The sequence below is a fragment of the Gossypium arboreum genome, chromosome 1 (assembly GCF_025698485.1).
Source record: "Gossypium arboreum isolate Shixiya-1 chromosome 1, ASM2569848v2, whole genome shotgun sequence".
In the NCBI taxonomy this organism is placed as follows: Eukaryota; Viridiplantae; Streptophyta; class Magnoliopsida; order Malvales; family Malvaceae; genus Gossypium; species Gossypium arboreum.
Window position 1 is genome coordinate 85,640,474 of NC_069070.1, and position 72,089 is coordinate 85,712,562.

At 34.2% G+C, this 72,089-nt stretch overlaps 2 protein-coding genes and 1 pseudogene across 4 annotated transcripts; 1 reads left to right on the forward strand and 2 right to left on the reverse strand.

Annotated features, from left to right (window-relative positions):
* Positions 1-22,630: 22,630 nt before the first annotated feature.
* Positions 22,631-27,764, forward strand: LOC108483596 (uncharacterized). The gene is made up of 6 exons (XM_017787079.2): positions 22,631-23,076; positions 23,190-23,382; positions 23,822-23,908; positions 24,287-24,673; positions 26,056-26,215; positions 26,399-27,764. Exons 1-6 carry the CDS (start codon positions 23,006-23,008, stop codon positions 27,520-27,522), a joined length of 2,022 nt encoding a protein of 673 aa, XP_017642568.1. The 5' UTR covers positions 22,631-23,005; the 3' UTR covers positions 27,523-27,764.
* A 160-nt stretch (positions 27,765-27,924) lies between these two features.
* On the reverse strand, positions 27,925-30,802 carry LOC108481852 (protein NETWORKED 2A-like; annotated as a pseudogene).
* Positions 30,803-33,816: 3,014 nt separating this feature from the next.
* Positions 33,817-36,783, reverse strand: LOC108482108 (uncharacterized). 3 transcript variants are annotated; one of them, XM_017785214.2, is made up of 3 exons: positions 36,433-36,783; positions 35,288-35,823; positions 33,817-34,363 (listed from the first exon to the last, which is right to left on the reverse strand). In XM_017785214.2, the coding sequence occupies exons 2-3, from the start codon at positions 35,748-35,750 to the stop codon at positions 34,314-34,316; spliced, it is 513 nt and encodes a 170-aa protein (XP_017640703.1). In that variant the 5' UTR covers positions 35,751-35,823; positions 36,433-36,783; the 3' UTR covers positions 33,817-34,313. The 3 variants fall into 3 exon arrangements, with proteins under 3 accessions (XP_017640703.1, XP_017640704.1, XP_052885208.1); XM_017785215.2 differs by lacking the exon at positions 36,433-36,783 and adding an exon at positions 36,178-36,377; XM_053029248.1 differs by lacking the exon at positions 36,433-36,783 and adding an exon at positions 36,035-36,142.
* Between the last annotated feature and the right edge of the window lie 35,306 nt (positions 36,784-72,089).

Genomic DNA, 72,089 nt, shown 5'->3' on the forward strand with positions numbered 1-72,089 from the left:
CCATTTAGTTATCTTTAGCACATAGTTTAGCATTTTCAGTTCAGTAAATTACATTTTATAACTCAATGGATCTCAACCTATTTATCCTTAATTTTGTCATGTTTTGGTACTAATGTTTCTGCATGAGTGTTTTCAAATTTCACCTAGAATTGTCGCCGCGCCTGACAACTGTCCAGATAACAGCAAAGAAGTGTGAGCTGTCTAGTTTGGTACAACTAACTTGTACATACAGAGGCAGCATGAGTCTAATGAAAGGACACTTGTGCTATTTGGATAAATATCAATATATTTACATGAAAAGGGATGAGAGAAGAGGATATTCTTAATCTTTCTTTTGAAGCTTTTTAGCTATGGCGGCTTAAATCTCCTACAGGTGAACTGACGTAAACTGGATGCAAGTTAGCTCTTGACGAGGAGCCCTGAGTGCGGCACAAGAGGGAGTTGAGAGATCAAGTAGAGATTTTCTAGGAATAGTGCTCTCACTTGCTTCTTTTATATTTCTTTTCTAGACAATGGTGATTACTTTCTATTTCATGTTTGTATAGAAGTACACAAGATTTCTGGGTTAAATGTTATTTTATTCAATCTTGCTTCTACTGTTTAATCTATAGAAGTACACAAGATTTTTGGGTTAAATGTTATTTTATTCAATCTTGCTTCTACTGTTTAATCTTTGGGTTTCAATGTTTTTAGCATGGAAATGTTATTGCGGTCACTGATATTGGAAAGTGAAACGACAGTTCAAGCTAACAAGCATGGCAACGGAAGTTGCTTGAGGATTAGAGGAATTTAATCCACTTGTTCTAAATAGTGTTCTATTATGATCGCGTGATTTCGTGATAGGTTTTAAATATTTATAATTAATCGTTCTTGAAACTAACTATTATCACGATGTAGGCAAGTGTACCTATCGAACAGTAGTATAGTTTTAGCAAGACCGGATTGTCGAACCCAAAGGAACTAAAAGTACTAGTAATGACTATCTTTTTATTATCTAGCCTAAGAATAATGGGGTTTTGTTTTAACTAACTAATCATCTAAACTAAGAATTCACAGAGAATAGAATTGGGGAATTGCTTTTAAGAAAATCGATTGAATTAAGACAATACCTAAGGAAAAATCCACTTAGACTGTACTTGTTATTCTAGCTCTGAACCGGACGATTTATTCATTTAACTTGTTCTGTAGAGATCCCTAAATTATGTTATTATCCCTATTCAAGACTAATAACAAGACTAATAACGTCTAATCCCTAGATTGAATAATTGAGACCTTTCTCTAATTAACACCCTAGGGTTGCATTAACTCGATCTATGGATCCCCTTATCAGGTTTCGCCCTAATCCGGCAAAATCTTGTCACCCTATGTCTAGGCGCGCAATCAACTCCACTTAATTATGACAAATGTACTCTTAGACAGGGTCTATTCCTCCTCTGAATAAGAGCTTATCTTGAATCAGTATCTTGTGATATTAAAACAAGAATTAAAAACACATAATTAAGAACAAGTTAAATATTTATCATACAATTCAGAAAATAATAACAAGATTCGTCTTAAGTTTCATTCCCCTTAGGTATTTAGGAAATTTAGTTCATAACTAAATAAGAAAACATCTTAGAATAATAAAGAATACAAAACATAAAGAAAACCCAAAACTCCTGAAGGGGAATTGAGGAGAGATCTTCAGCCTTGATGGTGAATCCGGCTTCTAAGATGAATCAATCGGCTTTCTTGGAGTAATTCCTTACTCCCTTTCCTATGTGTCCTCTTTTCTTCCTCCTCTAGGGTGTATTTATAGGCTTTGGAATGCCTAAGAGCCCTTAAAATTAGCCTTTTCGGAATTGGACTCAACTTGGGCTCGGTAGGGACACGCCCGTGCGACACGCTCGTGTGCGATTACTTCAAGCCGTGTTCGGGCATGTTAGAATGGCACGGACGTGTGTTCTACCCGTGTGAGTCGTGCTTCGATTCTTCCAGATTGATATGATCGTGTGGGCTGCCCGTGTAAGGAAGTCTAGGCCGTGTTGATTTCGTACTTTGGCCCATTTTCTCCATTTTTGGCCCGTTTCTCATTCCTTTCGCTCTCCTATGCTCTCTTAAGTATAAAACATGAAATTAAAGCAGTAAGAGCATCGAATTCACCAATTTTAATAGGAAATCATCCATAAAATGCATTAAACATGGGGTAAAAATATGTATAAATTACGGTTTATCAAATACCCCCACACTTAAGCATTTGCGTAATATCCTAATTTTGGGCCTAGTCGAAATAGTGGTTTCGTGACCACAAAATCCGAGATAGAAATAATTATTTTATGATTATTTTGAGGTCTATTATATGATTGCATGATTGTGTGAAAATTTCGTGAAGAAATTTTATGCATAAAGTGCTTAAATTGAAATTAGGGACTAAATCGAATAATTTGTAAAACTTGCATTCTAGAAGTTTCTAGTATGAAATTGTTTTGAAATATTAATTAGGAGGTCTTAAATAGCAATTTTACCAATTTCTAAGTCTATGGACAAAAATTGGACATGGATGGAATTTTTGGAAAGCTAGTAGTAAGGGCATTTTGGTCATTTAGGGGTAAAATGAATTAAAATACAAAATTAAAAGCCAATTTTGCTCATCTTCAACCCCATGGCCGAATGTAGCAAGGAGAAACCATGGATAGGGTTTTTCAAGCTTCCAAGCTCGATTGTAAGTCCGTTCTAGCCTCGTTTTTAACGATTTTTACGTTTTTGGAGTCCCGGTAGCTCGATTAAGCTTATGCTAGCAATAATTCAACCTAGGGTTCATATTTGGAAAAATACCCATAGGTGAAATTTGTGTATTTTGGTGTTTTATGATAGAATATGAGGTTTTAAATTATGTTAGACAACTTGTGCTACTCGGTTTTAAGCGAAAACTAGCAAAAGGGCTTAATCGGTAAAAATACCTAATAGTCATAAGTACATGTTAGAGTGAGAATTTGATGTTGCCATAGAAGGGAAAAATGATCAGCATGTCATAAAACATAAGAAAAGAGGCTGAAGTTTATTTTACGAGCTTTGGGGCAAAAGTGTAAATATGCAAAAGTCTAAGGGCAAAACTGTAATTTTTCCAAAATATGATTTTGGGTCAATTTGAATAATGTGAGTCCTAATTAGACTATATTTTAAATTATAGAGCAAGGAAAACTAAAATTCGGGCTAAAATGGTGAAAATACCAAGTTGTGGACGAAATGGTAAAAGTAGCCATTTTCGCATACGAGGTAAGTTCATGTGTAAATAATGTAGTATAATTGTTATTTTTAAGTTATTGATGTTAATTATATGATATGCTTATTTTTATCATGAAATATATGCTTTGTGGTTATTTTCGAATAAAATGCAAATTATGTGAATTATTTGTTAAATATAAAGTGTTACCGAGTATTGGTTTCGGTATTTTATGGAAGATGGCATGGAGATGTGTTCGAGGAAAATCCCGTTTGAACCTTAGGAATAGATTAGGATACAAGTGACATGTCACTAGTATGACATCCCTAAAGTGACCCTAGTTGGAAAGCGGTTTCGGGACCGCTAAACCGAGTCACTAAATCATTTGAGTATGATAGTTACTGTCTAAATATGTGAAAATGCATGTATGAATTTTTAATTCTTTGATTTAGTTAATTTGAATGTGAATTGAAAGAAAAAGGGCTCATGTGAAAGGATTCAATTATATGTGGCTAATTTTAAGAGGTTAATAAAGGAATGAAGTAAAATAAATGGAGTTGCATGTCAAATAATCCATTTGACAAGGATAGTGGCCGGCCATGACAAAATTATGGGCAAGGAAACATGTTTCCAACATGTTATGTTAGTGGGGTATGTAGGAAACAATAGAATAAAAACTAGCATTAAAGAAATGAAAATGTATGTGTATGGAATGATGTCATTGTTGAATGTATAAAGGCAGCAACATGCATAAGGTATTGGTCTCGGCACTAAGTGTGCGGGTATAAATGGACACGGTGACAAGATTGGCACTAAGTGTGCGGGTTTAAAAATTGTACAGCACTAAGTGTGCGAACTAAAAATATATAGCACTAAGTGTGCGAGCTGAAAATATATAGCACAAAGTGTGCGAGCTGAAAATTATATAGCACTAAGTGTGCGAGCTGAAAATATATAGCACTAAGTGTGCGGATTCACTATATGCTCTTATGTTACAATTGGCACTGAGTGTGCAACATTATCGAGTTAATCCGGGACAGCGGATCGGGTAAGTACCTTGAGCTCATGGCGAATAGGCACTATGGTCATGCTCGGGGTTGAGCTTGGTAAGCTTTAAATCTATGTGATGATTACAATTGTATGATTGTGGTGAAAATGAGTTGGTGTATAAAAATGACTCAAATATCTTATTGAATAGAATATGAAATGTGAATGTATGACTTGGTATGAGATTGAACTGAAAGGTCTAAGGAACTATGGTATAGTTCGATATGGATGGAACAATTAGCCTTGTTTCATTGTTTCACTTTGTGATGAATTTAGCTAATGGATAATTGTAAAGTGCTTATGACTTACTGAGTTATAAACTCACTCGGTGTTTTCTTGTCACCCCTTTTAGGTCTCTTGGACTCGTATTGTTTGCGTGCTCGGAACCGTCATTGAAGTCATCACACCGGCTGGAAACCTTTTGGTATTGTCTTCGTAGTTGAACTAGGAGAACAATTGGCATGTATAGGCTATTATGTTTTGTTGAATCGTGGGTTGTAAACTTTAAGCCATGTGAAAATGGCCTATGTGGTCGTCGAGTGGGATGCTAGAACCTATAGCCACGAGTCTTAGAAACTTTAATTTTGATAAGGTGGCCATAAATTGTGTCATGTATGATGGATGATTAGTAAGGCCAAGGAAAGATTCATGAAATTGGCATAGTCTACTGCAGTAACTGTTGCGGACAGCAGCAGTGAGATGAGATTGAAAAATCACTAAAAATAGTAGAAGTAGAATTAAATAGTGAATAAATTATGAAATTGAACATTGATGAATCTATTTTTATATGGACGAAATGAAACGACCATATGAGCAGTATACTGAGAGATATTAGAGTTCTCGTGAGACAGGGCCAGAACGGTTTCTGGGTCCCCTGTCGCGACTTTGAAAATTTACTATAAATTATCCAGAAAGAATTAGAAGTCATACCTTATATGTGCAGATTCCATTTTGAGTCTAGTTTCTTTAGAAACAAACGGCACCAGTATTAAAGCCCTGTACAGAGAGATATTCAAGTTGTAACGCGCGAAGGTCAGTGTAGTCGACCCCTGTAACATGGGTGACTTTAACTAATAAACTGTACCAATTGGCCCGACCAAAAATTTTAGAAATAAATCCAGGGATGGATATATGAGTCTAGTTTTAGGGAAAATTTACGGAACTGATTTTTGAGTTCTGGAACTCGAGATATGATTTTTTAAGGTAACAGTGACGCAGTTAGCCAGCCTGCACGAATGAAATTAATTATTTCAAGAGAGAAATAAGGAAGTAAGCCCGGTAACACCTTGTGGTCAAATCCGGTGATGGTCACGGGTTTGGGGTGTTACATTTTATTGGTATCAGAGCTATGGTTTAGTCGGTTCTAGGACTACCATAGCGCGTGTGAGTCTAGCTATACATGCCAATTGTTAGTGCTTAATAATGTAATGACTTCTGATGGTTGAAATTTTTGTCTTGGGTAGCAAATGGAACCCGGGGTAGAGAGACCCTTGGCGGATGATGTTGAAAGTGTAGCGGCTGCTCCCGCGCAAGGGACACCGCTGTTGAGCCTCGGTCATCCGCGAATAATCAAAATGAAGGGCGAAACAAGCCTTCTTCACCATGATGAATGAGTGGGTCGCGCAATATGCCCGAACCAATCCGGCTGTCCAACCATTCTTGAATTCAAATACCCCACCCCAAGAGCCCGCAATGCCTCCAGTTACTAATCCTGTGAAGCTGAGTAAACCACCGTGGACTTGATTAGGAAGCGTGGGGCGAGGAGTTCAAGGCCATAGTTACTGATAATGCCGAAAAGGCCGAGTTCTGGCTCGATAACACCATTCGAGTGTTAGATGAACTGTCATGCACACCGATGAATGTCTTAAGTGTGCTATATCCTTGTTGCGAGACTCGACTTACTATTGGTGGAGGACTTTAATTTCCATAGTCCCAAATGAACGAGTTACTTGGGATTTCTTTCAATCCAATTTCGAAAGAAATACATTAGTCAACGGTTCATCGATCGAAGCGTAAGGAGTTCTTGGAACTCAAGCAAGGCCGGATGATCAGATGTCTGAATCTGAACATGAGTTCGTAAGACTTAGTCGGTATGCTCGGGTGTGTGGCTGATGAGGTTGCTATGTGCAAAAGATTTGAAGAAGGATTGAATGAAGACTTAAAGTCGCTAGTGGGTATTTTGGAGATAAAGGAGTTCGTAACACTAGTCGAACGAGCTGCAAGGCGGAAGAACTTGGAAAGGAAAAGAAGAAAGCTGAATTTGAAGCAAGAGATTATCGTAAAAGATCGTGAGTAAAGCTCCGTTCTCGGTGGTAAAGAAGTTCGGGAGGACACTAATAAGGCGAGGCGATCGGGAATTTCCATCGAGCCCGACCATTGACGGACTCGAGCTACTTGGTAGCTAGTGTGGGCAATAATCGTCAAGAGAGACCCAATGCCCCAATGTGGAAGACGACACCTAGGTGAATGTTGGGGTAAGTCATTAATAGGGCTGTTATGGATGCGGTTCAAGGACCACTTCATTAGAGATTGCACGAGCTAGATGAGAGGAATAAGACGCAAGGTGCAAGACCTAGTGGAACGACGGCTAGAGGTAGGCCCCCGAGAATTTCTGGAGGACCCGTGCTCCTGCTAGAGCATATGCCATCCGCGCACGAGAGGAGGCATCCTCCCCTGACGTTATCACTGGTACTTTCACTCTCTTTGATACTAGTGTGATTGCATTGATTGACCCCGGCTCTACTCATTCATATGTATGTGAAACCTTAGCATCCAGTAAGACTCTACCTGTTGAGTCTACTGAGTTCGTAATTCGAGTGTCAAACCCTTTGGGTCAATACGTACTCGTTGATAAAGTGTGCAAGAGATGCCCCCTAATAATTCGAGAATCCTGTTTTCCGGCCGATCTGATGCTTCTACCATTTGATGAATTCGATGTTATTCTTGGTATGGATTGGCTGACCGTACATGAGGCAGTGGTGAACTGCGAAAAGAAAACCATTGATTTGAGGAGTGCAAATAATGAGATAGTCCGAGTTGAGTCTACCTATTTAAAGGGAGCGTCAGCGATAATATCTTCAATGACCGCTCAGAAACATGTGAAAAAAAAGGGGTGTGAAACATACCTTGCGTATGTGCTTGATAGCAAAGAGACAGAAAGGAAACTTGAATCGGTACCAGTGGTCTGTGAGTATTCAGATGTTTTTCCTGAGGAGTTACCGGGATTGTCACCGGTTCGAGAAGTGGAATTCGGCATCGAAATTGTACCGGGTACGACGCCGATCTCAATAGCCCCGTATCGTATGGCATTAACGGAGTTAAAAGAATTGAAGGTTCAATTGCAAGAATTGACGGATAGAGGTTTCGCTCGACCGAGTTTTTCTCCATGGGGCACACCAGTATTGTTTGTGAAAAAGAAGGACGGAACCATGAGGTTGTGCATCGACTATCGTCAACTCAATAAAGTGACGATAAAGAATAAATATCCGTTGCCACGAATTGACGATTTGTTTGATCAATTAAAGGGAGCCTCAGTGTTTTCAAAGATAGATTTGAGATCGGGGTACTATCAGTTGAGGGTCCGAGAATCGGACATACCCAAAACCGCTTTTAGAACGAGGTACGGTCACTACGAATTCTTGGTGATGCCGTTTGGGCTCACTAATGCCCTACGGTGTTTATGGATTTAATGAATAGAATTTTCAGGCCATACTTGGATCGGTTCGTAGTTGTATTTATCGATGACATTTTGGTCTATTCGAGAGATGAAACCGAACATCTTGAACACCGAGGCTAGTGTTGCAAATCTTATGAGATAAGCAGTTATACGCAAAGTTCAGTAAATGTGAATTTTGGTTGAAAGAGGTTAGCTTTTTGGGGCACGTGGTGTCCGCATCGGGTGTCAGGGTGGACCCGAACAAAATTTCGGCCATAGTCGATTGGAAACCACCAAGGAATGTTACCGAAGTTAGGAGCTTTTTGGGGCTTGCCGAATACTATCGACGATTTGTGAAAGGTTTTTCGGTGATAGCTGCACCGATGACAAAACTACTTCAAAAAGATGTTAAGTTCGAGTGGTCGGAACGCTGTCAAGAAAGTTTCGATCAACTAAAGACCCGTTTAACCGAGGCCCCGGTACTAGTACAGCCGGAGTCTGGTAAAGAGTTTGTCATATACAGTGACGCATCCTTACTTGGGTTAGGTTGTGTGTTGATGCAAGAAGGTCGAGTTGTGGCTTACGCGTCGAGACAACTAAAGCCGCATGAGAGAAACTATCCGACCCATGACCTTGAACTAGCAACCATAGTGTTCGCCTTGAAGATATGGCGGCATTACTTGTTTGGGGAAAGGTGTCACATTTATTCGGACCACAAGAGTCTAAAATATTTGATGACTCGAGAGATTTAAACACGTGACAAAGACGTTGGCTTGAGTTGTTGAAAGACTATGAACTCATCATTGATTATCACAGGAAAGGCCAACGTGGTGGCCGATACCTTAAGTCGCAAGGCAATCGTTTGCTTTGAGAGCGATGGATGCTCATCTATCCGTTTCACTCGATGAGGTGCTAGTAGTCGAATTAGAGACCAAACCGTTATTGATTCATCAAGTACTCGAATCTCGGAAGGTCGACGCCGAATTGGTCGCTAAGCGAGCGAATGTGTTTCAATGAGGAATCGAATTTCAGATTGATGACAATGATTGCTTGACATTCAAGGGTCGATTATGTATTCCAAGGAATTGAACTTGTTTCGATGATTTTGAACGAGGCTCACGATGAGTCGAATGTCACCACCGGGATAGTACTAAAATGTACAATGACCAAACGTCAATTTTGGTGGCCCGGTATGAAACGGGACATTTTAATTTGTTTCAAAGTGTTTGATATGTCAACAAGTGAAAGCGGAACATCAAGTGCCATCGGGATTACTTGACCAATCATGATACCCGAATGGAAATGGGATCGGGTAACAATGGACTTTGTGTCCAGGTTACCATTGACTCGAATAAGAAAGACTCGGTTTGGGTCATTGTTGATAAATTGACCAAGTCTGCTCATTTTATCCTGTCGCCGGATTTTTCACTCGATAAATTGGCGAATTATACATCTCCCAAATTGTTCGATTGCATGGGGTACCTATTTCTATCGTGTCGGATAGAGACCCAAGATTTACATCGCGGTTTTGGAAGAAATTACAAGAGGCTTTGGGTACCAAGTCGTATTTTTGCCTTGCTTTTCATCCCCAAACCGATGGTCAATCCGAACGGATAATTCAAATACTCGAGGATATGTTGAGATGTTGCATCCTTGAGTTTAGTGGTTCATGGAGCAGTAATTACCTTTGATTGAATTTGCTTACAACAATAGTTTTCAATCAAGTATTAAGATGGCGCCTTACGAGGCTTTATACGGTCGTAAATGCCGTACCCCATTATTCTGGACTGAACTTAGTGAAAGTAAAGTCTTCGGGGTTGATTTGATTAAGGATGCTGAGCAGAAAGTTCGAGTAATTCGTGAAGGTTTGAAAGCTGCTTCGGATCGCCAAAAGTCGTATGCGGATTTGAAAAGAAAAGACATGGAATATCAGGTTGGAGACAAGGTATTTCTCAAAGTCTCACCCTGGAAGAAGGTGCTTAGAATTTGCCGTAAGGGGAAATTGAGTCCGAGATTCATCGGTCCGTATGAAGTATCCGAACGAGTTGGGCCAGTAGTGTACCGATTAATTTTACCCCCTGAGCTCGAAAAGATTTACAACGTTTTCCAAGTCTCGATGCTTCGACGATATAGATCCGACCCGTCGCACGTAATCACTCCATTTGAGATTGAGATTCAGCCTAATTTGAGTTATGAAGAAGAGCCGGTTCGCATTCTGATGCGTGAAGTAAAAGAGTTGCGAAATAAGAAAATTCCATTAGTGAAGGTGTTGTGGCATAAACACGGAATTGAAGAAGCCACTTGGGAACCCGAGAACTCTATGAAAGAGTGATACCCAAACCTATTTACCGGTAAGATTTTCGGGGACGAAAATTTCTTAAGTGGGAGAGAGTTGTGACATCCCTAAAGTGACCCTAGTCGGAAAGCGGTTTGGGACCGCTAAACCGAGTCACTAAATCATTTGAGTATGATAGTTACTTGTCTAAATATGTGAAAATGCATGTGTGAATTTTTAATTCTTTGATTTAGTTAATTTGAATGTGAATTGAAAGAAAAAGGGCTCATGTGAAAGGATTCAATTATATGTGGCTAATTTTAAGAGGTTAATAAAGGAATGAAGTAAAATAAATGGAGTTGCATGTCAAATAATCCATTTGACAAGGATAGTGGCTGGCCATGACAAAATTATGGGCAAGGAAACATGTTTCCAACATGTTATGTTAGTGGGGTATGTAGGAAACAATAGAATAAAAACTAGCATTAAAGAAATGAAAATGTATGTGTATGGAATGATGCCATTGTTGAATGTATAAAGGCAGCAACATGCATAAGGTATTGGTCTCGGCACTAAGTGTGCGGGTATAAATGGACACGGTGACAAGATTGGCACTAAGTGTGCGGGTTTAAAAATTGTACAGCACTAAGTGTGCGAACTGAAAATATATAGCACTAAGTGTGCGAGCTGATAATATATAGCACTAAGTGTGCGAGCTGAAAATTATATAGCACTAAGTGTGCGAGCTGAAAATATATAGCACTAAGTGTGCGGATTCACTATATGCTCTTGCGTTACAATTGGCACTGAGTGTGCAACATTATCGAGTTAATCCCGGACAGTGGATCGGGTAAGTACCTTGAGCTCATGGCGAATAGGCACTATGGTCATGCTCGGGGTTGAGCTTGGTAAGCTTTAAATCTATGTGATGATTACAATTGTATGATTGTGGTGAAAATGAGTTGGTGTATAAAAATGACTCAAATATCTTATTGAATAGAATATGAAATGTGAATGTATGACTTGGTATGAGATTGAACCGAAAGGTCTAAGGAACTATGGTATAGTTCGATATGGATGGAACAATTAGCCTTGTTTCATTGTTTCACTTTGTGATGAATTTAGCTAATGGATAATTGTAAAGTGCTTATGACTTACTGAGTTATAAACTCACTCGGTGTTTTCTTGTCACCCCTTTTAGGTCTCTTGGACTCATATTGTTTGCGTGCTCGGAACCGTCGTTGAAGTCATCACACCGGCTGGAAACCTTTTGGTATTGTCTTCGTAGTTGAACTAGGAGAACAATTGGCATGTATAGGCTATTATGTTTTGTTGAATCGTGGGTTGTAAACTTTAAGCCATGTGAAAATGGCCTATGTGGTCGTCGAGTGGGATGCTAGAACCTATAGCCACGAGTCTTAGAAACTTTAATTTTGATAAGGTGGCCATAAATTGTGTCATGTATGATGGATGATTAGTAAGGCCAAGGAAAGATTCATGAAATTGGCATAGTCTACTGCAGTAACTGTTGCGGACAGCAGCAGTGAGATGAGATTGAAAAATCACTAAAAATAGTAGAAGTAGAATTAAATAGTGAATAAATTATGAAATTGAACCTTGATGAATCTATTTTTATATGGACGAAACGAAACGACCATATGAGCAGTATACTGAGAGCTATTAGAGTTCTCGTGAGACAGGGCCAGAACGGTTTCTGGGTCCCCTGTCGCGACTTTGAAAATTTACTATAAATTATCCAGAAAGAATTAGAAGTCATGCCTTATATGTGCAGATTCCATTTTGAGTCTAGTTTCTTTAGAAAGAAACGGCACCAGTATTAAAGCCCTGTACAGAGAGATATTCAAGTTGTAAGTCACGAAGGTCAGTGTAGTCGACCCCTGTAACATGGGTGACTTTAACTAATAAACTGTACCAATTGGCCCGACCAAAAATTCTAGAAATAAATCCAGGGATGGATATATGAGTCTAGTTTTAGGGAAAATTTACGGAACTGATTTTCGAGTTCTGGAACTCGAGATATGATTTTTTTAAGGTAACAGTGACGCAGTTAGCCAGCCTGCCTGGAACAGAAATTAATTATTTCCAAGAGAGAAATAAGGGAAGTAAGCCCGGCAACACCTTGTGGTCAAATCCGGTGACGGTCACGGGTTTGGGGTGTTACAACTAGGATATTTGGGCATCCGAACTCGTTGAGTTGAGTCTGAGTTCACTTATGGATGCAAATGTCCGAACTCGTTGAGTTGAGTCCGAGTTCGAGAGATGTAACTAGGCATCCGAGCTCGTTGAGTTGAGTCCGAGTTCACTTATGGATGCGAACGCCTGAGCTCATTGAGTTGAGTCGAGATCACTTATGGGCGGGTTACATGGTAGCTTGGCTACATATGTAGCACTTATGTGCAAACTTTCCATGTATCCGAATTATATTCCGATGTGTTCAACGGGTAAAATTCTACTCAAGCGGAGGAATACTCGAGATGAAAGGCACGTATTGGTAAGTGTTGTGAAATGAATACTTTGAACAGGTATGTACTTAACCCTCGCGTTGAAAACTCGATATAACAACAATATGGTAAGATGATAAATGAAAATGTGATATGAATGTCTCGGCGATGATTATGCAAATGATGTTTTATGTTTGCTTATATAGTTATGTTACTTGCTATTTGCATGTGAACTTACTAAGCATTTATGCTTAATCCCTCTTTTTCATTCCTTGTAGTGTTGACAAGCCAGCTCGGAAATCGGAAATGGTCGGAGGCACGCTCACACTATCCGTATACCATCTTGGCATAATGGCTTGTATATTTTGAGTATGGCATGTATAGCATTATAATCATTTTGTGTATATGGTCTTATGATATGGTTATTGAGTGGTAAGGAAATGCTTAGTAATGATTAGCCATTGGAATGGCTAATCATGATCATATTTGGTGTTATGTATGCTAAATTGCTAGCTAATCCATGGAAACCATGAAATAGGTAAAATTTACCATAAAATAGATTCAGACAGCAGCAGTGACGTGAGTTTGAAAAATCACTAAAAATAGTAGAGATACAATTAGATGATGAATAATATATGGAATTGAAGAATTATGAGTCTATTTTCATATGGATGGAGCAAAACAGGTATATGAGTTATATTTTATGAGATGTTTAAATTTTTGTGAAACAGGGCCAGAGCAATTTCTGGATCCCCTGTTCTGAGTTTGGAAATTCACCATAAATTGTTCAAAGATAATTAGAAGTCATAATTTATATGTACAGATTCCTTATTGAGTCTAGTTTTATTATAAGCAAACGGTATAGTCATTGAAACTCTGTACAGGGAGATATTTGATTCGTAATACACAGAGGTCAGAACAATCAAACTCTAAAATAGGGGAGACTTTAACTAATAAACTGTAATAATTTGCTCGACCAAAAATTCTATAAAAAAATTAGTAAATAGATATATGAGTCTAGTTTCAGGGAAATTTTACAGAATTGGATTTCAAGTTTCGTAACTCAAGATATGAATTTTTAAGCGACTATGACGCAGATTGTTAGCTTGACTGAAAATTTTAAAAATAAATTGTTTGAGCTGTTTAAGTAATGAATTAAGTCTATTAACACCTCGTGTTCGACTCCGGTGACGGTCTCGGGTACGGGGCGTTACAATTTGCTTGTCCTCAAGCAAAATCCTCAACTCATAATCAAAATAAATTCTTCTCAACTTACAATTTCTATCGATAATATCTCAAAATAATCCACAGGTAATCATACATTTGAGAATTCAACTAAAAGAACATCAAAGTTTCAAACATTCCAAGTTGAGCATTTTAGCCTGAAAACATAGGTGTCTCCCCTCATCTAAGTAATTACCTTTGATTCAGAATATCACAGAGTTTCACATTCTCACTAAAGATTCACTCAAATCACTCGAGGTGTTTTAAGGACAATGAATGAAGCACTCAATAGTCAATAATGAAAATTCATTACCATAGGCTTGCATGAAAATCAAATCTCCACCACTATAAGTTTAAGATGATACATCAATCAAAAGGTCTTTAGAAGGTTGTAATGAGGCTTGGTTAGGGGGTGTGGTCACAAGCTGAAAGAAAGGGTTAGAGTCGAGATTGAATTGAAAAATTGCCTAACTAGAAAAAGAGTTAATCATTACTTGCATACAACAGAGCTTCTTCTCAGAATATGGAATTACTAATGTGTATACATAGTTTTTTTTTTTTTTATGAACAAGTTAAATAACATAGACTAACTATTAAGAACAAGACATACCTGAGCAACTATTTTAATTCAAATCTTGACAAAAATAGGGATCAAATTTAATTTAGGGGATTTCAACAATAATAGGTTAAGGGTTAATATTAAAGGTAATACAAGAAATGGGTTGTTAGGGTCAATGGGGGTTCACTAAGGGTTAATCGTGGAGGTAGGCTTTTCATGGCATAAGTGGGTTAATCCTAAGTGCCTCTATCATCTTGACATTTCAAATCAAATAGTGTGGTCTTAACATGCATAATCAGGCAAGTTCTAGAATAACAATTCAATATTGACGCACTCAAAACAATAATAAAAGTGAGCATGAAAGAATTAATAGATGCTCAAAAGGCTCAAAAATCTCACAAAAATTATGGCTTTTTGATGTTTAGACTCGTGAATTCCAATTCAAAGTAATACGTAAACTTGGGGAAACAACCTATAATTTTAAATTCTTAAAAATCAACTTATCATGCTTGATTCTCTAATGTCTTAAAGTTTAAACAATCAATGCATAAATCCCTATGTTTAATTCAAGATATATCAATCAAAATCATAAATCAATTAAAATTTATCCTAAATATGATATTAGAGCTTTTCAAGAGAACAAGGTAATCATTCAGGGATTTTTCTGATAATGAAATGAATGCCTCCCCACACTTAAGATGTACATTGCCCTCAATGTACAAAGATATATATTTAGAATATAAAATAAGATAGGGAGAGAAGTGAAACTTCCTGAGTGAAAAATGGATGAAATTCCTGGATTAGCGAGAGCGAGTTGTTGGAAATAAAGCTGGAGGACAAACATGATTCTGAAGAACAAAAGGAGAATTGAGGGAATAATTTGGTAGTAATCATAAATATAAGCCGTGTTTAAAAACAAAAGAATCTTAAAAAATTAATGAAAGAAAAATAAAAGAAGATAGATAATCTAATTTTTTCTCAAGTGGCACGACCAGTTCACACGCTCGTGTGGTTCGTGTCCAGCCCGTGTTTGTCGCGAAGTGAGATATCGTCATACGGCATTCGGACACGCTCGTGTGTCTAGGCCGTGTGGCTATATGATCATGTTACACAACCGTGTGTTATGTGGTTAGCTTTTCCCATGGTCGTGTAACTCTGCACATGCCCGTGTTTTTTTGTCAGTGTTGTCTACGGGTGGTAGACACGAGCGTGTCGCACGCCCGTGTGCATTTGGCAGATTTGACCACGACCAGGTCGCACGCCTGTGGCCACTTATCGCATCTCGTGTTGGGAAAGATAACTTTTACCTTGTTTTTGCATGGTCGTATTGCATGGCCTTGTTTTTGTCCGTATTGGTTACACGGCCTTAAGCACGGCCATGGGATCGGCCGTGTGGAGTTGGGAACCTGTGCTTCAAAGACTCGGTTAGTGACTTAGATGTTTAAAAATTGAAATTAAATAATAAAACCATTAGTACTCGGGTTGCCTACTGAGAAGCGCTTATTTATATTCAAAGCTCGACTTACCTCTCTATTGAATGGTCATAGTGGTTCGAGGAGTTTATACTCTTCATTCCTACTATCAATCTCATCAAAATAGGGTTTTAAACAGGTGTTGTTTACCTTAAAAGTGTCGAATTTGGGATGACTCACCTTGACCGTACCGAATGGAAAAATACTAAGTACCGTAGGGATTTCTTCATCCGGTCTTGCATTGACAATGTGAGGATCTGCGATATCTAATAAGACTTTATCACCAACCTTAAGTTGATTCAGAAAGGTATCGAGCTCATTTTGGTGCAGTTTTGGTTTATCGTGTGTTCTTGGTTTATGTGTTCGCCATTCATCTAGCTCCTCTATTTGCAGTCTTCGTTCTTCATAAGTAGGTCCTTTACTATTGCTTGAGAATGACTTATGTCCTTCCTTCAGCCTCATTTCCTGCAACGTAGGTTGCACCATTTTGTTAGTTTTAGTAGAATGGGTTAAACGATCACCTTCAATTTCCGATGTGTTGCCAAAATTGCGAACTTGAAGGGTAATTGTTTCATCTCCCACCCGGAGTGTGAGTTTACCTGTGCCAACATCAATGATCATTTTAGCAGTTGCTAAAAAGGGTCTTCCTAGAATTAAGAGAGTGTTGCTATCCTCTTCTATGTCTAGAACAATAAAGTCAACGGGAAATATAAATTTATCGATTTTAACTAGCACATCTTCAATAATACCCTTAGGGAATTTTATAGTTTTATCTGCTAATTGAATGCTCATCCTAGTCTGTTTGGGTTTCTCAAGACCTAGTTGCTTAAACATTTTATAAGGCATGACGTTGATACTAGCCCCTAAATCAACTAATGCATTATTAACATCTAAACTACCAATTAAGCAAAGAATCATAAAACTCCCTGGATCTTTTAGTTTGTTGGGTAGTTTATTTTGGAGGATAGCTAAGCAAACTACGTTTAGCTCCACATACGACGCCTCGTCCAACTTCCGCTTATTTGCTAAAAGCTCCTTTAAAAACTTCATTGCGTTTGGCATCTGCGATAGAGCTTCAATAAACGGTAAGTTAATATGTAACTTTTTTAAGAGTTTAAGGAATTTACCAAATTGTTCCTCTGAGCGGTCTTTCCTTGTCATGTTGGGGTATGGCACATGAGGTTTATATTTGACAGTCACTGATTTGTTTTTATTATAATCTACCTCACCTTTACCTTTGCTTACCACTATTTCTTACCTCGGTTCTGGCTCAGGCTCAACGACTTATTCATTTTGAACATTAATTGCGTTGAGCTGTTCCCTTGGGTTAGATTCAGTATTACTTGGCAGGCTACCTTGTGGTCGTTCGGAGATTAGTTTAGAAAGCTGGTCTATCTGAGTTTTGAGCCCTTAGATTGACGCTTGTTGATTTTTTAGTGCTATTTCGGTGTTCTGAAAGCGGGTTTCTGATACCAAGATAAACTTTGTGAGCATCTCTTTAAGGTTTGGCTTCTTTTCCTATTGATAGGGTGGCTGTTGGTAACCCGAAGGTGGTCGCTGATTTCCTTGGCCTCTCCATGAGAAATTGGGTGGTTCCTCCAACCTACATTATAAGTGTTACTATATGGATTGTTTTGAGGTCGAGGATTATTACCCATGTAATTTAATTGCTCTTATCCATGTTGTGGCCTTAAAGTTGGTATTTCGAATGGCTTGTTCCACCTCCACTTGCTTCGCACTGCATTACTGGATGAACCTGTGAAGAACTAAGAAAACTATCAATTTTTTTATTCAAGAGTTCTACCTAATTAGAGAGCATGGTGATTGAATCAACGTTATAAACACCGGCTATTTTCGTTGGCTTTGTCTTCATGACTTGCCACTGATAATTATTCAGTGAAATTTCTTCTATAAACTCATAAGCATCTTCAGATGTTTAATTATTGATGGTTCCGCCAGAAGCTGCATCAACCATTTGTCGAGTCGAAGGATTCAGACCATTATGGAATATTTGAACCTGAAGCCAAAACGGTAACCCATGGTCTCCCATGCATTGTAGAGTGTTTCTAAATCCATCTGCATAAAAGAAGAGATATCATTACGTAATTTAGCTGTTTTAGCCGGTGAAAAATATTTTAGTAAAATTTTTTCGGTCATTTGTTCCCAAGTAGTAATTGACCCTCGTGGTAACGAGTTCAACCTCTATTTAGCCTTGTTCATCAATGAAAAGGGGAACAACCGAAGACGTATGGTATCATCAGAAACGCCATTGATTTTAAATGTATCGCATAGTTCCAAAAAGTTAGCTAAGTGAGCATTGGGATCTTCATCCTGCAAACCATCAAACTAAAAAAACTGTTGTATCATTTGAATTGTGTTAGGTTTCAATTCAAAAGTATTTGTTGCTACAGCAGGTCTAAGTATGCTCGATTTAGTTCCTGTTAAAGAAGGTTTAGCATAATTATACATAGTGCATAGAGTAGGATTTTGATTAGCCGCAATTGTAGGAGGTAGCTGATTGCCTTGGTTTTCAGCCATCTCTTCGGTTGGGAGTTGAGCATCGTCCTTTTGCTCGTTCTCTGTGTATCTTAAGCTTCGCCTTATTTCTCTTTGGTTTCTGCGAACTGTGCGATCGATTTCTTCGTCAAAAAGTAGTGGCCCTGACGGGTTTCTTCTAGTCATAAACTATAAAAACCTGTCAGAAGAAGGAAAAAGAAAATTAGTAAATTAGAATAAAATTAAAAAGAAAATTAGATTGCAAGAAAAATAAATGGCTAAAGTAATAAAAATTGAGTGTTCCTAATATTTTAGCTCCCCAGCAACGGCGCCAAAAACTTGATCTCGTGATTTCGTGATAGGTTTTAAATATTTATAATTAATCTTTCTTGAAAGTAACTATTATAGCGATGTAGGCAAGTGTACCTATCGAACAGTAGTATAGTTTTAGCAAGACCGGATTGTCAAACCCAAAGGAACTAAAAGTAGTAGTAATGACTATCTTTTTATTATCTAGCCTAAGAATAATAGGGTTTTGTTTTAACTAACTAATTATCTAAACTAAGAACTCACAGAGAATAGAATTGGGGAATTACTTTTAGGAAAATCGATTGAATTAAGACAATACCTAAGGAAAAATCCATCTAGACTGTACTTGTTATTCTAGCTCCGAATCAGACGATTTGTTCATTTAACTTGTTCCTTAGAGATCCCTAAGTTATGTTATTATCCCTATTCAAGACTAATAATGTCTAATCCCTAGATTGAATAATTGAGGCCTTTCTCTAATTAACACCCTAGGGTTGCATTAACTCGATCTATGGATCCCCTTATTAGGTTTCACCCTAATCCTGCAAAATCTTGTCACCATATGTCTAGGCGTGCAATCAACTCCGCTTAATTATGACAAATGTACTCTTAGGCAGGGTCTATTCCTCCTCTGAATAAGAGCTTATCTTGAATCAGTATCCTGGGATATTAAAACAAGAATTAAGAACACATAATTAAGAACAAGTTAAATATTTATCATACAATTCAGAAAATAATAACAAGATTCATATTAGGTTTTATTCCCCTTAGGTATTTAGGGAATTTAGTTCATAATTAAATAAGAAAAAATCTCAGAATAATAAAGAATACAAAACATAAAGAAAACCCAAAACTCTTGAAGGGGAATTGAGGAGAGATCTTCAGTCTTGATGATGGATCCGGCTTCTGAGATGAATCAATCGGCTTCCTTGGAGTAATTCCCTACTCTCTCTCCTGTGTGTCTTCTTTTCTTCCTCATCTAGGGTGTATTTATAGGCTTTGAAATGCCTAAGAGCCCTTAAAATTAGCCTTTTCGGAATTGGACTCAACTTGGGCTTGGTAGGGACACGCCCGTACGACACACCGGTGTGCGATTACTTTAGGCCGTGTTCAAGCCTGTTAGAATGGCACGGGCGTGTGTTCTACCAGTGTGAGTCGTGCTTCGATTCTGCCAAATTGACACGACCGTGTAGACTGCCCGTGTAAGGAAGTCTAGGCCGTGTTAATTTCATACTTTGGCCCATTTTCTCCTTTTTTGGCCCGTTTCTCGTTCCTTTCGCTCTCCTATGCTCTCCTAAATATAAAACATGAAATTAAAGCATTAGGAGCATCGAATTCACCAATTCTAATAGGAAATCATCCATAAAATGCATTAAACATGGGGTAAAAATATGTATAAATTACAGTTTATCATATTACCAGCATCAAAAGGTGTGGTTAATGTGCATGTTTAAGTCTTAGATTAAATACAGAAGTTAAGCTTGGTAAGATATTCATTATAGTTTAATACATCGACAATCACCTATCCTTTTTACCTTGTGAGCACTTAGTATTCTGTTGAATATTCACGTTGGGGATCTCAGTTTCTCATTATTATATCTTATCTTATTATTTTCAAGTTATTGCTTCGACAACTACTCTCACAATCTATCTCATTTTATCTATTTATTGCATTGATATTGATAGACAAAAGACAACCATCCTCATGGGATCGATATCTGACAGACTCACATTTGTCTACTATACTTACATCGACAGTGTACGCTTGCATATTATTGCTGTGACGTTAAACAACTGACCACTCTACGATTTTGTTATTGGACCAATTGAGAGTTCTGTGTTGTTTATTGTTTCGATTGAAAGTTATTAGTGTAAATTCCATCGTTATTCTTTTGTTTCTATTTGATTTAATTTGTTCTCGTCGAGGTTAGTTATTATTGCCAGTCATTATGAACTTTCCGTTAATTATTCAATTAGTTTTCTTGTTAGGTGCAGATCTTGAGAGTAACGTTCCTCTAACAAATTAGGGTTGAATAACTGATGTTCTTTCTTTAGTAAGCGAATGGTTTTGTTTTAGGGTTTTATTTGCATCAAATTTTTTGACGTAGTTCAGTTTGAAGGCTAATTAGTGTTTGGTTTGATTATTTCATCTGAATAGTCAATTGATTGTTGTTTTTAGGTTTCAGAATCTTTTTTGTTGCTTCTACATTGAATCTATATCAGATGTGTAATGAAAATCAAGAATTCTGCGAACAATAAAAGTCGAAATTCATTGTTGTCGATGCCACATGGCCGTGTGTGTGTCAGGCCGTGTGGTAGGCCGTACTAGAGACTATTTTGGAATGAGAGTCACACGGGTATATATTTAGGTTGTGTGAGAGACTTTTTAGGTTTTGAGTCACATGAGCGTATGCTAGATCGTATAACTCTCTATTTTGAGTCACATAGCCTTGTACTAGTCCATGTGATAGATCGTGTGCAACACTGAAATGGGCTATACAGGCTTGTACCAGGCCGTGTGGGCTAAAAACCAGAATGTTTCCCTAAGGGTTGTAAACGTCATTCTAATCGAACATAGGCCTACCGTAGGGTACATTTAATCTGAATTAGGCTACATATTTTGATATATGATGATTTGATAATGAATAACCTGTTAATTGTACTTATATTCGATGTGATATCTGTTAATTGAGTCTGATCTGTATTATCTGAATATGATCTGAATCGGGATAATTGTATATACATTACTGGTATATGATAATTCTGTATCTGCATTGGCTTGGGATTTGTGTAAAGGAGGAACTGCGGGCAGTTTAAAAATTTATCGTTTCTGATGGCTAAACCACGTATATATATCTAATTCTGACAATCTATCGCATTCTGATCTGGCAGCTAGACTACAAATATTTTGAAACGTGACATATTGTCAATATGCGGTATGTAGGGATGTATAAAGATGATGTGTAACAAATGAGGGGTAGGATTCTGCATCTATAATTGATATGTTCTGTATTTGCAATTGATATGTTCTGTATCCGATTTTGATTCTAATATCTGACCAAAAAAAGATCTGGAAGTATGATTGAGATTGTTTTTACTCATGTGGTTACATAAGTTACACACTAAGCCATTAGCTCATTTAGACTGTTTTTGAATTTCAGGTAACCCCTAGACTTAAGCGGGTCGGCGTATCGGGAGCTTGGTCATTTCGCTTAATCATTTTACCACGTTATCTGGAATTACACTGTTACTAATTTCTAGGATTGTTATTTTTTTAAGACTAGATTTTATGGTTTGTTTATTATCGTTTAAATGTTTTTGGATCGTTTGAATTCTTAATTATTAAAAGTTGGATTTTTCATAAGTAGTTTAATTAAACTTTCCAGATTTGGCTATAATGTCTAGGCCGATTTTAGGGTGTTTCAACCTCTATTATCAACCCCTTTAAATTTGCTTCACCATTAAAGTTGAAAAGTGTCGCTTTTGAAAAGTTTGGTAGTGTTTATTATTACTATTAAAATTTATTTTTATAAAAATAAAATATTTATTTTAGACATGATATTATAAAATAGAAGATATATTGATCTTCTTTAACCGAGTAATAAAATAATTTCAATGAAAATGACATTTACAAAAGCTAAAAGCTAAAAAAAAATTAGTTTTAAGCTTAGGTTAAAATCCATATTTAAATACGTGGTTTTGTTTGAAAAGTTTATTGTTTATTATTATTTATTTGAAATCATTATTCAAAATCATTATTTTTGGTTTGTGATCAGTAAAAATATAGGTTTATTGGGATATTTTGATGGATAGAAAAACTAAAGTATTCAAATTAAAAAAATAGGAGGGGAGTAATTTGAATAAGTCTAGATAGTAGAGGGCATTATCGTCAGAAAAAACTCCAGCCCAGCCTGCGTCCGTAGTTTAAGGAATGGCATCGATGGCATTATACCCAAAATACCGCAATCTCTTTTTAGTTTGTATTTTATGGAGATGTAAATTAAACTTGAAGAAAACAAAGATCCCTCTCCCGACGAGATTTCCGTTTCTTTCTGCGCAAGAACCTTGTCAGGCGCGTCCTCTCCACGCTCTTCAACGGCTTCAATCACTTCTATACACGCCTATCCTTTTCTTCTTCTTCTTCTCCTTCTTCTTCCCTCTCTCCCTCTCTGTCTCTTTCTGCTTTCAAAGGGTTTTAGTAGGTGCTTTCCCTTTTTCTTAAACCCTACCTAGGGTTTTCACAAACTCCCAATTCAACTTCTTTTTCCTTTAATTACCCTGCAATTTTCCACCAATCAACAACTATGATTCAAAATACCAAGAAACAGAGAAAAGGTTCAATTAGTGAGGAAGATATCTCTACTCTTTTACAAAGGTCCCGCCTCCTTTTATTCGGTTTTCCTTTATTTTCATTACTTTTTATCTTGACTTCGTTCTGTTTTGCTAATATTAGGGTTCTTTTTTTTATATTATTTTTGGTGTGGGCAGGTATACAGCAACTACTGTTTTGGCACTGTTGCAAGAAGTTGCGCAATTTCCTGGGGTAAAGTTGGATTGGAATGCTTTAATCAAGAAGACTTCTACTGGCATTTCGAATGCGAGAGAGTACCAGATGTTGTGGCGCCATTTGGCCTACAGAGACGTTTTACTTGAAAAATTGGAAGATGGGGCCGCTCCCTTGGTCAGTTTTCTAGTTTTGTGTTTTTCTTTGGTATAATATGTTGCTATCTTTTGGCAATGTCTAATTTAAAAGATTTGTTGAAGTTGTTTAGCTACTGCCTATGATGTTTGTTGAAATGTAGTTTGGCAATTGCTGTTAAAAGAAAACACTTCCTTAAATTAATATACTATTTCAATATGATGTAAATCTTTTCTTTGTATTGGAATACTTTTCCTTAATTGAGGGTGTATATCCTTCCAGATATTCTAACTTATAGCCTGCCAATCTGCTATAGTCTTGGTTTGACTTTGGATTTGGGAGATCTTATAATATTTTGTCCACTGATCCAAGGGCTAAAGTTGTGGTTGCTAATTTATAAATTAGTCCTTTTGGTTGAAGGACAAGTGTTCTTGATAGTTTTTATGGCTGTAGTCCGGTTATTTAACTTCTTATTTTGCAGGATGATGACAGCGACTTAGAATATGAATTGGAACCTTGCCCTTCTGTTAGTAGTGAAACTTCAGCAGAAGCTGCTGCATGTGTGAAGGTAAGTAAATTATTTGTTATTCCCATAAAACTATCGTTTTACCTTTTAGGATGGAAATAGTAATGGTAGTTTAGAAACCATAGATGACATGTTAGAAAGTTAATACCAAAGTTAGTATCTCTTGCCAGTAGCATAGTTGGTTCTGCTTCTAATGGTTGGAATATTAGGAAAGCAAATACTTAAACCGTATGTATCGACTAAGTGATATTAGTAGAAGATACTTTTGACCAAATCTGGTTAGTAGGTAACCTGTAATCTCAATGAAAGATGAATAGTTTTGGCTGTCTGACTACCTTCTCTTCCAATTTTCCAAACTGGTTTTATCTTGTTGCTCATTTCATTTCCTTGCAAGTAAAATCAGATGGTTAATCTTGTCAGGTACTGATTGCTTCTGGCTTGCCAAATGACTCAAGTCTTGCAAATAGCTCAATGGTGGATGCTCCATTAACAATAAATATACCTAATGCGAGGTCATTTAGAGTGTCTTCCGAAAATTTGCAGCCCACTTGCTCAATGCCAGGGACGAACATTACTGTTCCAGTTTCTGTTCAGAAAAAGATTCTACCTTCAGTGACATTGGCTGAAACAATGGAAGGAAATGGACCAGCTGGTGCAAACCTGCCTGCTCGCAGGAAAAGAAAACCTTGGTCAGAAGCAGAGGATTTGGAACTTATTGCGGCTGTGCAGAAATGCGGTGTTGGGAATTGGGCAAACATCTTACGAGGAGACTTCAAGGGAGATAGGACTGCTTCACAGTTGGCTCAGGTTTAACTAAACTGACTTGTTTATTTTATAGATGTGTCCTTCAATCTCATCAATCCTGCTATTTATGCATTATATAGATGCAAATGCACCAGTCCTTTTGTATACGGCTGCAATTAAATTCACTGAAGGTATAATATAGTCTAGTTATGTATGTGTTGCTTGAGGACTGGGAGTTATTAGAATTCAATTAAAGCATCTAGTAGATGTGAAAGTAGTAGGGTCACTGAGCTCTCCTGCTGTTTTATGCTAAATTGGATCTTCTTAGGATGTGAAAGTTATGTTTTGGTTGATTGTGTAAGTATGTATGGAGTATGTGATAGAAAAAACTCAATTGCTCTCATTTTTAGTACATATGTTTTTTCTCTCTTTAGTTTTGTATTATGATTTGCTTGTGTGGCTGTGTTGCTTCTTGGAACATTAATGATAAATAGAACAAGATATAAGTGTATTTTTCTCCTCACTTAAGTTTGGTATGATGCTTTCTCCTCTCTATCATTTATCTTTTGACCCAAGAAAAACTTTTGTATTGGTTCTGGAATATTCATGATATAAAGAACAATTTATATGTATATCTCTTCAAAGAAAATTTATAAAAAAAAAAAAAAACAAAAAAGGAATTTATGGGAAAATTTGAAGATTTCTTCTGTTTAGTTTTTGCCAAAAAAATTTATGATTCTAATAATTTATCTTGATAACTTATTTTGGAACTAATATTCATTTCTCGAGTTAGAAAGTTGTTTTTCTTGTCATTTATATTTTTTCCTATTTGAATTTTTGTATCACAATGTCACTACAGTAAGATTGTTTATTTACAATGGAATAATATACAAAGTCAAAAGGCCTCATTGAATACAAAAATAGATTTATGGCTACACAGACCATTAAGGATAATTCTAGATCTGGTCCAAGACGAATGGTTCTAGGGGATGTTTTGCAACTTTTGAATTTGAAATATCATCGAGTAGCCCCTTTTCCCCTGGATAGTGAATAACTTAGATGCTTTGTCGATACAGAATTTAAAGCATATTCTGGAAATTGGTAAAAACTGACGGATGTAATTTATTTTTGGCATTTTTCTATATTTTATGAACAATTAGCTTCTTCTTTGGTGAATATTATCTAGTTATTGTAGAATAACAATCCGTTGTTTATCTATTCCGGTCATGATTTCTGGGTTTGCCCAGCTTTTCCGGGTTCAAATCCCGGCAACGGAATTTTTTTCAATTATGTATTTTATAACTTCTTTAGAAAAAGGATCAAATCTGTGAATCTTTGATTAGATGGGTATAAGTTGGTCATGCAGATTAAGGCTTCACAATAGAATGGATTTTTCTCTACTTCTCCACAAGCTAATTGTGCCAATTTTGTTCTAATATTTGCAGAGGTGGACTGTTATTAAGAAGCGATGTGGCAACTTAAATGTGGAAGGAAACTCAGCAATTCCCCAGCTTTCTGAGGCACAGTTGGCAACTCGTAGTGCCTTGTCCTTAGCCCTTGATATGCCAGATAAAAATTTAACTGCGGCTTGTACAAATAACCCTGGTAATCTTCTCCATCTAATGCTATTTTCAGTTTTTCGAAGTGTTTGATGTGGCAACATTCTTTTCAGCAAGTGAAAATTGTGAAGTGACGAACTTATGAGAACCTTCTTTTCTCCCACCAGCTTTCTTTGAAAATGGGAGGTCGTTCTCTTTCTAATAAACTGACTCTTGGCTACTGGACCAGGTTTGAAGATCATGTCCAGCTCTGCACCTCCAACTGCTGGTGGTGAAGCTTCTGTTCAAGCCCAAAGCCAGGTCCAACAAGGTCCCCTTGCTTCTGTTGAAGCCCAAATTCAGTCTCAACAAGGCCCTATTGCTTCTGTCTCATCCCGTAATCGATCTCAAGAGGGTCCTATTACTTCTGCATCTCCCCAAAATCCATCCCAGCAAGGTCCTGTTGCTTCAGTCCAAGTCCCAAATCAGTCTCAACAAGGTTCCATGCCTACAAAAACCTCCCCCAGGGGATCATCTGGTTCTACTTTGAAATCTCGGGTTACCTTGAAAAAGGCCCCAGCAAAACCTTTTTCCACCACAGGTTCGATCCTAGATGCCACTGCAGTTGCTGCTGGGGCCCGCATCGGTAGCCCAGAGGCTGCTGCATCACTGCTGAAGGCTGCTCAATCCAAAAATGCAATTCATATTATGACTACTGGTGGCTCTTCTGTTAAACCTGTCATACCAAGTGGAACCTCTTCCCAATATGTTTGTACTGGCTTAACAGCTGAAGCACACTCTTCTCCTGTTACATCTTCTACCTTGCATCCTGGTTCAGTAAAACCTGCAACGCAGAGAGTTGAGCTTACTTCATCTGTTTCTTTGTCAATAAATGCACCAATGCAGCAGTGTAATGCTGTTACATCTGGTACAGCTGTTGAAGTTTCTCCAAAGGAAGATCTAGAGATCAAGGGTTCTGTGTCAGACAGTTTGCCCAAAGAGCAGGTACGGGAAAATAGAGCATATGTTTCAAAAAATGAACGAGGTAAGGAAGTTAAAGATCATAAAGAAGCCTTGACAAACCCAGGATCTGAGTTGAGGAATATCGTGGCTGAAGCTGAACATCCTAACGAGAAATTAATGGTTGACGGCGATCAAGTAGGTGTCAAAGCAAACCCGGTCGAAGAGAGTGTAAATGCCAGTGATAGTAAGGATTGCTTATTGGTTAAGAAAAGCACAACTCAGCCTACAGCTGAAGAGAGTTGCAGGAATCATAGCATGACTGAGATGCCGGCTAAAGCCAGCTCTTTAAGTGATGGATGCGCAAAGAATCTTGAAGTTTTGAGCACAGCAGAAACTGGCCGAGCTACATAGCGAGACATAGCATCTTGTTTATATTAATACATTTATCCATTAAGGTTTTCTATCCTGCCATTTTAGAAAAAATATATTGTAGATTTATTTGGAAAATGGATCTCGTGAAAAAGAAAGAAATTGCATTCCACACCAGTGTTACTCTGGTAGTTGTTGTAGAAGATAATTGTGTACTCTTTTTGTGTCACAAATCATTCATAAGCGGGATTCAATTCAAGACTTCTCCAGCATTTGGATTAAAATAGTTGAAGATATAACAATCTTTTGCCTCATCCCTTTCATACAATTATGTGGTAAATCTTGGAAACATCTGTTACTTGTACACTAGAAACATGAAGGACTAGACTAGAAAGTATCAACCCAAAAGAATTGTGGTGAGAAGTAGCTGTAAGAGGCAAGAGTCTATCCTGAAGGTTCTTTAGGTTCTATTATGTAACTGAGCTGTTTCTGCAATGATTTCTTTGTCTTCCTTCTGTTCTTAAACTTTATTCCGAATAAGAAAGATTGCATAGGAACTCGAGGCTGCCAGGATTTTGACTGGAATTGTGAAGATGTTGAGGAGCTGAGTTCTTTCTCCAAATCTGCTGTTATTTTCTCGACTTCCTGCTTGAGTTGCCCCGCACGAGTGAAGCCTGCATTCAGTTCATTGCCAACTTTTTTGATTTCCTGTTTCATGTTGAGAACCTCACCTTGAAACTTGGCAGCCTGATATTCACTGATCCCAGTTTCTCTACCACGGTTGGTCGCATTGGTAACTCTTGCTATCTCATCTTGGAAGTTGCACAACGAGAAATGTCTATCTTGGACTTCGTCTTTCAACACTTCATTGTTTTCCAACCATAATGTTAATTCAGTTTTTATTTCTCTCAAGTGAGAAAAGATGGGGCACACTTCCGATTTCATCTTCCCTCCGCTTCCTTCTTGATGAATCTTTTCTCTCAACTTTGATAACTCTGCTTTCAAGTCCTTGACTGAAGTTTGATATTTCTGTATCTGATGAATTGATGTGCTGAACCTCAACCAGAACACCAGGTTTTCCTCCAACAAGTCATCGATACCTAATCTGATTTTATCTTCTATTTCTGAAACAGCATCGGATTTTATCTGTTCTCCCATTTTCTTTGCAGATTCTTTGAATCTTCCTTGTGCAGTTTGTTCAACTACTGTTTCATCGGCTTCCTCATCTATTGGCGATGGATGAATGAACTCTGTTAGGTTAGATTCTGGGCTTGTGCTTCTCTGGGTTCCTTCATGTTCTACCGACTCTCCATCCTTGTTATATTCAACAACAGAACATAATCTTTGACGTAATGAATGAATCTCTTGATCTCTCACGACAACTGCATACTTGAGTTCCTTTATCTGCAATGCCATTTGAAAGAAACCGTCGCGGTTTTTCTTGTCTACATCATTAAGCTTCTTTCTTAGCTCCTTATAATTCTTAAGTACAGATGAGTACTCGTCTCGTAAAATCTTTTCCCTGTCATCCTGTCCTTTCAAGTATAGTTGCCTCCAGTTTGGTTGCTCTTCTTCATCGCTCTCGAGTTCCTCCAGCTCAGTATCAGGGACAATGCTCTCCGTCTCGGGAAAGTATTCCTTCTCAGCTTTGTTTGTACCCTCCAGTTCCTGACCCTTTTCCGAATCACCATCAGCCTTATTATAGCTTGATTCAACATCAACATTGTTTTCTCCTTCAGCTGAAACATTTTTGTCCTCTTCCAATTTATTTCCCGTGTCTTTTAATGGTCAACTATGATCAGGAGCTGGCAGAATTTCATGTTCTTCGGTTCCCCTGTGAGCTTTGGCATCCAATCCGATGGTCTTGAGCTCGTGCAACTTAACTGATAAATGATTAACATTACAGATTGCTTCAGTGAAATGAGTTTTGAGGCTGTTATTTTGGTCTAAAACTGTTTTTACCAGGTCTTTAACTCTACTTAGTTCCCCTTCCAACTCGTCTATCCTCTTTTTCATGGCGTCTGAACCTTCGATCAGTGCTTGCTTGTCTTCTTCCAGGGTCTTAAACTGTTCCTGGAGTTCATCTGCTTCTGATTTCAACCACTTTACCAAAGCTTTTTCGGAAAAGATGGCAGCTTCCAAACAATTAACTCTTTTCACAAGGTCATCAATTTTCTTAACAAGCTCCGGCATTGTAAGAGATTCATTCAAGTCTACTTGAAGTTTTTCTTCGATCTCCTTTTGCAGTGCTTCCAAATCTTGGCTCTCGTTTTCTTCATTGTTGATATTGTGGGCCATGCTGTCAAGCTCCGTAGTTGAGCTAATGTGCTTATGCTTATCTTGCTGATCTGATGCTTCCGTATCTTCTCTCTGGTTTGCTTCATTGTCAATATCGTAGGCCATATTATCGAGCTCTGCAGTTGAACTCACACGCTTATGCTTCTCTTGCTGATTGGTTTGTGGGGAGTTAAATGCTTAATCCTTCTGGATTCTGCTCTTGCCACTTTTGACGACAGCTCATGTTTTTCTTTCAACGTATTCAAGGACTCTTGGCACGACTTAAGGGCTCAATTTGCCATTAGACTCCGACCTTCATTGTTGTCAATAACAGACCCGATTCCAAACTCATCCTGTAAATCACAAACTCTCTTTTGCTTTTCGGTTATCTGGTCTTCGATTTCCTTAAACTTTTTATATCCATACTCATATGAACTCTGCATAAACTCCCTTTCAGTTTGTAATGCCAACATTTCCTTCTGAAGCTTATCTATTTCCTCCAATGCCTCATCTTTGTTCAGCCCTGAAGTTTGGAACCTGACAGCATTCTTCAGTTGTCCCTCCTTCGACAAGAGCATAGACCGGTTCCTGAAATCTTTCTTTAGAGTTTGACCTTTTGGGAGGCGTGGTTTGTTGGAATGGATGGAAGAAGTTGATGTTTGGTTGAAATTGTCATCATCTTCGTCTTCCATGGCATATGGAACTCGATCAGGGAATACAGAAGCAATGGTGCGATTGTCACTTTTTAGGTCTTTTGATAAGTGATCGAACTTTTCGGTTAACCAGCGGTAAGATTGAAAAATTTCTTCAAGGGTGCTTATGAGTTCTGCTTTCTTGCTATAATACATTTCTACTCTGTGCAAAGGGGTCTCCATCATTATCAATGATTTCCGACATATTAGTGACCATCTCCTCCGCATCTGTAATTTTCCAAGTATCAATGTTTAACTGTCACTCTCTATGTCCAAAAACAAGCATGTTCAATTTTTTTTGGAACATGAAGAACACATCTCATAGCCATTAACTACTATAAGATAATCAATGTTTTGGAACATGCATAAACAACCACAAAAATCAGTCTGTTTATGATACTTGCATGTAGAAAAAATAAAGGAGGAAATCCTTGAAACCAAAAATTGAATGTGTTGAAAAAAAACCAGTTTACCTTGAAGGTTTTATTCAAGCCATTTAGACTGCTTTGTCCTGATGTGGCTTGCCCACCACCATGAATATGCATTGCTTGCAGCTCTCTGCAACATGTTTTTTTGGTTGTTGTTATGAGTCTAAGAAATGTAAAGATCCCATTGACAAAGGTAATGGCCACGAAAGTGAATTTTTGCAGCAAATGGGAAGGGGGGGGGGGATTAGTGATGATGACCCGGATTATGTGTTGAATCTTTTTGACAAAGCTGAAAGTTAGGGGAGTAACAATGTCCAAATGTCACTGTGTCAAACTGTTCTTCATTTTGCCAAGTTCACGGGTTTCCTATAATAAGGAAACTAATCATCTTAATGTGAAATTAACCTAACATGTGCACATTTAGTATGTCACCCTTACATATAACCATACTAATTCAATGGGTTAATTTGTTTACACAAATAAAGTTCAAATGTGAACTATTTTAAGTGCTAAATTGTCAAAAAAGAAAATATACAATGAGCAATGTCAATTAACTTTTATTTATTCAAATTTGTATACCAAAGAATAAAAAGTGAAGAATCTTAGGAAAACATAGCTTTTTTTTTTCTTTCAAAAAGTTACGTTATCCAAAATCATAATTTAAAAAATATATATTTGGTAAAAGTACCATGGAGATCTTTGTACTAATAGTCGGATTATATTTTAACCCCTCTACTGAAAAATAGACAAATTAGTTTCTGTATATTAGATCAAAGAGCAAATCAATTCTTTTGTTAAAATTTTTATCCATTTTTATTATTAAAAATTAGTTCTTGTACTTCAGCATAATGTACATGTGGTATGTCAAGCGTCACTATTTGATTATTTTGTCAGCCACATATTTTTTTACAGTACAAAGAGATGGAATTTTTAATAGAAAGGACTGATTTACTCTTTGATCTAATGTATAGGGGCTAGTTTCTCCATTTTTAAGTAGAAGGAATAAAATGCAATTTGACTTTTAATACAGAGGCCTTTGTGGTATTTTTACCAAAATATTTTTATGTGTATTCAATTATAAATATAAAAAATCATATATTATTTTAAAAAAATGTAGAAATTTTAAGTTCTGACCTAATTCTTTGAATTTCAAAATATTTTTTAATTATATTCAAACAGCTCTCATTTTAAATTAAGTTTTAAATATAATTTTTTATCAATAATAAAGTTTTCAATAATAAACAATTAATTTCTATTTTTAATTTCTAATACCATGTTTTTATGTAATTACATAATTGTTTTAATCTTTTGAATTTTTAAAAACATTTACATATGAATGGACACAAACATTTTTATAAATATAATAAATTATATTTATTTGAATATTAATAAGGTAAATGTTTCACATACATTTTAGAATAAAACTTATAAAAATTCATAACATACATCATATATATATATATATATATATATTATAAAAGAACATACAGGAGCATGAGAAAGGATTGTATGAATAAGTGTTACGTCATCATGTATCCTTTCAATAGTTTTATGCCATATCAGTATTCTTATCCTAAATTTCAGGATTTTATCCTGAATTTTAGTATTTTAATTTGGATTTGATTTTTTTTCAGGATAAAATCTTGAAATTTAGGATAAAAGTACTGATGTGGCATAAAATTATTGGAAAGGGATACAAATGACGTGGCGTCACTGTTTCATACAATCCTTTCCCCAAGAGCATATATGAAAACATTGAATTTTGGAATAGTTGTTTGAGTTCCAAAATATTTCCTTAGTTATTAGTATATAATTATAATTATGTGACTCACTATTAACTTAATTTAATTATATTATATATTTTAATTTAATCATATTACATAATAATTAATTTAATTATCATGTTATATATTTCGCTATTAATCACATCATATAATAATTTAATTTAAATTTATTTAAGAATAAAATATAAATATAACATTTATTTTTATCGAATTCATCGACAAAAACGGAAAAAGAAATAATCTTATTTTATTTTTTTGTTTATTATATATATATTTGATTGCATATATACACATATCATATCATATCATATCATATCGCATAGTAAAACTAGAGTTTTAAAATAATTTTAGTAATAATTAGTTCTAAACCGGTTCTAAGACATCTATCATCTATTATATCTGACATTGGTATGGTTTAATTTCGTAATCAAATTATTAATGAAACATTATAAAATTAAATAGATTTGTAAAAATAATTGAATGCATTTTAGTTAATACATACAGTGGCGGAGCCAAGGAGCGCTGGCAGGGCCTGCCCCCTTAAAATAAATTTTTTTTATTTAGACCTTTTATAATTTATAAAATTTTAAATTAGTAATGGTAAAATTGTACTTTGGCCGCCTAAAAAATAATAAAATTTTAATTTAATCCTTTAAAAATTATAAATATATAGACTATTAAAATGATGAAATTACATTTTTATTATCGTAAAAATATACAATTTAATTTCAACCCTCCCAACAAATTTTCTGGCTCTGCCACTAAATACATACAATTGGCCTGTGCATCGCAGCTATTCAAAGTACTATATATGACATAAATGAATGTTTAATGAATAAAATGATGCTTTTTAGTCATCGATTCATTCACCTAAAGATACAATTTTCAGTTCTGTTGATCTTGTCTTCCTTTTAACTGATAAACAACATCACCTAAAGCAGTACATGTTCTGAAAGTTAATTTTTGTAAAACACAATTAACCATTACTGGTTTGTTACAGGTTTTATGTCCTTGAACAACATGCCTGAGGGCTGCCATGTTGATTTCATTTTGGCACTTTCAGATCCTTTTGTCTTTAATCATAACATGCAACACTACTAAAAACAAGAAGCAGCCATCCGTGTTCCATGGATAATGTTCGGAAAAAGAAAAGACTTTTTGTCATTTACACAATACCTGCAATTATTCATATATTATTTACACTAATACAATGAAAAGATTAATCTGATTCAGTTTTTAGTATGTACATTGATTGATATTTACAGCAAAGAATTGAATACACACAACTTTCTCCATTTATCTTCTAGCCAAATCTAACACACACATGAACATTGATCTACTTCATCTGAACAGCACACAAGGAAGACATACTGTCGGCTCGGGTCTCGAAAGAAAAGGACATATCCAGTCCAATATTCACACTATTTAGGCCTCTTCACTGCTGTTTCCGCTGCTCATCGGTTGATACCAGCTCAGATTCTCTTCTACTAGAGACAATAAATCAATGAAGCAAGCCATCTTTTTAAAATTTTAACACCATCTACAATATCTTTATACAATATTTATATCAATGTTAGAACACTAGACCATGTTCTTCCAGCAGATCGGCAACAGAATACGGTTTCATATGCAATCTTCAACAGTGCATGATATCAATTAGCCTGCAAAGAAGAAAGCCACTGTTCCACGTATTTTTTGCTTTCTGCAAATCAAAAGAACAGAAAGACAAATTTAGATCAATGCATATGCTGTAAAGCTTATAGAACGTTCCAATGATTGCCCAGCAGAAGGCAAGTAATGATAACATGGATGAGTTAATTCAATGGACTTCAGTATGACCTACATATAAATCTGATATTTGATTTGAAAAGGGTTGAACAAAGAGCAGTAGTCAGTAAAATAACAAACTAATAGACAACAACTGAATAGCAGCATGCAAGTTTGAAATATCAAACATTTCAGCCTTACAGCGAAAGTAAAATGACCTTTATGCTGAGAATCCTTATAGCTCGGGGCCCAGGATTGTACATTCATAAATTAAAAAGACACATCAAGTGTTTATCTTCAATAGATCTCTACTCCAAATTAAGTGCACTCAGTATGCAGGGAATGACAACGCACTAGAGCAACATGCCAATCAAAAGATGAGGAAGGCCGAATATTAATAAGAGTCCAATTAGCGGGAAGAGAGCTCATCCATACAAGAATTTCGATGAAACATCTCACAGTTCAATGTACAAACCTAACTAACTAAAATCACTTATCTCCTTGTTTTAAGATCACTGTTACAGCATCCAAGAAATGGGTTATAACAATTAAAATGTCAAAACGAAGAGCATTACTAGTCTGCACCAACTTCTCCTAATGCAATCTTAAACATTTTTTCAACACTTTGAACAATTCAAGCAATTCAATAATATATACGGACAAGTTCAAAAAGGGAAATAAGTGCATCGAGCTAAATTTAGTGTTAGCAGCTGGCCAATGACCTGCCAAATGCCATGCAGCATCTTATTGAAGACTTGCAACTCAACCTTAGAACCAATATGTTAAGCAACAAAGAAGACAGAATTGAAAACTAATTCAAATTCTTAATATTAAAATACGGATAAGAAAGGGTTGTTACCAGCAGAATAATTGTCAGGAATGTTGACAATGGCACCCAGAATCTTATTTTTTGAATCCACCACCATTTTATCCTCACTTTGCTCGTAACACGGAACCAACACCGCGAAACTGTTATCCGAATCATCATCACTATGGAAGCCAGGTCCATGAGGCTCCAACCATCCAATGGAGTAATCAGAACCATCAGACTCCGACCCTGAAACACACTCTCCATCAGATGGCACTAGAACTACATCATATTCCCTATCGATCTTTCTTTCCTCCCGGCTATGCCATTTCCTCTTAACTCTTCTCGACGAAGAAGCCATATTAGCCCTCTTAATCCGAGGAAACTTCAGATGATCCGATTCCCATAAACCTGTATCAGGTGAAGAACTTAAAGATGATCCATTAGGAGTTCTAGGCTCTTGATATTTCCCACTCCATAACCACCATGAAAGATAAGTGAAGGCCAAAGCCATATGTATAATTAACCAAAGCAGGGTGCGGTTCCAATCACTTGGCAGAAAAAGAGCTAATCTGAATCAGCGCTTTCTGCATTTAAAACAAATCACATACTCGTTAACAAACTGCAGTCAACCCAAGGAATTAGATGCAGCAAAACAAACCATTAGATTGAACTTATGAAATCTTATATTATCCTCGGCACAATGTGTTCATCTTTGTGCAAAAACAAAATAATATCTTTTTTAATTCATTAGAGGCAACAAAAAATACAGTCTTAGACAATATTTACTGTCAATACCATAAATTTAGACATAATCCAGAAGAATAAAAGAGGCTAAGTGATAAACAGGCCCTATCAAAAATAGAAAAAAAGGGATAAAGAACACATCTTTTCTTTTTCCTGCTAAAAATAGATTTCGCAAAATTGGGCTTTAAACTAACCATAAAACCAAAAACTCTTTTCCCATTTACTTTTTCAAACTCGTTTACATTTTCCTGAATTCAAGTACAAACAGAATCTCAAAATAAACCAATTAAACACCCTCAAAAAAGGTGGATAAGTTGAAGCTAAAGTTTCCTTCTTTGATGAATGCAAAACAAAACCAAAAGTTCCTTCCTTGTATTTCAATATTCGAATATGAGAAAAGAAAAAATTCATTGGAAAGTCTAAAGAAAAAAAATCAATAAACGAAGTACCTTAAAAGCTTTCCAACGAAAAAAGAAAAGACACCCAGATTTTCAGATATTCTGCACGACAATCAGATAAAAGGGGTGATGAAATTGCAAACCCACAGATTTTTATTACTATTATTAATATATATATTTTTTAAAAATTGTTTTATCCCTTCAATTCACTTCCAAGAATCAGTTTTGTTTTAAACAGAAGGAGAGTACATTACGAATACAAGGGAATATTATTATACTTTTAACAGCGGATTATCATCAATATTATTTTAAAAAAAAATGAAATAACTAAGCAGGGTCAGGGAAGGGATTTCAAGAGATGTTGGTATGACTGGGGGAATTTAGTTGATTCAAGTGAGATGGGGCGTAGAGGATTAACGGCAACTGGGGGCGGAATTTGGTTGCCAGGTCAGATGTGAGGTGCGGTTGAAAGGGTGACGTGGCGCTGGATTGACCAGAAACAGAAAAAAAGGAAAACGTGTGATGGTTGTTCAAGTAACCCTCACACCCACTTCTCGGAATTTCCCACCGCTTTTCGGCCCTATGCCCTCTTTCCTTTTTATATAATTTGGGTTAATACAATTTTGGTCCATATTCAAATTCAAACCCTTTCTTTTTGTTTAGATTGATATTCAACTTTGATTTCCCATTTTTGTAAGTCCAGTAAAATTAAATGAAGTGGATTAATTAAGGTGTTATACGTGACAACTACATCAATTGATGATGTGACATTTATACTATATTTTTAGATCGGATGATTTATGTCATTCGATTTTAACGAAATTACTAAAGTGGACTAAAATATGTGTAGGAAGTCAAAAATAAGTATCAAATTTGAATATTGAAGATAAACTAATGTACTTAAATAATATGGGTAAACTATACTCAAGATCATTAAACGATTAGTAAGTTTATGTTTTGGTCATTCTTTAAAATGTTACGAAATAATAATTATTGAACTGTTCGAAAGTTTTCATCAAAGTCATTGAACTATTCGAAAGTTTTTATTTAAGTCACTGGGACATTCAAAATTGTTAAATGAAAAAAAAAATTGTAGAAGAGAACGGGAATAAGAGTTTTCGATTGGTGTAGGTGATGTAAATAGAGAAGCCATACAACAGCAATTTTAATAGGCTAGTGACTTAAATGAAAACTTTTGAATAATTCAATTACCATTTTGTAACTTTTTCAAATTAAATGACCAAAATGTAAACTTACTAATAGTCTAGTGACCTTGAGTACAATTTATCTAAAAAATATATTTTCCCTTTTATTTTTCAATACAACACCAATTATATAAATCTTATTATTTTGTGGATTCTTTCTTAAAAGAATGGTAAATTTCATTCAGATGATCCAACTATTAAAGTTTTATTTTAAGCACTCAATTACAAAAATTTTCAATTTGATCGTTAACATTTTTGACATTTGATATTTTGTCACTTCTCCATTAAATTGTTAATAGAATGTTAACGTGACTTTTTTTGTTGATAAAATAACAAATTTAGCCATGAACATTTATATTTTCTATTAATATGGTCTTGAATAAAAAAATTGAAATATATATATATTTAAAATTAAAATACATAAAAATTAAAAATAAAACATATAAAATTAGGTTAAAATGTGTCACAAGTCCTTGTACTTTTCAAAAATTGAGAATTTAATCCTGATAGTTATTTTATGGAATTTAGTTAGTTTACTTTTTGGATTTCAAAATTCAGGTCCAACTATTAACATTATTATTATTATTTTGTTAAATTCAAGTTAATTACAAAGTCATTTTTTTAATTATATGGCTACCAAGTGAGTATTTTTTATTTAAAAATGTCATAATAACAAATTTAACAAAAAGTTTAACAATGTTAACAGTTGGACTTGAACTTTAAAATTTGAAAAATAAATAGACTAAATTTCATGAAATAAAAATATATAGACTAAATTTCTAATTTTTAAAAATATAGGAACTTATAACATATTTTAACCATAAAATTATGATTCCAATAAAGAAAAGGCCACATCACAAGGCCAAAATATCAAATGTCAAACAGGTTAGCGATGAAATTGACAAAAAAGAAGTAAGTGTTTGTTTTGATATTGAAAAAAAAAAACGGGTTAAAAGTTTATTTTGATTTAATTTAAACGTTAAGGGTTTACTAAAGTACAAATAAAAAGATAAGAGTTTATTTAAGTTTGCAAAATTATAAGAACTTATTTAAGTAAAGTGATGAAGTGTATAAGCTTTTTATAAATTATAACAAAGAATAAATGTCTTTTTATATTATTTGAATTTTGAAGATATAAACTTTTAGGTTTTAAATATAATGTAAAATTGTATTTTTAGTTTCAATAGTATTAGTAATTAGTCAACGATAAGTAGTATAACACTCCAAACTTGGCCTAGACGTTATGGTCGAATCCGGAGATGTCACTAAGAAGAGTTTTGAAAATAGAATAATTACGATAAGTCATTCCAGCTTAATAACTCATATTCTCTTATATTTGTTTGTCAAAAGCGTTGTTTAGTTATTTCATTTGCCAAAACACGATTTATAGTGGGAGTTTAATTAAACCGATATATTTTGGAAATCCAGCTCGTATCTTCAGAAAAACTTTTGTTTGCGTAAAACTGTCGTTTTCTTAAAACATTTTGACAAACTATGCAATTTAACTAGCAAACGAAATCAAAACCAAGTTAAAAACCATACAGTCCAAAGAGTCCCTGAAATTACAAACTCTTAAATAAATCTAAAAATTTTAAATAAAAACCATAAATTACTAAGAATAAACAGTTCTCGGTCCCGTGGTCACCACTAAGTCTCCGTCGCACTGATCCACCTAAGCCCGTGGATTACTTGAATAGAACAGAGAAACGGATGTAAGTTTTAGTAAACTCAGTGTGCAACCCAACAGAATTAGACATGCAACTTATACAGATATCACATACACAGTTAGATTCAGTTTCAGATTCAGACTTAAATCCTTTACAGATGCAGATATAGATATACAGAATCCTACCCCCATCCTTTACACATCAACTCCGACCATCCTATCACACCATGTGAGGTTAAAAACATTCACCCATCCCTACACACCACATTGTGTCATTACGACACATATTAGATAATATGTAGCCATGCTACCAGAATATAGGCGAAGGTCGCCATACAGAACACTTCCTCCGCATATACAAACCCACCCCAGTCACAGATACAAATATACAAATACAATAATCTCATGCATAGCATGCTCATATACAAGTGTCATATATATAAATATAATTAACAAAATAATCAATCATGCATTTCAGTGTCCAACTCAGAATAGAATATCAGATCACATAATTTTAGGGTTTGGTTAGCCTTTACCGACCCTACAGTAGGCCCACAGTCGATCAGAATGACTTGTGCCACCCTAGGGAAAATTTAAAAAATATGGGGGAAAATTTAAAAAATATGGGCCCATATGCCTGTATGGCCTACACGCCCAGATTGGCCTTGCCCGTGTGGCCCACATAGCCTAGCCCAAAACCCACACGCCCAACATGGCCTAGCCCGTGTGGCCCACACAACCACACCCACACCATCACATAGTCGTGTCTGGCGCACGGCCAACCACCCGAGTGACCACACGCCTGTGTAACATCAACAGTCTGCACTTTTGGCTTTCCCCGAAACTTGTTTTTCACGCGTAAGGGGTACATGCTTCGATTTTGATGCGAGAACACACCCGAGATCACCAGAACCTAAAATCAACAAACCAAACACCAAATTCAATCTTAATTCACTATTAATTTGAAACCACGAAACCAAAAAAAGTTTGATTCAACCGTTCATCACTTACCCCAACACCCCGAACGATTTCGACTACAAATCAGTAAGAGGAGAGCCCCGTTCTTCACGATTCATCGCTGCCAAAACAGAAAGTAAGGCTCCAATCGGCAATTTGGAAAAACAAAACTATAGAAACGCTAGAACCCCACTTACTGAACAATGAAAAGAAAATAGAACAACAAGATTCAAAGATTCGTTGACAGATTGAAACAAAGTAGAAGGAAGTAACAAAATAGATGTGGAATAAAATAACAGAGAAAAGCAAATGAAAATTGACGTCAGTTTTCTTGGAAAGAGGAAATTTTTTTGAAAAAGAAAAAGAAAAAGAAAATAAAAAGATACTAATATCCCTCAAATTCCTCCCCATTACCCACCATCAACAACTAACTCAGAATTCCAACTCCACCGAAACTCTCTCATACAACTGAGCAAAAAATAACTTCCACGCTCGCGCAAGAATTCAAACACAAGACCTCTAACACTCTAACTCTCTTACCACTCGAACCAACAAGCTCATTCTAATATGGATTAATAGATAATTTTATACAAGCTCACCCAACAAGGGTAAGGCTTGGATTTAAAATAACAAAATTTGGCAATGATAAGACTTGAACCCAAAACCTCTCACACACACCCAAAACACTTAACCACTAAAATATATACACATTTGTGTTAAATATTTATAGAAACAGAAATAAATTATTCAAGGCGTTACAAGTAGAGTCAGGGGTGAAGCCAGAACAATCTTTTAGGGGGGGCGAATGAAATTTTAATTTTTTATAGTCTATATCTTTATAATTTTTAAAGGATTAAATCAAATTTTTATAATTTTAGGGGGCCAAAGTACAAATTTACTTTTACTAATTTAAAATTTTTAAAAAAATTTAAGGGCTTAAATAATAATTTTACATTTTAGGGGGTTGGGGCCCATGCGAGCCTCGTCTAGATCTCGCTTGCTTGAATAGAGTCTTTGGATTTTCAATTTTGATAAATAAAATAAAATAAAATAAAATATAAATAGTTTATTATGTAAATTAAATTATTTGTTAATAAAATAATATTAATTTAATATATCATTTGACACTCAAGTTTGTTACTTTTTTCTAATGTGGTACATATGTTAATTTTTATTCAATTTTGACAAAAGTGATATATTTGGGTATTTAAAGGTAATGATGTTAATTTTTTAGTATTTAATTGAGGTTTTAGGATTCATTTGATCAAATTTATATGTTAATATTAATAGATTTTTCTAATAGAACAAATTTAGTATTAATTTTGAATTTGTTTAATTTACCAAATACAGATTCGATGGATGTGATTTAATTCAGTTTAAAGATTGATTTGATGAAAGATAATAGTTATTATTATAATCTAATTATGAATTTTCATTAAATTAACTCTCAAACCCGAATTAAACACTAAAAAGTTAACATTATTACCTTCGGTACCAAAATGTATAACTTTTGTCAAATACATATACCACGTTGGACTAAATAAAATACATATATCACATTAAAAAAATGTCAAATTCAAATGTATTAAACCAATAATATTTTTTAAAAGTTAAATTGTTAAAATTTAGAAGTCTTATATTTGAATCTTATTTTATGTAAATGTGTTAGAAAAGTTTATATGCATTTTTTTATTCATAAAAACACTACAATATAACATCTTTAAGGCTCCGTTTGTTTGCCAGTAAAATATTTTCCGGAAAATGATTTCTGGAAAATGATTTACTTTTCTGGAAATGATTTACTTTTACGGTGTTTGGATGAATCTGTAAAATATTTTTGTTGTTTGGCGATTTCTGAAAATATTTTCTTGAAAAGTTGTTTTAAGAAATTTATATATTTAAGAATTTATTATCTTTTCATTGTTTGATTGAGTTTATTTTATATATATATATATATATATATATTAATAAATTTATTTTAAATTGTTTTTACAAATATTGCAATAATTTATTTAGAAATAAATAAATCGTTTTAAATATATAATAATGCTCAATTATTAAACTAGAATATTAACCGTCATAAATTTAAAACAACCATAGTCAAATAAATTATTTGTAATTGTGCTATAAAAAATAAAAAACAAGGATTGAATAATTATAAATTAGCTTCCAAACCACAATTAATACTAGAAATTAATAATATTATCCAAATGCATAATTAGTAGTACACCACATGATAACAAAAACATTGTCCAAGTGCATAACTAATATTACACCACATGATAACAACAACATTGTCCAAGTGCATAACTAATATTACACCATATTAAAAGTATCAATATCTTCAACCTTGAGAAAATTTTTGAAGCCAAATTTTTCTATGCTTCTTACTTTTAACTAAAAAAGCTTTTGCCTCAGATTCATGACTCACTAGATAATCAAACACAGAACATAAGAAGTCATCATCAAATCCTTCTACCTCCATCGATATCACTTCTTCGTAAAGATGTGGTGTCTTATCCGCAGTAAATTGTCCCAAAGCATTAGCAATTTTTCCAAGTTATTCACCCACAAATTTAATTTGTTCATCAACGACACTTTCTTGAGCCTTTTTTCTTTTACGTTTGGATGTGACAGATGAAGATACATTTGTTCTTACCTCTTCAATCTCTTCATTGTCGCAATCTATAGGCACTGAATCTTGGTTATCATCATCCAAATCTATGTCAGCAAATGTTCTAGCAAAACTCCCTGTTGCCGTATCTTTGCCAACAACCAAACCATTTCATCATAATGATCAATGCTTTTATTCAAAAATAGTTCATACTTCTTGTGTGCCTGTTGGATATTATACACAATTAGAATAACAAGTAAAAAACAATTGAAATATACTTAACATATATATACATATATTACCATTACTGTTGCATCATACATCGCTCTATCACATGTGATCATTTTCATGTTATCATCCCATCCAAAACCACTTTCACCCTGAATTGTGCATATAATCTGCCATTGTTTTTTTACAGTCCTCAAATGATTTTCCACATGTTTTGCATCGCATCGGACTTGAAAATTTTCAGAAATAGCTTTGACAACTTGATTAATAAAAACTGCTCTGAAAGTATTAGAAGGCTTATTTCCTTTCTGGGCATCCTCTGCTAGAATTTCAAGAAAAAGATGTTCCATCAGTTTTGTCCACCTAAATTGCTTGGAGGTCCCTTCTTTGTTGCCCTTACCCATTCTACATTAATAATTGTCATTGTCAATCATTTCAATATCCAACAAGCTTAAAACATAATAAATTCAATATCTAATAAGCTAGAAACATAATCAATATCTACAAATTCAAGACATAATAATTTCAGAATCCAACAAACTAAAATTTCAATATCATTATCCAACCAACATTAACAAAAAAAAAAACAATTTTAATTCTAAAACATACATAACATAGAAACAACAACCCTAAGCTCTAAACCTACCTAATATTTCTAGCCATATAATCAGTCCACATAGTTTGTGCAATTTCATCTCTCTTAGATACCATTCTCTTGCTTCTTCTCTTTCTTCTTGCTCTGTAAGAGTTGATATTATCAAATCAGACTCAGACTCATCGTATAATCCTTGATTAAGTAAATCACTAGGAATAACTCCCATTATATGATTATGAATGATGCAACAAGCCAAAACTATATCTACTTGAGTTTGAAAATTCCAAAATGGTTCAGCATCAATACACAAAACCGTTTCTTCAAAATCCCAAAAACACGTTCAATAGTGATTCGCAATGATGAATGATGAAGATTAAAGAGTTCCTTTGCATTTTCAAGCCCCTAAACACTAAACTCTTTTAAATGATATCGAACACCACGATATGGGGTAATATATCCATTTCGGATGCCATATCCAGCATCAACAAGATAATATTTACCTACAATTTGACAAAACATAATTATTACTAATAAATTATGAGCTTACTAGAACTATTTGGTATTTAATGTTTTATAATTCTTACCTTCCGGAATTCTTAATCCTTTTGGGCGTGAAAGTGCATCACTTAAAATACGAGAATCATGTGCACTACCTTCCCAACCAGCTAGAACATAGGAAAATTTCAAATCAAATGTAATGACAACCAATACATTTTGTGTCGTCCCCCCTTCATGGCTACGAAATCTTCCTTGAATGCTAAGTGGAATGGATGCACGAACATGAGTTCCATCTAATGCTCCAATATAATCTTTAAAATAAGGATAAAACCTTGGATTGTTTCTGATTTCACTAGGAGTTGACTCATTAGGTAATCTAATAACTATCTTATACAATTTCAAAATAGCTCTCAATACAACCCTAAAGTAATAGTGAATTGTCTCAGTTGATCTATAATATCTAGATGCAATCACTCGAAACATTACATTATGACCAATTATATGTAAAAATATAACTACTTGCTCCCTAATATTCACCGGTTTAGTTGATTGTAACAAATTATTCCTGCTAAGAATATCACACAAATCAAAAAAGGCTATCGGTCTCATCCTTATCACATCAATACAATGCTGGTCACCACTATATAAAATACTATTAATATAATTTTCTCTTTCATAATCTCGATTCACATGAGGGTGAGAATTAATTTCCTTCTTAGTTTTTAATTTTTTAATCCAGAGAGCCCCAAAAGCTAAAACTGAAGCCACGACTCCGACAATTGCATTTTGAGCTTGTGTCACATGTTAGTGCTGGATGTTGAGAAGGAAATGGGCAACCAAACTAACCAGATTAGGCTACAAATGCATTGACCCATAAATTTTTTTATTATTTAACCAATACTTTGGTGCTCATGTTGCCACCACACACAAAAATGAATATCTATTTTGGGTTTTAAGTAACAATGATTGAAGCAAGACCCATGTGCTTTGATTCTACATGACAATTGGAAATGTCTAAAGATTCAAGAAATAAATTAAGGCACTTTATTAGTTTGAAATTAAGTTGGATTACTGTTTAAGGTAGTCGGTGCCAATAAATCCACTTTGGAGTGTTTGTTTGATTTTATATTGCTTAAAAATATATATAGATCAATTCAAATTATTGCTAATTGTTGTTCAGTTAAGACATATATATAATTTAAGACATAAGTTTGTGATGGACATCATCAAGAAAAGAGAAGAAAAAGTGAAATTTGGAGAAATAGACAACTATGGTACTGATTTTCTTAGATTACTTTTACAAGCATATCATGACATATATATAATTTACAAGCAAGAGAAGAAGTGATTGAATTGTTCGTCACCAAAACCCACATCCAGATGACTTATCTAAACTAAACATTGTAAGAAATTAACTAACAGGTTTCCATGGAACAATGTCCTTCTATAGTTCTTTACTGAAAGCAAATTGCTACAATTTTCAGGGTGAAGGTAACCTCTTCAGCCAGCTTTTCCCAGCTACTCAAGTAACCAAAGTTATAGTATGTACTTGTTGGCAATGGCATATATATAATCCAAAAAATCAGATGTAACCATATTTGTATAATGAAAAAGAATGAATGGTGAATGGCTCAAGGTATATATGTATTACTTAATTATTTTTTAAAATAAAGGTTTTACCCAACTCCACACTATAGTCCAAATCTTTTACTATGGCTGCAATGATAACTTAATATTTATGTTTATTATAAAATAAAATAAACATTAGTTCTAAAATTATAAAGCCAAACAGAAACAACAAAGCGATAAGACTCATACTCAAGGTTGTATGGATGAAGGAATGCTTGAAACAGAACATGCAATAAAATTTTATTTATTAGTTCTAAAATACATATTATATAGGTAGAAGAAGAGGAATAAGAAACAAAAAAAAGGGATGCATAAGTGCTGCACGAGTGTTTGAGGAAGCTTTGGCATTTGATTGATTTGATCATCCAAACTTATTTTTTATTTCCTATAGACATTTTGTTATATTTGGCTTCTATGGTTTTAGACATTTTGTATTGGTCTTCCATTTATCCTTGAAAAAAAAACTATCTAAAAATGATTGAAAAAAAACCTTTCTTTACTGCTTGCAGAGACTTACCTAAAAATGAAAATGTATTGAACTCCATAAAAGATAATAACTTATCATGTATTTCATGAAATTTGGCTCAAACATAAACCCAAAATAAAAATTTGAAATGATATTACAATTACAGAAGCTATAATTGACTTACTTGCATATTATCTTTATAGTGTTCAAGTATCAAAATTGATATGAAGCGCAGGCAACTTCAAAGAAGATAGAGATAACCATTTCCTAACATTGAAATAGCATCCATACCAAAACCCTGACTTGTTAAGGTTTGGGCAGACATTTCCAAAAATAACAAGCACAAGAATCAAGCACATTTACAAACAAAACGTGGAACCAGATTACATTAAAGAAGATGCCATACCTTGCAAAGAGGAATGAGATCCCGAGAAAGAGACAAAGATAGGAAACTAAATAGTAGTGCGTAAAATTTCGACTGGTTTCCCTTGCAATCAAACATCAAATCAATTTCAACTTTCATTAGTAACTGTGAAATTGCAAAAATCATCCAACAAGGAAGAGAAGTCTTGAATATAATAAATGCCGAAACTCCCTCTATATATAATTTTATGCAAGTCTTGAATATAAAGCTTTTTTGGACTTGCTAACATTGAGATCAATCATAATATAATCCCTCAAAGTAGCAACATGTAATATCCCGAATTAGGGCCTAATCGGAATAGTGGTTTCGTGACCACAAATTCGAGATAGAAATAATTATTTTATGATTATTTTGAGGTCTATGATATGATTTCATGATTGTGTGAAAATTTCGTGAAGAAATTCTATGCATAAAGTGCTTAATTTGAAGTTAGGGACTAAATTGAATAAGTTGCAAAACTTGCAATCTAGAAGTTTCTAGTATGAAATTGCTTTGAAATATTAATTAGGAGGTCTTAAATAGTAATTTGATCAATTTCTAAGTTTATGGACAAAAATTGGACATGGATGGAATTTTTGGAAAGTTTAGTAAAAAGGGCATTTTGGTCATTTAGGGGTAAAATGAATTAAAATACAAAACTAAAAGCCAATTTTCTTCATCTTCTTCACCATGGACGTGTATACCAAGGGAGACTCCATGGATAGGGTTTCCAAGCTTCCAAGCTCAATTGTAAGTCCGTTTTAGCCTCGTTTTTAATGATTTTTACGTTTTTAGAGTCTCGGTAACTTGATTTAGCTTATGCTAGCATTAATTCAACCTAGGGTTCATAATTGGAAAAATACCCATAGGTGAAATTTGTGTGTTTTGGTGTTTTATGATAGAATATGAGGTTTTAAATTATGTTAGACAACTTGTGCTACTCGGTTTTAAGTGAAAACAAGTAAAATGGCTTAATCGGTAAAAATACCTAATAGTCATAAGTACATGTTAGAGTGAGAATTTGATGTTTCCATAGAAGGGAAAAATGACCAGCATGTCATAAAACATAAGAAAATAAGATGAATTTTAATTTCCGAACCTTGGGGCAAAAGTGCAAATATGCAAAAGTTTAGGGTTCAAAATGAAAATTTATAAAAATATGATTTTTGGACTCGTATGAATAGTGTGACTAATTATTAGGCTAAATGTGATATTATAGATGAAGGAAATCGAGATTCGGGCTTAAATCAAGAAAATACAAGGTTATGGACTAAAATGGTAAATTGCCGTTTCTGGATCGAGGTAAGTTCTTATGATAATAATAATGCAATGTTATGTTTGAATTATATTTCTTACTATTATTGCATATATTGTATGATTTAATATATTGGAAAAGTTGATGGAATGGCATTTATGATGTGGAAATATGACATGGAAGAATGTTACATGAAATGCAAGAAAATAATGATACATGACAAGTGATATATGTTATGTAAATTCTTAAAAGCTGATTTGATATTTGAGTTGTGTCTTATTATACTATGAATGGACAATTGGTACTATGGATAGTGAGATCGACACTTCGAGTAAGTTCGTACATAAATAATCTATCAATTCTTTTTATGTTATTATATTTTGATATCATATGAAATGTGGCTGCCTATCAAATGGTTATTTGATGTAAGTTATGAATTTAAATTGATTACGGACAATTTAGTAAAATTTTGAAAAGTGAGGAATTTCCCGGTTGAACCTTCGGAATATAAACGATACAAATGAACTATTGTGAGGTCACGTGTGTAGTACTAAGTGCGCACTACTACGTGTACCGGATAATTGGTCGCATGTGTAGTACTAAATGCAGGCTACTATGCGTACCCGAAAACTGTGATCACGTGTGTAGTACTAAGTGCAAGCTACTATGCGTACCAGATAGCTTCGGCTATAGGTGTGGAAATGGGAAAATGTGCAGGCAATTGTGTATCTGTTATTATTCCGATGAGATCAACGGGAAATCGATTAAATGAAAATACATGTGAAAGTGATTATGTGATGAACAAGTGCAAGTATATGTTTATTTGAATTTTTGAGCAATATGCTCGATATTTGAGCGAACCTCGGTAAAATGGAATGGATTAAGTGAATTGTGTAAAAGTGAACTTTAGTAGTAAAATAGTGTTGAACAGCAGCACCGTATGACTTTGAAAATTTACCAAAAATTTTTTAAGTTGAATTAAATTTCAAAAAAATTATATAATTAAAGATTAATGAGTCTATTTTCATATAAAAGAAACATGGGGAGCAAAAGAGTTATATATTATGTGATATTATAATTTTTGTGAGACAGTGTCAGAATAAATTTGAGATCCCCTGTTCTGACTTTAGAAATTCACCATAAATTGTAAAAAAATTATTAAGAGTCATACCTTATAGTCATGGATTCCTTATTGAGTCTATTTTTAAGGAAACAAATGGAATGGTCGTTGAAATTCAGTACAGGGAGAAATTTTGTTCGTAGTTCACAGGGGTCAGAGTAGTCATACCCTGAAACAGGGGAAACTTTAATGAATAAACTGTTCTAATTGGATAAACCAAAAATTTTGGAAATTTTATGAGAGAAATATATATGAATGTAGTTTCAAGGAAAATTAACGAAACTAAATTTGGAGTTTTGTAGCTTCAGATATGAATGATTTAGTAACTGTAACTCGATAACACAGCTTAACCTGAACATGTGCAATTGTACAATTATAGTGTTTTATCTTGAAAAGCGTGTAGTAATTGCTTATTATTTTCATATGAACTTACTAAGCGTAAAACTTACCCATCCTCTCCATTTCTTTAGTATTGGTAGGTCGGCTCGGGGTTGGAGATCGTCAGAGGCAAAATCACACTATCAAACTATCATTTTGGGAGAATTAATTCAAATATTAGAAATATCAAGTGAGTGGCATGTATAGGAAGTTGGTTTGTGATATGTATTTTTATTATGATTTTGACCATACGTATCAGTCTGCATTGAGTTATCGTATATGATCATGAGATGTAGTCCTTATCCATTATGGTTTATAAGTTTAATTAATCGTGCCATGTCCTATGTTTTGATGTGATAATATAGTTAGCTTTGTTTGTTATGCATGTGTTCGAAAAGTTTTGAATTAAATGAAATTTTATGACCTGATTTTTGTCTATGTGTATTGTTAAGTCTGGTAATGCCTCGTACTCTGTTCCAGCCTTAGATACGGGTAAGGGGTGTTACATTTAGTGGTATCAAAGCCATGGTTTAGTCAGTTCTCGGACTAACCTAGCATGTGTAAAAGTCCAGCTATACATGCCACTGATCTGTGATAGTGTGATGTCTCCCGATGCGTATAAGCACCGTCTTGTTTAGACAGAGGTACTCTCCAACTGAGCTGCACTGACCATATTCAATGTGATACGAAGGTGTTTGAATAAAATTACAATTATGATGAGTCTCGATTTAGAAAAGTATGAATAAAAATTTATGATATATATATATAAGTGATAACACGTGAGATGAAAGGTCATGTTGTGATAAATATCCATACTTGCTTGATGCTCATATGATGTAGTGTATTTGACTTACTTGATAAGATGAACGGGATAAATAGAAATTCGTAGTGGTATGAGTAAAAGTTCCTAATATCATGATATGAATGAAAATATCATTGCCTTGATTGAACGTTGAATGTTGATGAATGTCAATGATATTTTTTTTATGAGATAAATGATTATAATGAAATAAATTTATCTATGTTAAATTGTTTGGACTGAATTATGTGATTGTAATGATATATATATGATGATGCACGAAATGAACGTTGCGATTGTGATGCAAATATCTATGTTTGTTTAACCCTTATATGATGTCATGAGTATGATTTGTTCGAGTATATGAATGGATAAGTCAAGCTATCCAGAAAACATAGGATGCATGCATAATTATACTTGACTAAATGAGATAACTGGAAAGTGGGCATTAAACCAATATGAATGTTAGTTACTTGAAATGAATGACATGATTGAGATATGATTGCTATGATGAAAACTATATTACATGTATATGTATATGAGAGTTGAGTTAGAGGCCCTATGTGTAACACCCCGTACCCGAGTCAGTTACCGGAATCGAACACAAGGTGCACACAGACTTAACTATTTTCACAGTCCATTTAGAAATTTCCAGACAAGCTGGTTACTGCATCACTGTCGCCTTAAAAATCATATCTTGAGTTTCAGAGCTCGAAAATTTGTTTTGTAATTTTTCCCTGAAACTAGACTCATATTTCCATCTACATATTTTTTTCTAGAATTTTTGGTCGAGCCAATTGGTACAGTTTATTAGTTAAAGTCTCCCCTATCCCAGGGTTTGACTACACTGACCTTTGTGCGTTATGAATTGAATATATCCTTGTACAGGGATTTAATACTGATGCCGTTTGTTTCTATAGAAACTAGACTCAGAGATGAATCTATACATATATGGCATGACTCCTAATTATCTCTGGTTAATTTACAATGAATTTCCAAAGTTGGAACAGGGGATCCAGAAACCGTTCTGGCCCTGTTTCACGAGAACTTTAATATCTCTTAACATGTAACTCCTATGACCGTTTCGTTTCTTCCACATGAAATTAGACTCATCAAGGTTCATTTACATAATTTATTCACTATTTAATACCATTCCTACTATTTTTAGTGATTTTTCACATCCACATCACTGCTGCAGTCAGCATCTGTCTTTAAGGTAGGCTTTACCTATTTCATGATTTCCATGATTCAATTGCCCCTTTTTGCATACATAGCACAAAGTGTGATCATGATTAACCATTCCAATGGCTAATCGTTTCAAAACAATTCCATATCTCATAATGATCGACATACAAACGATTATAGTACTATACTAAAAACGATATAAGCCATTTTCGCATGGCTATCCAAGTTTACACAAAACCGAAAGGTACATGACCTTCAACAAAAGGGTAGTCCTATACATGCCATTTCAAAGTTCAACCAAAATTATACCAAAATGGAGGCTTTGATAGTGTGGATGACTTCGACTTCAATGATCCCGAATCCGATAGCTAACGAGCAAAATCTATAAAACAGAGAAACAGAGAAAACGGAGTAAGCAATTTATGCTTAGTAAGTTTGAGCAAGAAATTCCAGCACAACAAAAGCATAGCATTCATAAAGCTAACGGATAATTTCATATGCACAAATTCTCAATATCATACTCATTTCACATTCCAACCCCTATGTTCATACATAAGGGATCACCTTAGTCAAATACCGGAAACTCATTACTCGACTGAGCGAATATTATTCGAAGGGAATCAACTAATTCAAGCTCATATGAACATACCTCATTGCTGGAATTTTTTCAAGCGCATTAACTGAAATTTTACAGCAAGATCGCTTATTCTAGAATCACGTACCTTGAATTTAACGGATATAACGACTCGCTCAAATGCCTTCGGACGAAGCCCGGTTATAGCGACTTCATACGAATGCCTTCGGGACTTAACCCGGGTTTAGTAACTTGCACAATGCCTTCGGGCTTAGCCGATTTATTAACTCGCATACGAATGCCTTGGATCCTAGTCCGGATATAGTCACTTAGCACAAAGCCTTCGGGACTTAGCCGGACATCATTCAATAACCGAGAACAATTATCAATAAATTATGACACATTCGTATTTCATTTTCAATAGCAAAACTCAAACACAAGGCACTTTTTACACTTGCAATTTCGGCTCAATAGCCACACACAAAGAGCATGATTTTAATTTGCTTTAAACATGATCTAATCAATTCGAATTTAAGCTCTATTACTCAAGAACTTACCTCGGACGTGGTCGAATGATTTCGACGGCTATTCGACGACTTTTCCTTCCCTTATCGGATTTAGCTCCCTTTGCTCTTGAGCTTAATTTAACAAATAAATTGGTTTTATCATTTGAGCATCGAAGAGGAATTCAAGATACTTAGCCAATATATATACTCGAGAGGCATCAAAGTCGCATATGTACGAAATCATGAATCGAACTCAACACATTAGTTAATATTCCTCTTAGCGAATTTTCTAAGCCAAGAATAGGCATCAATATGCTTGCCTCTAACCGAATGCATGCACACCAATTTCCCTTCATGTGGCCGAATATGCATGTCCATGTTGAGGCCAATTATACACTTAATACCACACAAAAACAGCATACATTTTACTAACTAACGCATTACATATCGTAGCTCAATACACATCTCTCATTTACTTCATAACCAAACATCATCACAAGCAAATATACACTTGAAATAGTATATATGTCATACCAATACATCGTGTGCAAACATATATACATATATATATGCTAGAGCCGAATCTCAAGTTGATTGTAACTAAACATGAACAAAATTTCAATACACAAATCTTACTTTCCATGCAATGAGCATAAATCACACTTATGGATGTACCATGGCGAATACATCACAACACCATAATTTTGGTCATGATTAAACAAAGAACTTAGTATCTCATTCAAAAATGCTAAAAGAAAATCTAAGAGTCCTCAATCCCCATCACATGTATCATTATCAAGCTTGATATTTAGCATGCAATGGCATTAACACCACATTTACTTTGGCGAATTTCATTCCCATGACATAGCAAAGATTTGAACCATGGGCTACCAAGAACATCAAGCTAGCAACTAAAAACATGCATGAATCTCATGGCACAACCTCAAACATACCTTAATCTTGATGCAAGTATAGCCAACCTCTTCCTAATCCTCTTCCAAAACAAACATGAAGCAAAATTCCTTCCTTCCTCTAGTATTTTCGGTCAAGAGAGAATGAAAAGATGGATGAACAATTTTTTTCTTTTCTCTTCCACAATGCACGGCAATGGGGGTTTCACTCACACACACACATTTTTTTTTCTTTCTTTATTACCCATACTTATTTGTTTATTGTTTCTCCCTAATGCACCAACAAAACATGTTTCATGACATGTTTAGCCCATGATTCCTTGTCATGGCCGCCACTACAACTTGGGGGAATTTGACATGCAAGTCCTCCCTTTGACTACATGCACTATTAGGTCCTTATAGATTAGCCTTTCACTTTTCAAAAGTGTCACACAAGTCCTACTAACTGAATTCACATGCAATCGGCTAAATCGGAACTTGAAATTTTCACACATTCATAATTACATATCCTAGACAATAAATATTACATTCAAACATTTCGGTGACTCGGTTTAGCGGTCCCGAAATCACTTCCCGACTAGGGTCAATTTTGGGCTGTCACACTATGACTCCTTCCCCCTTACCAAAGTGGTGTTTTATAATAGAATTTCATGAGATTTGTACTGAATAAGTTTCCGGTTGAGAAACCAAAGAGTTCAGTGCTAGAATAATTATAAATATGATTAGAGATTGAAGAATGAGTTGATAAGTAAAGTAAAAGCTAAAAAAGTATCAGATTGGCATAAGGATTATTGCAGTTATGCACTGTTCCAATTAGAGAAGAAATTTATTTTGATAAATCGAATTACTAAGGTACAAGGTCGAGAAAAGTGCAAATCAAAAGTTATTCAGAACTAGTCTTCTTTAGTGAAAAGAAATATGAAATTTGTGATGGCAGAAATAGTTGGGGAAATGATATCTGAAATGTGTAATATCTTAGTGTAACAGTTACGGCTAGACAGATTTTAGTAGTTTCTTTTAAAATGTTCTATGTGTTTATCCGTTCCCAAAAATATTTCTATGGTTATTGATCTTTTGAAGAAATTATTGTTATGTGGGGATGTTTTCTAATCCTGATGTTAGACAAAAACATTGGTAGCCTGACTGGTTTATAATTTGTATTCCTCTATTCCTTCAGGCATTCCATTATATTCTGCCTGATAAAAAAATTGGTGAGAGAATATGTATGATACTATGATTCTGTTTCTTCTACTTGATGCTCCATTTGATATGTATATATATGGGAAGATACATTGTTCTTATTACATTTGATTCCAGTGAGATTAAATGATGTTTTCTACTGGATTTCTTTTCTCTGAGGAATTATCGGGATCTTCTATATTTTCCTATGAGTTTGGTTTTCAATTTTTCGGCATAGTATCGTATCTTGGGTTTCTTTATTCTGGGTTTTTCTATCTTGGATTTCTTTATTCGGTTTTCTTGTTATCTTTATTCCGTAATTTGTCAATTATGACTTATCTTCGGAGTGCATTCTTTATCTAGTGATAATCATGTCAAGTATGACTATACTTCTGATTTGATTTGGGTGATGTGGTGATTTCAGTATTGGGATTTTTCTAATTTTCGTGTAAGGTTTGACAACAGTAAAGGTATAAGTGATAAAAGTGCAAGTTTCAATCGGTATGGTGGATTACTTCTCTCAAGTAAGTCAATTATAGTTAATGTCTTCAATTGAGATATTTTGGTACTTGAACTAATGCAATTGAGACGGTTTTGATTAATGTAATGAATGAGTAGTAAAGGATGGCATGATGAATTGTTTTTTAACTAGAAGAAAGGATTATTTTCGAGGTTATATCAGAATTATTTCCGTAGCGAAAAGAGGGAAATGTGATAGTGAGTAGTAAACTAAAAGAGTACAGTGAGGATCGACTTCTGATGTTGAATTTTAGATTGGATCTGATTCATGGTATTATTATTATTATTATTCTGAGGCTTATACAAAAAGAATCGTATGAAGCTCACAGTGAAAATTTGCCTATTCATTCAGAAAGTAATGACGTGTATTGTAATTTGATTAAGATGTTATTGGATTGTGATTTACTGATGATAAAAATTTGTATGATTATTTCGGAAGAGTGCAGGTCCCTTTGATTGATGGATTTCTTGGAATTTTAGTCTCCATTAACCAAATTGAGATCTGGTTTTATGTCAAGATGACAAGGGAAACGGAGAAGGGTTGAAATTTTAAGAACAATTAAGAGATGAGTCCGTAAGCTTTCAGAATATATGAGAAATTAAAGAGATATATTGGAGGCACCGCCTGGGTGAAAGTTCTTCAGCACTGAATATGAAATTGAGGAATCTAAGTGAAGACCACTTTTCCGGTAAGATTTTCGAGGATAAAAATCCCTAAAGGGGGGAGAGTTGTAATATCCCGAATTAGGGTCTAATCAGAATAGTGGTTTCTGACCACAAATTCGAGATAAAAATAATTATTTTATGATTATTTTGAGGTCTATGATATGATTGCATGATTGTGTGAAAATTTCGTGAATAAATTCTATGCATAAAGTGCTTAATTTGAAATTAGGGACTAAATTGAATAAGTTGCAAAACATGCATTCTAGAAGTTTCTAGTATGAAATTGCTTTGAAATATTAATTAAGAGGTCTTAAATAGAAATTTGACCAATTTCTAAGTTTATGGACAAAAATTGGACATGGATGGAATTTTTGGAAAGTTTAGTAAAAAGGGCATTGTGGTCATTTAGGGGTAAAATGAATTAAAATACAAAACTAAAAGCCAATTTTGTTCATCTTCTTCATCATGGAAGTGTATACCAAGGGAGACTCCATGGCTAGGGTTTCCAAGCTTCCAAGCTCGATTGTAAGTCTGTTCTAGCCTCGTTTTTAATGATTTTTACGTTTTTGGAGTCCCTGTAACTTGATTTAGCTTATGCTAGCAATAATTCAACCTAGGGTTCATAATTGGAAAAACACCCATAGGTGAAATTTGTTTGTTTTGGTGTTTTATGATAGAATATGAGGTTTTAAATTATGTTAGACAACTTGTGCTACTCGGTTTTAAGTGAAAACGAGTAAAAAGGCTTAATCGGTAAAAATACCTAATAGTCATAAGTACATGTTAGAGTGAGAATTTGATGTTTCCATAGAAGGGAAAAATGATCAGCATGTTATAAAACATAATAAAATAGGATGAAGTTTAATTTCCGAACCTTGGGGCAAAAGTGCAAATATGCAAAAGTTTAGGGGTCAAAATGAAAATTTGTAAAAATATGATTTTTGGACCCGTATGAATAGTGTGACTAATTATTAGGCTAAATGTGATATTATAGAAGAAGGAAATCGAGATTCGGGCTTAAATTAGGAAAATACAAGGTTATGGACTAAAATGGTAAATTGCCGTTTCTGGATTGATGTAAGTTCGTATGATAAAAATAATGCAATGTTATGTTTGAATTATATTTCTTACTATTATTGCATATATTGTATGATTTAATATATTGGAAAAGTTGATGGAATGGTGTTTATGATGTGGAAATATGACATGAAAGAATGTTACATGAAATGCAAGAAAATGATGATACATGACAAATGATATATGAAATATGTGATATATGTTATGTAAATTCTTAAACGCTGATTTGATATTTGAGTTGTGTCTTATTATACTATGAATGGACAATTGGTACTATGGATAGTGAGATCGACACTTCGAGTAAGTTCGTACATAAATAATCTATTGATTCTTTTTATGTTATTATATTTTGATATCATATGAAATGTGGCTGCCTATCAAATGGTTATTTGATGTAAGTTATGAATTTAAATTGATTACAGACAATTTAGTAAAATATTGAAAAGTGAGGAATTTCCCGGTTGAACCTTCGGAATAGAAACGATACAAATGAACTATTGTGAGGTCACGTGTGTAGTACTAAGTGCAGGCTACTACGTGTACTGGATAATTGGTCGCATGTGTAGTACTAAGTGCAGGCTACTATGCGTACCCGAAAACTGTGATCACGTGTGTAGTACTAAGTGCAGGCTACTACGTGTACCAGATTATTGGTCGCATGTGTAGTACTAAGTGCAGGCTACTATGCGTACCAGATAGCTTCGGCTACAAGTGTGGAAATGGGAAATTGTGCAGGCAATTGTGTATCTGTTATTATTCCGATGAGATCAACGGGAAATCAATTAAATGAAAATACATGTGAAAGTGATTATGTGATGAACAAGTTCAAGTATATGTTTATTTGAATTTATGAGCAATATGCTCGATATTTGAGCGAACCTCGGTAAAATGGAATGGATTAAGTGAATTGTGTAAAAGTGAACTTTAGTAGTAAAACAGTGTTGAACAGCAGCACTGTATGACTTTGAAAATTTACCAAATTTTTTTTAAGTTCAATTAAATTTCAAAAAAATTATAGCATTAAAGATTAATAAGTCTATTTTCATATAAAAGAAACATGGGGAGCAAAAGAGTTATAATTTTTGTGAGACAGTGTCAGAATAAATTTGAGATCCCCTGTTCTGACTTTAGAAATTCACCATAAATTGTAAAAGAATTATTAAGAGTCATACCTTATATTCATGGATTCCTTATTGAGTCTATTTTTAAGGAAACAAATGGAATGGTCGTTGAAATTCAGTACAGGGAGAAATTTTGTTCGTAGTGCACAGGGGTCAGAGTAGTCATACCCTGAAACAGGGGAAACTTTAATGAATAAACTGTTCTAATTGGATAAACCAAAAATTTTGGAAATTTTATGAGAGAAAGTTATATGAATCTAGTTTCAAGGAAAATTAACAAAACTAATTTTGGAGTTTTGTAGCTTCAGATATGAATGATTTAGTAACTGTAACTCGATAACACAGCTTAACCTGAACATGTGTAATTGTACAATTATAGTGTTTTATCTTGAAAAGCGTGTAGTAATTGCTTAGTATTTTCATATGAACTTACTAAGCGTAAAACTTACCAATCCTCTCCATTTCTTTAGTATTGGCAGGTCGGCTCGGGGTTGGAGATCGTCGGAGGCAAAATCACACTATCAAACTATCATTTTGGGAGAATTAATTCAAATATTAGAAATATCAAGTGAGTGACATGTATAGGAAGTTGGTTTGTGATATGTATTTTTATTATGATTTTGACCATACGTGTCGATCGCATTGAGTTATCGTATATGATCATGAGATGTAGTCCTTATCCATTATGGTTTATAAGTTTAATTAATCGTGCCATGTCCTATGTTTTGATGTGATGATATAGTTTGCTTTATTTGTTGTGCATGTGTTCGAAAAGTTTTGAATTAAATGAAATTTTATAGCTCGGTTTTCGTCTATGTGTATTGTTAAGTCTGGTAATGCCTCGTACTCTATTCCAGCCTTGGATACGGGTAAGGAGTGTTACACAACAAAAGTAGCATCAAGAATATCCTCATAAAGTCTAGGATATTTAGAGATATCCAAAATTAATTTTTCAAGTCAATCGATCCAATCTCCTTAAATTAGGAAATCTAATTTGCTTGATCCGATTTAATCTAATTTGCAATAATTTGTTGCTTCAAATGACCGATCTTAAATGGGCCAACACACTTCCAAAGTATCATATAAGGTTATGGACCAAATGTTTTTGTTTCAAAAGATTATCAATTCAAAATAAAGCAAGTTATAAAACTTGAGAAGTGTCAAGTGCAGTTGTAACTGTTCTACATCACTGCTCTCATAATTGCCTCAACACATGTATTTTTATATGAAATGTTGTGACCTTCAAAACTATCTGGCTTTCTATCTAGTATTTGTGGATGTATATAAACGTTGCTATATGCTATTACAAACATTACTACTCTAGTGAAAAACGACATAGAAAATCTATTTTGATGTAGTAGCAATACAATTATAAAAGCATAATCAAGCAATTACAAATTAGTAGAATCAAATCAATCTGCACTTCCAAATTCAGTAAATAATTAAGCCAAAGAAGTTTTTAGTATTTTAGGGTTCATGAATGGCATGCATTGATGCATACCTCTAAGCCAGGGAAGCCTTGCTTCTTGGCACTAGTGATATCAGTCGACTGATCAGTTCTTGCACCAAAACCACAACCCCACATCACAAAACCCATCACCAAAACAAAATGAAAAAGCAGAATTAAAGAAGATGCCATACCTTGCAAAGAGGAATGAGATCCTGAGAAAGTGGGAAAGATAAGAAACGAAACAACAGTGTGTAAAATTTGCCTGAGAAGAGAAGATATGCGACGAACTAAGGAAAAAAGGGAAGAGATTTGAAGAACGAAAGAAGAAGAAGACTTGCCTGGATGAAGAAGGAGATGGAAAAAGTTGAAGAACAGAAGAAGAAGGCTTACCTGGATGAAGAGGAGATGGAAAATGTCTTACAGAAATGAAATCAGTAAGACATTTTCCCCAAATTAAAGGTCATTTTACCCGTGTCTAGTAAAACATTTTCCCTTTGGAAAATGTTTTCAAGCTTCCAAACATCGTAAAACCAGGAAAACATTTTCCAAAAAATGTTTTCTTCGCTTCCAAATGGACCCTAAGATTACTTTCAAAAGAAAAAAAACTCTTAAGATTTCAATACTTTATTTTTGTTTTGATTTGCTTCTTTTCATATTCATATGGGTATAGTATCACGATTTTTGGTATTTATTTTTTGATACAATGTCTAAAACTATTAATAGCCCCTCCTGAACCCTTAAATAAGATGATAATGCACTTCAGCGTTCTCAAACCCACATCCTCTTGCATTAGTAATAATGTCGATGCCAACTAAGCTAAGATTCGATCGGCTATTTTCTCTAATTAAAATACTATTATTTTCATTTACATCGTTTATTATCAAAATTAAGAATTAATTATAAAAAAATTATAAATAGAATCTGAACTAATAAAATCATTCATGCTTTAATATTTATATCTATACTAATATTTAGATTATTATATAGTTAGCGTGACTTTTAATCGCATCTCAATTTAATTTGAGAGGTATTTTATCTTTTTATTTTTATATAAAATTTAAAAAATATATACACATGGGATTCAATTTCAAAGTCAAACACCATGAATTCTGCTCTCTTAAATTTACCATATGAATTAAAACATATTTGCTATTTATATCAATTTCTTATAAATTTTTAGATAATTATTTTCAATCATATCATAGATATATCATAATTTAATATATACTATACCTGTTTAATATTTAATTAATTTTTAAACATTATATTTTTAATTAATGTAATTTGTATAAAATAATATTTCTTATTTGAATTATTAAATATATATTAATTTATCAATTAAAATATTATAAGAGAAAATTTCAAATCATAATTAAAGCATTTTTAACATATTTAACATATAATATAGTTTACAAATTAAATTATAATTATTTTTAAATGTATAATTAGCACAACTTCTATTAAATTATAATTATTTCAATGTAAATTTAGTAATATGATGGGAATAAAAGGTATTCTCGTCAGTTTAAAAATTTTCAAAGCTCATACTTTTATATATACTAATTTCTAATGACTCATGTGTTCCATGTGATTTTAGACGTTTAATTTTTAATTCATTATTCAAATTGTTAAATATAATCCAAATATAATACAAAAAGAAAATTTCAAATACCATTTTAATAATATTAAAATTTTTAAATCATAATTAAAATATTTTTACTATTTTAAACATACAATATAATTTTACTTCATTTAATCATTATTTTAATAACTAATAAATGTTATTAAGATATATTAATTATTTTTGTACCGCCCCAAAAATTGGGCCTAGAAAGAATTGGGCCTTGAGTGCAGGATTCGGATAGAAGAAAACCGATAATTAAGAAGTTTTAAATATTATTGTTTAAGAAATTTTTTTGAATGAAATTACTACTAGAAAATTTTCTTGTATTTATTATTATGGATATTTTAAATTTTACGAAATTTTAATTAGTATTATGAGATAAAATTATTATTATTAGAAAAATATTACTGCATGTATGTTTGAAAATTTTTATGAAAATTATTATTATTATTTACTGTATTATTGATATTTGAAATTTTTATTATTAGATATATTTATAAAATTATTATTATTAGATAGGAAAAAAATAATATATATATATATATATATATTTATAAAAGTATTGTTGTTTTGGTGTTTAAGACTCTAGAAAAATTTTAATTTTATGCTACCTTAGGGAATCTGGGCAGTAGGACTTAATAATAATTTGGGCTACATTTTAGCATAAAGGAGCATTTGGCCCAGTGGCTAAGCACGCTAGGAAGGTGTGGGAGGTGCCTGGGTTTAAGGCACGGCGTGCGCCAATGGTTGTTTTTTTTTACAATCAAGGATTTGCCGCAAAAAGGCCTTATAAATATCTTGGGAGGAAAGGTGACACAAAAGAGGCACGTGGTCAAGTGGCAAGAAGGCGTTAAGAGTGTGCATGTGGTTAGGGATTCGAGTCTGGTAAGTAGCGATATCTTGTTTTATTTTTAAATGAACCGGGACTGCAGTAGATAAGTATTATAATTAATTGAGAGTAGATTATATCATGAGAAGAGCTTCAGTACAGTGGCAGCAGCGTGCTAGGCTTGCCGTGAGGTTATGAGTTTGATTCCAGGGGAAGGCGAATTCCGTTTAATTTTTAAAGCGGGCCAGAACTGAAGCAGGTAAGGTTTATATTTAATTGTAACCATATATTAGTAAGGAAGGAAGCCTGGTGTAGTGGCCAGCAACACGGACGTAGGCACAAGGGTGGATTGAGGTTTGGAGTTTGAGCTGTTGTACGTGCAATAGGTTACCAATTTTGCTGTTCACGTGGGGGAGAGTTAGAGTTTGACCGAAACTCTTCTTAGCAGCATGATGAAGAGGTGGATAAGGCTGCAGATCAGCGGTTAGGAGTTTGAATGAAAATCAAACTTTAAAATTGGCCAAGAATCAAGGAGCAATTCAGGGGATTGGAATTTAAAAGGAAGATTTATACCGAAATGCACTCATTCGGCCATAACAAATAACTGCCATTTATTTTTGGCCTTTATGATTCTTTTTTTTTTCTCTTCTCTTTTTCATTCTCTTGCTCTCTTAATTCTTCAAGCCGAGGCCATTAAACCATTCCTCTCCTTTCTTTTATCGTCATCTTCCCATCTTCTTTGTTTCACCAATCATAAAAGAAAAAAACCTCTCCCATTCAATCACCTTAACCGATCACTAACAAAAGCCAAAACCTTCATAAGTCATAGTGATTCGGGAATTAATATCTAGTTCTATTCTCTACTCGCATTTTAAGATTGGATTCACTGTGGATCTGAGATTGGGGAAGTGTTTGAAACGCTCTTGACAAGTACATTATTGGTGGTAAGTACTCGGAATCTTATTTCCATTCTTTATTTCGGGATTTAAAGAAAAACCGAAAACCCCTATATGTAAAGGGTGCCTATCGACAAAACTAAAAGGGTTTAGTGGTGTTATTTGATTTGTTTTTCTCTAGTGTGGATTAAAGGCTACTAATCGAGGGCTTAGATATTTGGAACGACCAGAATTAATCTAGTCCATTTTTCCGGCAAAGGTAAGAACTTTAGTGCCTAAGGTGTTAACGGCCAAATATGGTAAGGGTTTGATGTGTTAAGTTGTTATGGATTCATAGTTTAACATGTTAGTAACTGATTGTAGGCAACTCGTGTGTGGAACTCGTCAACGTTTCGTCGAAAAACAGGTGTGTAAACGACACCCACTCATAGACTAGATCGGCAAAAGCCGAAAAGCCGAAATGTCGAAAAGCCAGCATTTTGTGAACTTGCGAGCGTGTGAGCGCTCGTGAGATGGTTGTTTGTTAGTTTTGGTAATCTAAAGCGGTATGATTGCAGAGTGCGCAATTTCGTGCACTTCGGTATATTTGGGCTTAATGAGCTGAAAACGGGTTAATGGGCCAATGGGCCCAATTCAGTAAAGACGCTTGATAAGTGTTTCTGTTGATGCGTTAACGGTTGTAGGATGTATGTAAACCCTAAAATAGTGAATTTTACTAAAATACCCCTAAGTATGAAAATTACCATTTTACCCCTAGGTGCAAAATAATCATTATACCCCTATGGTTAATTTTGGTGAAATGCATGATATTCGATTACATTTGTTGTATGCCATGACATGTATATCATTGCATGGGATCCGGGTTATGTTATGGAGGAAGAACCTGTTCGGTGGTTGTGCCACATATTCGATATAAGCGACTTTCTTTGCGGATTATAGTTAGTGCCGCAACCGTGCTAACACTCGTAAGTGTAGGGATGGCGTGGGTGATTTATTCCCCACGAAGTGTAGGGATGGACGGAGGCAAGTGCAGGGTTGGATGGGGTTATCATGCATTAATCATATGAGGCTGTTTTGTTATGGGCCAACTATATTGAAATGGGTCCAACTGTGTTAATATGGCCAAGGCCCAATATATCTGGACTTGTAATAGGGCTACGGCCCAGATTGATACTGATATGGGCTAGGCCCAATATACTCTAATACTGTAAGGGGCTATGGCCCAGATTAATATTGATATGGGCTAAGGCCCAATTAACACTGATTTCTAAATAGAGCTTAGGCCTAGTAAAGCTAGAATTGATTTAGGCTCTGGTTGGGATACTTTGCACACTGAGTTTTCCAAACTCACCCCCCTTCTCTTCCATCCTTACAGGTGAGCCCTAGTTGGTGGACTTGGAGCTGGGCGGGATTCAGAGTGGCCACGAAGATTAAGTTTCTGTTTTCTTTAAAATAAGTTCCGTATTTATTATTTTGATTATTTTTATTCTGGTTTAAGTTGTAATAAAGCCGCTCTTTTTATTATTTTTAATATTTTGGGTTATTAAATTGGTTAGCTCTAGGGCGCGATTTATAAAAGTTACTTATTTTCAAACTATCACGATTACCAAGCAAAGCTTCTGGAACGTAAATGTTTTCAAAGGAAATAAATATTTTAAATGGACTTAAACTTAATTTGTTGTTCGTGGACAAGTAATATGCTTTAAGTGTGGCAATGGATGTGTACATGTCTAGGATTGGATCCATGAAGAGCTTGGTACTTAAGCAGTCCAATAGACTCACCTCCTCTTTTCTGGCTTCCTACCTGGTGCACAGCTTCCATTCACTTTAATCTATAACGAAAATATTCTTCTCAAAGATTTTTAATTAAAACATGAGTTTTACAATAACGCTCCAATTAGTTTTACATCAAGAAGGGTTTTCAATGAAAACATGGTTTTCGAAAAACACTTCAATGTGACACGCCGAATTCGGCCGTAACGTCTGGGCTGGGTTTGGGGTGTTACAATTTTGATAATTCAAATATAGTACTAATAAAAAATTCATATTATTTAAGCATTTGTACAAACAATAAAAATGGGTATATTATAAAATAAATTCTTCACCATATATAATTATTTTTAAATGTATAATTATCACAAGTTCTATCTTATATTATTATAATTATTTTTAAATGTTGATTTAGTAATATGGTGGAAGGCATTCTCATCGGTTCAAAAGTTTTTTCAAATTGGTACTTTTATATATACTAGTTCTCATGTCACGTGTTTGCAAGTGATTTACGTATTTATTTTTAAAATAATATATTTTAATAATTTAAAAAAATATATATTTTCTAACTAAATATGAATTGGTCTAATTTATCCATTTTGGTGCCTAAACTTGTCACTTTTTTCTAATTTCGTACCTAAGCTTTTTTAAGTTCAATTTGGTACCTAAACTTTTCAAATGTTATACAAATTACCCCAAAATAATAACAATGATAGTTTTTCTTTTTGTTGAAAAAATCCGATTTAGAAAACAATTTTCAATCATAGCGAAAACTTACAATTTTGAAAATCGAGCTGTTTTGTGATATTTATAGTAAAAAATTTTCCTGAAAAGTATCTATTTTTGGTGTGAGACGGATCTAAAACATACTTTTGACCGAACAACCTTATTCGCTATCCTCATACCTCGAATTGAGTCAAATGTGAGCTCGAACAACAAAAACCAAATACAGAACAAAAAATAATTTATTACTTACAGTAGGAAAGTAATTATCTCAAATAGAAACCAATAGAAATCGTAATTTCTAGAAAATAGAATTTATTCTCAGAAAATAAATTCCCACTACTTTCTGATAGAATAACAATATATGAATATGTGTAAAACTTGTGTGTTAATAGGTCTACCAATGCTATCTATTTATGAGGAAGGATAGGAAAATTCTGATTGAATAAGTATAACAAATAAATATTTATTTAATAGAAAGACAATCTTATAGTCTAACTAGAAGGGGGCCACACCCTCTTAATTCCTTTAGGGTTGTTGACCCTCACATGTTTATGTGAGACTAATTGGGCCCCTCATGTATTGAGTCCAATTATATGTGCTTCCTAGACTTTTGATCCAACGTTTTATAATTTAATCGAACTTAAAATTTGTTATTTTATTCCCAAAATAAATATTAATTAATATAATTAGTCAAATTAACTAATTTAATTTCTTTATTTAATAATTTTCTTAACCTAATTCTAATTTAGTTAAAGTCATGATGACTTTACAGTAAAAAGAATCTATGAGAAAATATATTTAAAATTTCCATATTCAATGGATTCATAAAGACTAATTAATTTAATTCCATTTTTAACTTCAATTATTTAATTGCAATTAATTAAATAATAATTCAAAAACTTAAATTATTTCTCAAGTCATTTCTATACCCAGTGGGAAAACAAATTTATTTGTGAATGAGACTCATTTTTCTAACTTCATCCTTTATATTCATTTATGTTAATTTGGTTTTACATGTAATTCATTTATGGTTTCAATAAGCTAGCAGAAGGACTGATGAGACATATATAATTAGGGCTCAAATAATTTATAATTTAGTTCCAATTTTTCTCCTATTAATTATAAACTTATTTAGTCATGAAGTCATTTCGCTATAGTATCGTGATTGAACTCTCCTTAATTACATACCATTACGAAAGTTATTTAATCAGTACTCGCCTAATGACCTTGTCATAAGTGTGTTACCTTTATAGGATATCTTTAATCTCTTTCAGATAAATCTATTCTCCAATATAATCCTATTTTTCTCTTGATAACCATCACATTCCTTCATGAAAAGTCAATTACTATTGAATAGTAATCAAACCAATTATCACAAAGACAAATAACTCGTAGTCACGTTTACTTTTTATCTATCATGTAATGTCAATGAGAGAATATCATTTACCCATTAGTTGGATTATGAATTCCATTATTGTGTATTATGCTACATATTGCAGACGTCTTATACCCAACACACCATCTTTTAATTCATTATCTATTTGAACTCAAGCATTTACTTACATCAAAATATACGAGTCATGCGTACATAGTCAATCATCCACTCAGTGTAACGCCTTTTGTTTTGCTAGTTGTTGTCATGTGATTTGGTTTGGTTGAGTGGTTAAGCGCTTAGTGTATTTGCTTAAGGTTCTGTGTTCAAGTCTCCATATGTGTAAAAAATATTTTATCCTTTTCATTCTCTAGCTAGCTGGTGTAGGAGTTTGGATTAAATTTAAACTCTAGAAAAAAATATGATTAATTAGTTGTAACACCTTTACCTGTATTTAACGTTGGAATAGGGTTACAGAGCATTACCGAACTTACAACACATTTAAATGTACTTTTCACATATATTTAATAAAATTATACAATCATCATTCAATCTCAATCAATTTGTCCCTAATAGGAGCCTACGAGGCTCCAAACATACATTGGGAGTGGTTCAGGACTAAATCGATAATTTAAGAAACTTTCACAAAACTTTGAAATTTTTTCTCAAAACAGGGGACACACATCCGTATGGCCAGGCCGTGTGTTTCACACGGCCATCAAACACGCCCATATCACATACTGTGTGGACATTCGAAATGGGAGTACATGGTCATATCCCAGCTCGCGTAACTCTCTGACTTGGGTCACACGGCCAACACACATGCCAGTGTGCCCTAAAAATGGTCATACACGCTTTGTGCGGTAGTGTACTAAGCGATGCAAACACAGTAGGGTTCTTGACTTATGCCACACGGCCAAGTCACACGCCCATGTGTGAGGCCGTGTGGAGTATACTGACTTGATTTCAAATTCAACACTAGGGGACACACGACCGTGCAACATAACTGTGTGTAACACACGGCTGAGACACATGGCCGTGTCTCTACTCGTGTGGACAAAAATAGGCTATTTACCAAGCCATCTTGGTATCCTATTTTGTGCACACATACACCAAATTCAAAGGCACCCATCCAATACATATATGAGCAATTAAATTAGCCAATTCAAACATATACCATGCACATTCAATACTTACATTTTATCTAATCACCAATCACCAAAACATGCCATACCATTTGTACCAGAACTTTACCTCTTTGAATAATCATTATGATCATTTTCAAACATGTATCATATTACCTGAAATTATAAGCATTCTAATTACTATTTCATCAACCATTTAACATTCATCATATCTAATGTCAACAAACATCATATAGCATCATTTAACACATAACCAAAACCAACCAAAATAAGCCACTCATATGGCTATATACATATCAAACACATAAACATGTACAATGCCAATTCATATGGTCAAATTCAATATAGTACCAATACCAAAAAGACCAAGTTCCTATACATGGCATATACTAAAATTACCAAAGTTCAAAGGTACCAAAAGATAGGTGGATAGTGTGAAGCGATCTCCAACAAACCCAAATCCGAGCTAGCCTTGAATTCACTATAAAACATAGAAAAATAAATGATGTAAGCTATAAAGCTTAGTAAGCTTGTCTGAAATAAACTCGATATATTCATAAACGCATAATTCAACATGTGATTTTAGATACATGAATTCACGTCAACTAACAAACCTTTTCAATTTCTTATTCACAAAACTATATACTTTCTTCGTCATTTTTTTGATTCAATGCTAATATAGTTTATGCACATACCTGTACCATCTTGTACCAATCCCATACAGATTCTCGTCTTTCTTTTACCCATTAAACCATTCATAATAGAAGTCGGATACTCAAGGTTTTTACACGATAAGTACCTATACCATGGCCTGAAGCCAAATCAAGGTAACTTATCTTCGAAGTACTGATATCATGGCCTGAAGCCAAATCGGTATAACTCAAACCCGAAATACTATATAATGGCCTGAAGCCAACTTAATGTATCCCCTAATGACATGTCACTAGCATCCTAAAATATTTTTAAGGTTCAACTGGGATTTCGAATGTTGAATCATTATCGAATCACTATCGTTCATATCAACAGTCTCGTATTTTCAATTTATGCAACATCAAAGCATATGAAATACATTTGTATTGAAATTTATCACATACGAACTTACCTCGAATCTAGAAATGACGAAATAAGTCGATTAGTACATAACTTTAGTTTTCCCCCGATCTAAATCCGAATTCTGCTTTTCTTAATCTAAATATATTCAAAATTAACTTATTTAATCATCTATTTATTCAATTCAATCCAAAATATATATTAGGTCTATTTTACACATTTGTCCCTAAACTTTCACATTTTTACAATTTAGTCCTTATTACACAAAATCATAAATTCATGCAAATTTCGAAACACCCAATCTTAGCCGAATTACTTTTATGCCCCTAGTAGCCCGTATTTTTCATTTATTTCACATTTTATCCACAAAGTTTCAACATTTCTCAATTTAATCCCTATTTTGCAATTTCACTAAAAATCACTTAACAAAACTTGTATATCTATCAACAAGCTTTCATAATCTATCAAGAAACTTCAAAATACATATGTATTCATCAATGGAATCATTCAAAAGCTTTAACAGTTTTGCAAAATATTCCCTGGGCTAGCTAGTACTAGTTGCAACGATCACAAAAACATAGAAACCATTAAAAATCGAGCAAAAATGGACTTATAATTGAGCGAGGAGTTGGCCGAATGCTTCAAGCCCTAAGAATGGGTTTCTTTCTTCTTCAATTTCAGTTAAAGAAGAACATAAAAGATGATAACCATTTGTATTTAATTATTTTATCGTTTATTAACCATTTTACCATTTTAACCTTTAATAATAACCTTTAAAACACTTAATAATATGTCCATATGTTTCCATTACCTATAATAATGGTCTAATTACCACTTAAGGACTCTTACTTTAAAGTTTCATAGCTATTTTCTATTTAATGCCTTTAGCTAATAGAACATCACTTTTGCACTTTACCCGATTTAGTCCTTTTTACAGAATTAAGCATTCAAATGATAAAATTACTTCACGAAACTTTCACACATACATGCTATATGCTGTAAACACTTAAAACAATATTAAAATAAATATTTTGACTTCAGATTTTTGGTCCTGAAACCACTTTTTGGATTTGACTAAAAACGAGCTGTTACATTAGTGGGATAAGATTTTATTTTTTTTCAAAATAAATTGGTTGTTAATAAATTAATTAATTTTTTTTATTTTCCAAAATATCCCAGAGTTGCCTTGTTGTCCATTTTGTTTTTATTTTTTTATTTTATTTTTATTCATTTTCTTTCCATATTTCCCACATTTCATTAGTGGTTTTTCTTTTTCTTTTATTTTTTTCATTCTCCTTTCCCACGTCTTTCTCCTATTCATTTCTTTTTTGCTCTCTTGTTCTTTTGTTTTGTTTTCTTTCACCTGTTGCCATCATGTTCAATTAGTTTTGGTTCTTTTGTCTTCATTTAGTCAGGTTTAGTTTGCAGAGGTAAGGTGTTATATATATATATATATATATATATATATATATATATATATTACTTTTACTCAATTCCTTCGTTACAATTGTTCGATGGGCATTAGGCTTTGCTGAAATTTGAGGTTGTGGTGTAAAGATTCGTATTTTGGGTTACCTAATTAATTTGATTCGTTTTAGGGGAGGTTCGTTAGATGATTTGTGATCCTCTACTGCCTTAAATTTCATGTGATTGTTGTCCGTTAGTGGTAAGAGTTTCGAATGTTCTTTGGAGGGTTTTAATTAGTTTATTTGTGAGAAACTTTTGTTTAAATTTGCAAACTATAACTAATTTGGGTTGTGAATAACTACTGGTTTAGGTATGAGATTATTCGTTTTTGGGAACTACATCGGAAAATAACCAGGTGTATAATGAGAACTCGAAAAAAAAGGCAATCGACGAAAGTCAAAAATTGGGTCTGTCAATGTTACACGGCCGTTTGCCTGACCATGTGGTAGGCCATATGCGACACAAGGCCATGTGAAAGTCGTGTGTGAGGCCGTGTGTCAACCATTTTGAGCTATGTATGTAACATCCCTAACCCGTATCTATCACCGAAATAGGTTACGAGGTATTACTGGACTCATAACACAATTCAGAACATTCATTTGTCATTAAATCAACTCATTTCAATCAAAGTTATTCATTTACACTTGTAACATGCTTAAGTTGAGCATAAATAACTTAAAACATGCATTTAGGACTAAATCGATAACATTTGAAAACTTTGGGAAACTTAGAAAATTTTCTTAAATACAGAGGTCACATGTCCATGTGCCTAGGCACACGGCCACCAGACACACCTGTGTCATAGGCCATGTAGAAACAGGGCATACATACTGACTTGGGTCACACGGCCGACCATGCGCCCGTGTCTCAGCCCGTGTGCCATACACGGCCAATAGACACGCTCGTGTGTCTAGGTCGTGTAACTTACTAACTTATTTTAACTAAGCTTTCGCAGACACACGATCGAGTCACACGCCCGTGTGCTCAACCGTGTGGACGAGAAATAGGCTTGTTTTATGCCCGTGTGCTCAACCGTGTGGACTAGAAATAGGCTTGTTTTATGCCACTTTTCCCCACCCAAACTTCAATCACCTAAGCTCACATATCACACCATACTTTCATTTAATTTGGCTATCAAAACAACCATTTCAAATACACATTATATGCCATTACAAAACCAAACATTTATATACTCAAATCAATTCCATTTGTGCATTCAAACACATACCAAACCAATATGATTCATTAGTCAATATACACATATAACCTATTCAATAATTCAACCTTAAACATCCAAGTACCAACTATCATTTAAACAGTTTCGATTCATATTTCCATCACATATCCATACCATTTGCATGTCCTCATTCCATCAACTACTTACCAAAACATGCCATATCTAGTACACATAAACGTAACCCAATATTTAACCAAGTTAAGCCAAATCACATGGCTTAATCACATCAATACATATAAACTTCAATAGTTAAAATAACTTATACGTCTCATATAATCAACTAGCCTATACATGCCATATTACCAATCTTAAAGAGTTCAAAAATACCAATTCAACTCCTGGATAGTGTGATGAAATCTTCGATAACTTCCAACCCGAGCGAGCTTTCAAATCACTGTAAAATACGAGAAATAAACAGAGTAAGCTAATGAGCTTAGTAAGCTCGTATGACTAGTATGTACTATATACAATTTAACAATTAATTCACAATTATATAAGCATGAATACATATAAATCAGCTCCATCGGAATTAATACGTATTACAATAACAACCTGATAATTCTTGTATGTTTTCATCAATTTTCACTAACG

What these genes read in the sequence shown, in the direction of transcription:
- LOC108483596 (XM_017787079.2), top strand. Translation starts at nt 23,006, where the DNA reads ATGATTCAAAATACCAAGAAACAGAGAAAAGGTTCAATTAGTGAGGAA. An exon ending in ATCTCTACTCTTTTACAAAG is followed by an intron (nt 23,077 to 23,189) that starts GTCCCGCCTCCT and finishes TGGTGTGGGCAG; the next exon opens with GTATACAGCAACTACTGTTT. An exon ending in AAGCTGCTGCATGTGTGAAG is followed by an intron (nt 23,909 to 24,286) that starts GTAAGTAAATTA and finishes TAATCTTGTCAG; the next exon opens with GTACTGATTGCTTCTGGCTT.
- LOC108482108 (XM_017785214.2), bottom strand. Translation starts at nt 35,750, where the DNA reads ATGGCTTTGGCCTTCACTTATCTTTCATGGTGGTTATGGAGTGGGAAA. An exon ending in TCCTGACAATTATTCTGCTG is followed by an intron (nt 34,364 to 35,287) that starts GTAACAACCCTT and finishes TTTGATTTGCAG; the next exon opens with AAAGCAAAAAATACGTGGAA.